At 34.8% G+C, this 72,089-nt stretch overlaps 5 protein-coding genes across 11 annotated transcripts; 2 read left to right on the forward strand and 3 right to left on the reverse strand.

The window, feature by feature from the left end:
- Positions 1–1,451: 1,451 nt before the first annotated feature.
- Positions 1,452–8,226, reverse strand: LOC137808090 (uncharacterized). Of its 4 annotated transcripts, none has more exons than XM_068609005.1 (12): positions 8,061–8,226; positions 7,820–7,881; positions 6,067–6,164; positions 5,363–5,422; positions 5,218–5,257; positions 4,072–4,250; positions 3,892–3,930; positions 3,664–3,750; positions 2,653–2,713; positions 2,334–2,458; positions 1,954–2,045; positions 1,452–1,817 (listed from the first exon to the last, which is right to left on the reverse strand). In XM_068609005.1, exons 3-12 carry the CDS (start codon positions 6,112–6,114, stop codon positions 1,703–1,705), a joined length of 846 nt encoding a protein of 281 aa, XP_068465106.1. In that variant the 5' UTR covers positions 6,115–6,164; positions 7,820–7,881; positions 8,061–8,226; the 3' UTR covers positions 1,452–1,702. The 4 variants fall into 4 exon arrangements, with proteins under 4 accessions (XP_068465106.1, XP_068465104.1, XP_068465107.1 ...); XM_068609003.1 differs by having other exon boundaries at positions 7,820–7,896; positions 8,061–8,197; XM_068609006.1 differs by having other exon boundaries at positions 7,820–7,913; positions 8,061–8,192.
- Positions 8,227–11,235: 3,009 nt separating this feature from the next.
- On the forward strand, positions 11,236–15,941 carry LOC137808091 (probable glycosyltransferase At5g03795). 4 transcript variants are annotated; one of them, XM_068609010.1, is made up of 6 exons: positions 11,348–11,588; positions 11,829–12,352; positions 12,465–12,595; positions 13,892–14,240; positions 15,090–15,426; positions 15,520–15,941. In XM_068609010.1, the coding sequence occupies exons 2-6, from the start codon at positions 11,876–11,878 to the stop codon at positions 15,777–15,779; spliced, it is 1,554 nt and encodes a 517-aa protein (XP_068465111.1). In that variant the 5' UTR covers positions 11,348–11,588; positions 11,829–11,875; the 3' UTR covers positions 15,780–15,941. The 4 variants fall into 4 exon arrangements, with proteins under 4 accessions (XP_068465108.1, XP_068465111.1, XP_068465109.1 ...); XM_068609009.1 differs by having other exon boundaries at positions 11,385–11,588; positions 11,821–12,352; XM_068609007.1 differs by having other exon boundaries at positions 11,236–11,588; positions 11,821–12,352; positions 15,090–15,941.
- A 2,220-nt stretch (positions 15,942–18,161) lies between these two features.
- On the reverse strand, positions 18,162–20,625 carry LOC137808098 (transcription factor MYB114-like). Its single transcript, XM_068609048.1, has 3 exons — positions 19,327–20,625; positions 18,988–19,117; positions 18,162–18,717 (listed from the first exon to the last, which is right to left on the reverse strand). Exons 1-3 carry the CDS (start codon positions 19,466–19,468, stop codon positions 18,423–18,425), a joined length of 567 nt encoding a protein of 188 aa, XP_068465149.1. The 5' UTR covers positions 19,469–20,625; the 3' UTR covers positions 18,162–18,422.
- Positions 20,626–39,461: 18,836 nt separating this feature from the next.
- Positions 39,462–46,537, reverse strand: LOC137808099 (uncharacterized). Its single transcript, XM_068609049.1, has 4 exons — positions 44,919–46,537; positions 42,595–42,741; positions 40,728–40,844; positions 39,462–40,153 (listed from the first exon to the last, which is right to left on the reverse strand). The coding sequence occupies exons 1-4, from the start codon at positions 46,344–46,346 to the stop codon at positions 39,536–39,538; spliced, it is 2,310 nt and encodes a 769-aa protein (XP_068465150.1). The 5' UTR covers positions 46,347–46,537; the 3' UTR covers positions 39,462–39,535.
- A 20,730-nt stretch (positions 46,538–67,267) lies between these two features.
- On the forward strand, positions 67,268–68,359 carry LOC137805667 (uncharacterized). Its single transcript, XM_068605607.1, has 2 exons — positions 67,268–67,325; positions 67,890–68,359. Exons 1-2 carry the CDS (start codon positions 67,268–67,270, stop codon positions 68,357–68,359), a joined length of 528 nt encoding a protein of 175 aa, XP_068461708.1.
- Positions 68,360–72,089: the final 3,730 nt, after the last annotated feature.

Raw genomic sequence — 72,089 nt, forward strand, 5'->3', positions numbered from 1 at the left:
GTCTTATGATATATGATGTTAAAAGAACAAATTTTTAGAAATCAATGGTAATTAGATTTAGAAATTGAGAACACAAACCCGAAAAAATAAAAATAATAAAAGAAAAAGAAAGCAAATAAAAGTTAGAAAATAAACTTTAACCAAGTCCACTTCTCACATTGAGATAATTCAAGAAGAAAATAACATGATTGACAACCACCACCTAGAATAACACTTGTTAAATTCTATGGAAGAGTAGAGTTTGATGATCCAGTATCACACAAAAATTGGGTAGTTAATAATCAAAAGGTGAAACCTTATCTAGGTGATGAAAAGAATCATCATAATGATTTTGTTGAAGGAGCTATAAGAAAATATGCGTCAAGCTATCTGCCACGCCTGCTAGGATACAACCACTATTTTAACTATTATGTTTTATTTTTGTGTGTTTTGTTTATTTTTTGTTAAAGTTGTGTATTATGTGGTGAAACCAGGTTTGATGATATAGATCAACGAAAAAGTATTATTTAATTAAAACATGCTTTCTTGTTATTTTTTTCATTTTATTTAATTTGTTTATTTGTTTATATTTTTTGTTTTATTTTATTTATTGAGTTATTTTTTCTAGTTTTATTTTGTTTTTAAATATTATGGTGAGAACTAGAATATTATTTTTTTAATGTTGAAAAATATTTTAAAAGAGTTTCTAAAGAGTTTTAATAATATATGAGCTAAGAGTGTGTCATTCGATGTTAATAAAATATTTGGATTTTTAGTACCATTGCATTAATTGATTTTATATTTTTTTTAATTTAAATTTTTTCAATCCAATATAATAAATTTTTAAATAATTTAATTCATCATAATAATATATTAATGTTATAATATAATAATAATAGTAATAATAAAATATATTTTTCTTCTATCTTTCATTAAACTTTTGTAAGTATTATAATAATAATAAAATTATTCTTAATTATATTATAAAATCAAATTTCTAATTATACTAAATATTTTCTAAAATTTATTTATACTTTTTTTTTTCTATTTTGTTGTTTCTTTCAAATCAAATTAAAATTAATCTCAAAATTTTAATTAATTATCTTAAATTACTTTATAATAATTGTTTACTTGTTTATTTTAAAAACCTTCCTTCCTGTTTAAGAAAATTGTGAAGAATGGAAAAATAGTTCGAAATTCAAGTACCAGGTAATTTTCAACTTGTTTCTTTCAAGTACCAGGTAATTCTGATCTGGTTTCTAACGTTGGAAACCAGTTGAAAATTCAACTCTCCTGGAGCTAAATTCTGATTGGAAAATAAAGTGCGCAGGAGTGTATTTAGAGATTTTTTTATTTTTTTTGGAGTTTATTTTTATTATTTTGGTAAAAGTAACTTATTCTGTTATAGTGTGACATTGGATTTGTTCCATACATGTTTTTCTTTCTACACGTACATAAAAAAGTCAGATGTGTTTGTTTTTAATCCTTCCGAACAATAAAATTAAGAAACTGAATAATCCAAAATATCACAAGGACGAAAATGTTGTTAAAATCTAACAAATCATTTTAATAACAATAATATTAATAGGATTTTTTTTTTTTAAATTGGACTAGTGGATCTGCCAATAAGAAATCCCCCCTCCTCCTTCATTCCTGAATCTATTTGGTAATTGGTAAAACAAGAGAAAAGTAAAAATTACAAAAAAAAAGAACGAAGTCAATTTCATACATCTGTTAATATTAACGAAGATACAATGACAACGTACGCCAGAAAAAAGAAAACTGCAATCTGCATGAAAAACTTGGGATTTTCCCTCATGTTTGGCGATGTCACCGCCCTGAAAAGCAGAAAATGAATTATATTTACAACACAAGGGTTAAATATAAAAGCATGAGAGCATGTCCAAGCAGAGGTCCATGACAGTTTTTGAACTGATATTGTGACTTTGTTTGGTCACTCGACCACAACGTTACCTAGCAATTCGTTGAGAGAGTCGATGAAAAGGTAAACTTTGTATGAACACAATGCCTGGTCCTGTTAGAAGACCTGTGACTGCATTGTCACCCTGCAATTTCGATATCATGATCATATATACCACATTCTAGAGAAAATTATGGGTGTTAGAAGAATAATGTTATAAGAAAGCGATGCATGAACATCCAAGGTAGCATTATGGTCACCGTAAGGAAAATGCTAATACATTGTATAAAAGATGGCTGTAGCCTATATCATCTTTGTCATTATAGCATAATTGCCAACTATCGAGGATATTATTGATCCATGTGGATTAGAATTTAAAGGATGTGATGGGTTAGAATTTATTGATACATGTTAGAATTTAAAAGATACTTACCCCAAACATTGTCCTTCGTGCAGGACCATTATATTTTATTTGGATATTGACTGTACTTGTCACAGCAACAATGGAAGAAACATCAACAGCTAGAACTTCACCGATCTCAAGATTTTTCTGTACAACTAACAAGAGGACCGAATCCAATAGAGCGTCCCAATGAGAAATAACAAAAGAGTATGGTGGAAAAGAAAAGAGACAAAACTTCAAGGCAAGATCTTAATAAAATTGACATTAAAAACTACAATGATGGGAGGAGATGAGAGTTGCAAATGGAATAAGAAAAAGACTTCATGTATCAGTTTAGAAGAAAGAATACCAGATCCACCCGCTAATATGAAAGCAAGCCCTTGTCCAGATAGCTTTTGCCTCAAGAATCCCTACAAAAAAGAGCATGGTCTTAGAGGAATGATTGGAGGCATGCATGACAAGGAGACCTGCCTAACTGGTTTGACAAAACATTCTTCACCTATTTTACAATGTTTTCTCAAACAAACTAAAAGAACTCAAAACTTCTTCGAAATCTCTTTTCCAGTAGAACACCTCTAATATTGAATGAAATATGGTTATAATAAGTTTCAGGGGTTATGCTAAGGAAATAAAACTGGAGAGTCATTGTTGGGAAATAAAACATGTTTAATCTAAATACTAAAGTAATTTATTTCCTTATTTTTTCCAATATAAACTTTAATTTTTATCTCCATAACATCAATTTTTACTGAAAAGAAGTGGCAAACAAATTTTAGGCTGAAAGTTAAGATAAAAGTGGGAATTTTTATCGAGAAAGGAAACATTTACTACATTTGAAACACAAGATTCATTTATTTCCCAAGGGCTTATGCCTAATAAAACTGTAAATTTTAGGGACTTTGAGGAAAATTATTAAAAAAAAATCTCAAACAATAAATGGTGGTAGATTATATGGTGCCACAGAATAACTGAAAGCAAAAGGTTAAAATCATAAATTGACTTATTTATTGGTTTTCTTCTCCATAGCATGGATATAATAAACAAATGAAATGAATGCAAATGCAACCTAAAAATATCGATTATGATTATGAACAAGAAGATCCGTCAATAGACAAGTAATGCATACTACGAACATCTCTTATGTTGCGTTCTCCATTATATATTTTGGTACAAAAGGAATTCAATGTAGCATTGCAGCCTACATAGACTGTACATCTCGCAGTGCAAAAACAATGTCCAATTTTGTAATATATCAAAATAAAATAATACTAAAAAAGGAAAACTACGTTTGCTGCAATGCATTTGATACCAAGTTAGTAACAAAGACTAATAATAATGGGAAACATCCCAAATATCTCACCTCAGCACTAGCAACAATATTTCGTCCCCTCTGATCAACTATGTTGCTAACCTTCACATCATTGACAGAGCAAAGAAAAGCATCTGGCTACAGAGTGCAGAAAAATTCAAAAGAAGGTTATTTTGTATTCTGTTTCTCAAATTTAAAAGAAAATTCAACAAACAGTAAACCTATAGATCAAATTTTAGAATCTAAAATCAAATTTAACTTCAAACAAGTAGGCTATACCTGACACAAAATCTCTCCATTGAACATTGCCAAATCAATCTGTATTTGTAAAAGTAACAGACACACATAAGCATGTATAAAAGAGAAATCCAGTCATATTTATACCAATATGTATTTCAAATGATGAATATTGAGACTCAAAACAAACGCAATAGTTTGGAAAGGCACACAAATACAAACCGGAAGAATTCTTGCAAAATATGGTGCAGCAATTCCAACAAATCCATCGCTTGGTCCCGCATTGTGAAGAACAATGCTAGTTATTGTTTTTCCAAATAACCACTGCCATACACCTACTTCATTTTCTGGAAGGTAGGCATTTTCCATTTCAATGGTTCCAGACATAAAGCACATGGAACCTACAATTAAATAGCATACAGGTTACATTAAAATATTGACAGGTGTGATCCACAAATTCTAACTTGTTGAAGTTAGTTATGTACACATACAGACACAGATGTGGGCGAATTTATTGCCAAATTGGTAGCAATATACATTAAAAAATATCATAACAAGGATTACTAGGAAAACAACAAAGGAAATTATGTGCACAGCTCCACTCCCACAAAAATTTACTTATAGGTAACTCCCTACTTGATGATACTTCCCTCTAGAAGAATTAGGGAGAGATAAAACAGTGACAAACATGCTTAACCAACAGGTCATAAAGAAATTTACGAACAAGGGATTTAATTATTCATTTTTCAAAACGCCTTTCAGTATTACATTTACCAGGTACTTACTCAAACTATTTGTGAAAAATAATAACACACATGATTTACTATTAGCTAAAATTTGTTACAAATCATAAATTATGTGGGTAACTTCTTATTTAATGAACCTCACTCCTAATATTATAGTTTTCAAAAAAAAAATAATAATAATAAAGAATGTGTAAAAGGGTGTATTGCTAGTACTAGTCAATATTTTAAGAAATCTAAAACAAAAAAATATGATTAAATATTTGCAAACCAAATACATCAGTTATTTCATCCAAAATTCATGTTTAAGAGTCATGACCACTTGGGAGTGGGGGGGTTAAATTATGCGGCCTTATCTCCACAATCAGATAGGTTGTTTCCGGGATTTAAACCCATGACCTCCAAGTCATAAGGCAGCAACCTTAGTGTTGCACCAAGGTTCACCTTCCATTGCAATGTTCATTATTATCTATAAATCATGTTTATATCAGTTTCATATTCAAGAGCATGCACTTAATATTAACAATTCAAAATGAAAGCAAAAAATTTCATTTGATACTTTGAGAAGAAAGATCATCAAGGAAAAATTCAAAACCAATGAATAAAAAAGTTCCCAACAATTTACCAGGCTTTGCTATGATTCTTTCCTGTGGCTTCAACATTATCTACATTTGCAAGAACCAAATGGAGAATGATAATACAGTAAAGAGACAATATATAAGAAAGTTTCCAAAGCATTGATATTTTAAACTTTAGATCGTCACATATACCTGAACCACTTGAGCTTCACCTCCTAAAATTTGAAAAGGTATGATTGCATCTTGTGGGCTCTAAACAGCAAAACATGAAAAAAAAAAAAAAACCCTTGATAAATAATGCTTACAAGCAAAATATATGAATAAATATACTGAGAAACCTTCCTTTTTCTTAGATTTGTGTGTTAGAACATCTACTAAGCTTTTCCATTTTCTAGCACCAGTTATGCAGGCTTTTTGTGTGGTTAACTTGTTATATTCATAGCTAAAAACAGTATGCATTCTTAATAAAAGCATTTTACATTCCTTAAAACTACACCAAACATCAAAGCAAAGGTTTTTTATCATTTTGTATATTCAAGAGGAGTTTTGTTAGTTCCACAGCGCATGGACCAAAGGAGCAAATTATTATGATCTTGGACTCAACTAGATTTTGTCAATCATACAATGCAGCCATCGTATTAAATTAACTAAGTAGCAACCTCAATTGCAACCTCAATTGCAAAAATGTCATTTAAATACACAAATTGATCTTCTAGAGTACTCCAAATTCATAAATTACAACTCTAGTTGAGAAGTCATCAATGCATCTAACATATTAATTTAAAATTCAAACTTAGCTAAGCGGTTCTAGAATCAAGACTAACAGAATAAGTTGATTGAAAACAAGGGAAGTTAAAAAACAATCTGTTATCAAGGACAAAAATTGATGCAAGTACCTGATAAACATAAGGCTGAAAAGGTGTTGAGAAAAACGGTGCAGCCATAGCTGGGGCACAGGGGTTACTCTGAACTTACTGGAGACAAAGACAGCCAACTGGAAACATAACCAGGAAGAAATCAAACGAAGTTTTATTCAATATCTTATTTGAATAATTCTCATGTCTGGATACAAGATTCAACTCAACACTTGAAAAATCAATATTACTAACTAGGCATTCATCTTATTGTTATTTTATAAATTTATAAATGTGTAGACAGGTTTAATCATAATGACCAATGTTGTCAAACTTAAGAACTTAAGAGTTCGCATAAATTTAAATTGGAAACTTAACTTGCAAACTCATAAGAGTATACCAGAGTCCACCTAACAAAAATAATATTTAAAGAACCACAAGATACATATATGCAAGAACATAAACCTCTTACACAATAATAATTCAACATGAGAAAAATTATAGTATAACAGAGAACAGAATAAAATACTTCTAAGTAACAGCAAACAAAATAATGAGAAAAACCAAAATATATTACAACAGAGAAAAGAACCAACAAAATATAATTAAAAAATATACTACAACGGAGAACACAGCCAAAACATGGAACAACCACTTTTTTTAAACGAGACAGAATGGGTCCTAAAAGAAAAAAGAGATGGGTTTGAAGGTAAAATGGCGAATTGTAAGAGAGATGATGTAGAAAATTGTGAAATTGGGCTTGGACTTGGAATTCCGAATAGGTGATCTCGATGAACTTTATATAAGAATAGGTGGAATCGTGAGAGAAACGAACTTCAACCCATCGTGTTGTACCTTGTCTTCAATTTGCAAATGACAGATTCCATTTAGCGCCAATTCTTGATTGATGACATGGATGGCTTTGAAGGAAAATCGCAAACTTAAGTTTCTACAGAGCGACAATGTGTCATGTTGGACCAAAACTGTAATGCCCTTTTCAAGTGACGAAATAGCTCCTGAAACTCACAGGTCCAACTGAGCCTGCACAGAAACAATCCTGGGAGCATTCTGGCTCGATGGAGGCTGATTGGAATTAACACTCGATTTTGATAACCTTGATAATGACAGTCGTTATCTTTCTACTAAAAATATTCAATAAATAGCCAAAACTTATCATTCCCTCTGCATTAGGAGGTTTTGCACCCCAAACAAACATCTTACATTTGGTTCTTATTCTTCAAGACTAAACAAAAAAAGGCTCTCTTTTTCCTCCAAACAACTCCAAAGGAGAAATAATCACATGTTATTGTTGAATTATTGACATATAAAAATGTAAATTATCACTTCAATGGCAAAGCATTGCACTAATGACCTAAAGTTAAGAAGGACACGAGGGAACATGAACGTAACCAAATAATCATTGAAATTCAAAATCTTAGCAAGATTTTAAATTGCAGACTACATCAAGTGACGCAGCCCCACTCCACTGGCCACTTAAACCACGTCAAGCTACGATTGCAAACAGCACCCAGTCACATCCAGTGAAAACCCTGTGGACAAGTGAAAACCCTAAATCCCAAAAGCACCTCCCTACAGGTGTATTTCTATTAGATGATCTAGCCCACTGATCCACCCACTTGAGCATTTTCATCTAACTTCCCTGATAATAGTTGCTCAGAACCATGAGAATTACGAAGTACCCATTAACATACAGAACTTACACATACTTTTCCATTGGGGTGAAAAACAAAACTAATACATAACAAAAACTATACACCGAAAACAAAGGATGCACCTGATTCAACAAGACCGATGAAAGAAAAATCCAATGTTGTGCCACTGCAGTAGCTGCAGCACCTTTATACGGAAGACCTACTCTCAATTAAATCCTTGAGACAAATATCGTAAAAGTATAAAACAAAACCCCCATTGAAATTAATAGTTAATGGAGGGACTAAAAAATGAAGAACAACATATGCAATTGAATATTGCAGAGATAAATATCCAATTGCAAATTATCTTTCGAACCAACTCACTGAATAATAGTTTGAGCCCACCCGAACACGGTCTCAGATCTGGTTGATTAATTGACTTCCACGCGCAAGCGGGTTTGATTCAGAGAAACATGATGCATTGTGTTATGGGGGTTCTGGTGTGTTATGCATTTATTTTCTCTTTTTTTCAATCCAGAAGAAAAAGACTTTTTTCTCCTCTGCCGGTGACTGTATTATAGCAATTTATGGGGTACACGTGTCTTTTATTCTGATGTGGCTTGTTTCTATTGCCTAGAGTGGTCAATCTTGTAGTGAGGTCAATTGCTATTGGTTAGCGTGATCAATATCGCAGAAAATGCACTGTTTTTTTACCCGGTAATTATATAAATAGGGATAGTTTCATAATTATTATTTATGGGAATTATAACAATCCCACAAGTATCTTTTGAGATTTAATTAAATTTCACAAGTCCTAATTGGGATTTTAAAGTGATCTTTATAAAATTTATCACAAATTTTTTTAAAATTATAAAAGTAGATAAATTGTGTTTGAAAATTACTAATTTAAAATAAGAAATTATAAAACATGAATTCTATAGTAAAAATATAAGTTATGTTTTCAATATATAAATTTGATTTTTTATTTTTTAATAAAATTTTATATTTAATATACAATTTTAATTTTTATATTTTATTTTATTTAATAAAATCATGTTCTTAAATCTTAAACAATGTTAGAGAAAATATAAGAAAACAAATATAATCATGGAGAGTGGTGACATTCCTTTTATTAATGTTTTCAATGATTATCGATCACTATAAAGTTATATAAATTTATTTTTATTTTACATTGTTAATGTAAATTGGGGGGTTTTTCATTCTTCTTCAGTCATCCAACTTGAGGGGAAGTCATGCCTGTGACTTTTAAACAAAATAAAATAAAACAAATTTTAAAATTTAAATTAAACATCTGATTTTGTTAAAATTAAAAAGAAAAAAAAAGCTAAAATCGCTTAATTAAAACATGAATTCTATTTTAATGTAAAATCATGTTTTAAAAATACTATTTCTTATTTCTGAAGTTTTTTTAAACACGACTTATCCTGTAATTTTAAATTTTTTATTCATTTTAATAAATTTTAAAAAAATACTAATTTCATGAAAAAAACTCATAATTTATTTTCACAGATTTTAAAACAAAGTTATGATTACAAATAAAATTTTGGTTGTTAAAGTAGCAATTTAGTTTGATCAAATTTAATGTGTAAATTTGATGATTATGTGATTTATAAAAAAATATGCATGTATAAACCGCATAAAAAGTTATACGAATTTTTATTAACTTTCACCAACTAAATAATTTTATTTATGTGATTCTATTATATCAGTGGAGTCAAGATTGTGACATTATATTGGGACCTAACAGATCAATACACTCTAATAATAATCCTAACACAATATTTTCTTTTTTTAAAATACTATGTTTTGATCACACTTTCACATTATTCCGCACCTCATGTAGCACATCAATATACCATTCGATCACATCGTAATTTAAATTTACAAAACAATCCAAATATATATAAAAAAAATCATTTAAAGACATAACTAAGTTACTTTAATCATATTTCTAAACAAAATTTAGATTTTTCACTAAAAAAAATAAGCAATAATAAACTAGACTTTCAAAATCCAAAATAAAAATTTTAACTTTTTCTTTTTACAGAAAATCTAGCTTGAGCGAGAATTTGCTCGCTTGAACAAGAAGAGGTCTCGTTTAAGCGAAAATTCTTTTGCTTGAGCGATAATTAACCTGATAGCACCCAAAATTTCATTATAGGTCTCGCTTGAGTGATTTACTCGCTTGAACGAGAAGGGATCTGAGAGCATCTCATTTTTTATTTATTTTATTCTCGCTTGAGCGAGATATGCGGAAATTTTGCATAAAAATGTTATACCTTTTAAATCCTAAACCAACATAAATTTATAAATCTACTCAAAACACTTTAAGTGAGTCATTGAGCTAATTATATCAATCTATACATATATATGATTTCTAAATCAAAATCATTTAAAATCAACAACCAATTTTCATAAAACACTTCAATTTCAATCAATTTCCAATCTACTCATAACAATAAATTTTGCAAACAAAAATTTGGAACAGGTGACCATGTCACCCTCACATCCAGATTTTCTAGCTTAGGGTTTTATTAAAAATTTAAACTAGCTTCCTTTACTTGAACAGATGCTCACTAAGAGCTCTAAACCTACCACAAGTTTCAAGAGTGGCTTAACCTGCACCACAAAACCCTGATAAAAAATCTAACTATAACACTAGAACTTTAAGCTAACAAAGACTAATCCTAAAGCTAAAAGAGTCACATGCGTAAACTTAAATCGAGACGAACCTACAAGTTCAAAATTTGACTCAGAGAAAAGTAAAAATGAACTTACTCTATTAGATATTATCATTGGGCAGTCTTGTAGATCTCGCTGTCAGGAGTCTAATGGTGGACTTCGATCGTCAAACTAATGAGCGAAAATGTTAGAATCTTAGAGAGAAATAAGAAGAAAGAAAAAATGAACTTATAGAAAGATAGTGATTATTTTGCAATGAAATTCGAATAACTAAATTTTCTATTTATACATTATTTTAATTTTAATAATAAAATATTAAAATGTCATTTAAAATATATTACTTATAGGGCAATTTTCTATATCCTTACCGTCTTTGGTTCATGTTATTAATTTTTTAAAATATTAGTAATAAATATTTGTATAACATGTCTTCCAACAAGATAATACGGAATCGAAACGCATAAGGTGGATTGCTAAATTTATCCATATTGATTTTTGAATTTTACTTTACACATAACAGGAATATCTAAATCATGGCAAATTCTTCCCTAAATTGTTTTTGTTGGAGAAAACACTTGATTCCCAATTTTGCATGCTATTAGAGTTATGGAAATCAAGAAAAAATTGATTGGTGGGTGCAACTGCTATGTGAGATTTTAGAAAAAAATGCTATTGTCATATGCTCTTATAATTAATTTTATAATTATAACTTTAAATAATAAGAGTTTTTAGTCACAATTATACTAATTTAAATTTATAAAAAAAAAAACTTTGAATATAATGGAAGGTCGAATTTGACTTGCGCTACAATAAGAAAAACAAAATATTTAAATAAATAAATAAAGAGAGAAACGCTGAAGACGAGTTTTACTAGAAAAATAAAAAGAAATAGTAGAAGGGCATTTTTATGGTACAACGTGGGTCTCACCTCACCTCGCCTTATTTAGTAAGAGAATTTAACTTTGATCACAAAAAAGAGTTCTTATATAATGTGTTCTTCTTTCTAAAATCAAATATAAAAGTCAGGGAAAGTAAAAGTTGACTGCGAATGGAACAAGAAGCCTTTGTTCTTGCCTTGATTCGGCAATCAGCATCGTGGAAAATCGTAACAGTAAAGCGCCGCCGTTCTCAGTTTGTTAGACGTTCCCGTCAATCTACTCCGAGATCGGCGCCGGAGTTTACCAGATTCCGATGCATCGTCTGAATTAGGTAAACATTATGTTCTACTAAGTGCATCCATTTAAACCGCGCGTTCTTACAGTAATTAGCTTAATATTACTTCACTCCATGCATTATTCTCGATATTGACCTGATTCCACTTCGATTTGCATGCTTAAAAAGGAAAGATTATCGGTTAATAAGTATTACTTGATTCTTCGCGCGTAATTAGTATAATCTTTATTGTTATTAATTATTAATTTATCTTGTTTATTTCTTCAAGTGAAATAGGGATTAGAATTTGGTATTGGTGGCGCGTGAAAGCATTGAGAAATGAGATGAAGAAGATCTTCCAACAATCTGCTTTCATCCTGATTAGAGAGTTGTTATGGCGTTGCTTTGGAAACAAAGTTATTTGGCGAAGATTCTTTGTTCTGGTGGCTGTTTTGACTGTATCTGCTTTTGCGTTTCAGACGCTTGTGCATACTTGTTTAGTTCTTCCGGACAGACCCTTCGGTTCTCATCATCGAACTGATTATTCATTGTTACAATCCTCTAGTAGTTCCCTACAGTCCGAGGAATCTCTCAAAGAGGGGACACTTCAAAAGGTTCACCTCACTCTTACAAACTCCGTTATTTCACCTGATGCGTCTAACAAGTTGCTCCAATCATTCTCAGTTGAGCAAGAGAATGCAGAACTAGAGTCTCGAGTTCAAAGGAAGAGTTCTGGAACTGCGAGTAAAAAGGACACAAATATTGCTGATACGACGAAAGGTGTAGTGTCTTTATCACCTCAAAGGCATGTTCCTAAGCAGGTAGAAGTTGATGACCCTGAAAACTTCTTTTTAGTTTTAAAGTATGATGCGGAGAGACAACACCAATAATTTGCTGAATGTATATGTATGTGTGTGTATCTATCTATCTCAGAAACACATATGGCTGTTGCCACCTAACGAGGCCCTTGTGCTAGCAAAGAGAGAGATCGATCATGCCCCTGCAGTTAATGAAGATCCTGATCTTTATGCTCCTATTTTTAGGAACATTTCTGTTTTCAAAAGGTACTTAGATTTTTTTACTCTGCACACTCATTCAACTTGAATTGTGTCATAAATTGCTGGTGTTGTCTATTGTTGTCAATAAAAAGCTCCTTCAAATTGGATTCTTTATGTCTCCAAAGAACAATGTAAATTTGAGGAATAAAGTTTAACTACCAAGCTTAAGTTCACTGTAAGGCTTAACTAGGCAGAAGCATAAAAACAAGCATCAATGCCTAACCATATATGGTAGACGCTACCAACCATCAGTAGCATAAGCAAAATATGAGGCCTAATCACTCAAGACAGAAATAAATATTTCAATCTACTACCATGGGAAAAAGCTTCCATCAAAGCCATCTTAAGCTGCACATTAATCCTTTTCATAAAGAACCGAAACTCTTTAAGAAGACTAAAGTCAAACATGGGAGCATAATTTTAACTTACCCAAGTGACAAAAAAGAGATATCAGATAAACCATGAACATAAATCAAATCATGTACCTTCGAATAAACTATATTGCTGACCATTTGGTCTTTGAATGGCAATGTTTTCTTCTTCTTCTTTTGCTTCAAAGACATCTTCAAGTGTACAAAACGTAAGAATGAGAACAAGAAAGAGATTAAAAAACTTAAATCTAAGCACAGCCTGATGTTTCTTGAATGTATTGAATTGAAACCATAGATAGAGAGAAAAGTATAGAAAGCATAAATTCATCACAGATTCTGAAGACTGTGGTAACGAGGCTTTGACTTTAGAGTTTGACTACTAGATCAACTACCTTGTCAAAGAGCCACTTAGCCTAAATTTTCTGACAATGATAATTAATAACTATAAATCATTTGAAATTGGAAGTTTGAGAAGTGATTTCAGGTTACATTAATGACTATGGTCAACTCTAATTGTCTAGTAAATATTTTGGTTGACCATGTCTAAAGTTTTAGTATCTTTTAGGGCAGGTTTAAACTGTTGGATTTGGTTACTTCGTATTTCCACTAAGTTTTCCATCTTCAAGTGAAGATTGAAGACTTGGCCAACTAGTTTAGCAATTTGATGGCTGTAACTTCTGTGTTTCGGTTATTTTCTGATGGCATCTTGCATATGCAAATGGATATTGCTTTATATACAAGAAAATAATCCCTTTACTTGGTAAAATAAGTATTTGACCCTATGGTCTTCACAACTCTTCTTTCCGAAAACTTATCATCAAAATGACATGAAGCTCAGTAATTGCTGATGAATGGATTATGTCTTTGGCATGTAAAAAACATCATCTACTGTATTACAAACCATCTTAAAACAATATTGTCTCAACTTCAGGAGCTATGAATTGATGGAAATGACTCTTAAAGTATATATATACCGTGATGGATCAAGGCCTATTTTTCACAAACCACCCCTTAAGGGAATTTATGCTTCTGAAGGATGGTTTATGAAGTTAATGGAGGAAAATAAGCAATTTGTCACCAGGAATCCTGAAAAGGCTCACTTATTTTACCTTCCATACAGTGCACGCCAGATGGGGTTGGCACTCTATGTGCCTGGGTCACATAATTTAAAACCATTATCAAACTTTCTTAGGGACTATGTGAACAAGATTGCTGCAAAGTATCCCTTTTGGAATCGCACACATGGGTCAGATCATTTCCTTGTTGCTTGCCATGACTGGGTATGGGGCTTGTATCTGTTTTCAGTTAAATTGATTGATTCTGAAATTTTAATTTGCTAACTGTTTAAGAGTATTAGTATTTATAATTCTTATATTTCAATGTCTGCATGCTTTACTTTGATGTGAGGAAAAGTGAAAATGAAATTTTTAACAAAATTAATTTTGAAGTATCTTCGATAAAGAAAAAAAAAGATGTACCTATATATTAGGTGGTGGTGATAATGATAAATATATCAATATATTACTACGGTATGAAAGATTTGGCTAGTATGGGTGCACAACATATGACACTTTTAAAAAGTTTTGTACGTGTGTTACATGGCTCACGAACACTTTTTCTCAATGTTTCCACCTATTTATTATAATTTAATCTACATCACCTCCTTAATGGTTTTTTAATAAAAAAGAAAAAATCGAAGCAAACATTCCTACAGAATGCCTTAACCCCCTATTTTTCACATTCTTCTTCCAATTGGTCAAATCCCTTCTGTAAATTCTAATTACCCTAAAACAACATATCTTTTTTTTATAGTATTCTGTTACTTGAAATATACAATAATGCACATCTCGAACATGATAGTCTGCATCTTTTGTCTTTGTTCCTGGAAGTTTTCCGAAGATATCTCTTTATATGCATATATTCCCACCAATGCTATTGGTGATTTCAAACAAATTATGGACTGATAGAGCAGCATGCGTAGCCGGCAGCTATTGTGTCATATTGACTGTGTTCAGTTGTTCATGGAGAGATTGCTATTTTATATATATATGATCAATTCCATTTATGAATTTACTGCGTTAAGGTCACTGGCTTTTTTAATGCCTTCTATTCAAAACTGATATTTGCAGGGTCCTTACACTGTGACTGGACACGAGGAACTAGCAAAAAACACCATAAAAGCTCTATGTAATGCTGATTTGTCAGAAAGAATTTTTATTGCAGGAAGAGATGTTTCCCTACCAGAAACTACCATAAGGGTACCGAGAAAACCTCTGAGATATCTTGGTGGGAATAGAGCATCACTACGTCCTATCCTCGCTTTCTTTGCTGGAAGCATGCATGGTAGAGTGCGCCCTACTCTGCTTAAGTATTGGGGGGGTGGAAAAGATGAAGACATGAAAATATACAAGCGTTTACCTCTAAGAGTTTCCCAAAGGATGACTTATATTCAGCACATGAAATCAAGTAAATATTGTGTATGTCCAATGGGCTTTGAAGTTAATAGCCCTAGGATCGTTGAGGCCATATATTACGAGTGTGTTCCTGTTATCATTGCAGATAATTTTGTACTTCCTTTTAATGAAGTTCTGGACTGGAGTGCTTTTTCTGTGGTGGTGGCCGAGAAGGATATTCCCAGGCTGAAGGAAATTTTATTGTCCATCCCTGTAAGGAAATATCTTACAATGCAAAATAACGTGAAGATGCTACAGAAGCATTTCCTTTGGAATCCTAGACCAATAAGATATGATCTGTTTCATATGATTTTGCATTCAATATGGTTGAACAAGCTGAACCAGATTCAAACTTTGCAAATATAGAAATCATTTTGTTAAGTGTTGTGTAATTTGATTGCACGAATCTTGTTTGGACGAGGTCCAAGAAAGAGTAAGAAGTATTATTGATAGGGATGATGTAGCACTTCAACAGCCTTCTGTTTCTTAAGGACGGGGTTCCATAAAAGAATTGATTCATTTAACTTATTAATTGGGTTGAATGCTTGGTGCGTCGAACTAAAATAGATTGTTGATTATGAGCTAGTTAACATGTTTAATGGTGTGATTGGTTCACGGGAAGTGGAGGGTTGGTGAGGAGAGAGAGGATAGACTTTTACTTTTATGTTTAGTTAAAAAAAATTAGAGGACATGGAAAGGAAAATATAAATGGAAGTTAAAACTCCTTTTCTCTTATTTAAGCTTCTTTTCTAATACTGGTATGATTTAGATAGGAGATAAATTAGTTTATAATTTGGGATTCAATTTGTCTTGATAATTTATCTTTTTATGATTATTACTCAAGTATGAACCAAAAATAAAGTACTACTGCATATACGACTGTAAAATGAATGTGATGTGAATAGAGTCAACATTGACAAATTTATTGGGTTTAGGTTTAGGGAGTCGAGAATTTAAATGGATTTGTTAATTCAAAATGTCACAAATTTATTAAAATAGTGTAAATCTATTTTAAATTTATAAAAATAGATAAATTTTTAAAAAATTAGGAGTAAGTCGTAAATGAAAATATAACTTTAAAATAAAAAAGTCATACTTTAAAACATGATTTTGGGTTGAATTGTTTTTCTCCCTATAGTCGTGAATCATATTGATAGGGATGATATGTAGTTTGTAACTATGGGGGATTTACTAATTTAATTAGCTGATTCGTTTAAAAGATATTTATTTGTTTTTTCTAAAAAAAAATCATATCTCACTCACATATTATTATTGCATTGTGATCTTTATTTTAATCTATTTTAAAAAATTAAATTTAATGTGCAAAAAAGAGTATGTTTTATTTTAATCATCTAAAAAAGTTAATACTAAAAATAAAAGTGAATTTTGTTTTAAGTAAAGTTTTACATTTAAAATTTGTTCATAAAAAATAATATAAAGAAGAGATTTCGTTAAAATTTTGTAGCAAAACTTTGATAAGATACTCTCATACATTTACATACATATAGAAGGAAAATATATGCAAAACAAAATTTTAATTATTTTTAATTGAGTCTTCTAACCATGCTCATACTTGAATGTCTTTTTTTTTTTTCATCTTATCGAATGAATTAAAACAAAAATGAAAATTTAATTTTTCAACAACCATGCTTGAGTCTTCTAACCATGCTCATACTTGAATGTCTTTTTTTTTTTTTTTCATCTTATCGAATGAATTAAAACAAAATTGAAAATTTAATTTTTCAACAACAACAATATTTTTTTTATAATTAAATTTAAATTTTTAAAAAATATTTTCCTTACATGGACGATCCACAGACCCACAAGCTACCTTTTCTGCGGGACGGGTCAATAAAATGGACTCGTACTCCTTATAGGATGGTCCAACCCGACCCACATTTTGTGGGCTAAACACAAGGTGTGTCAACCCGCATTATCACCCCTAGATAGTGTGACTTCAACTCATTATATTTTTTAAATATTGTTTTGGATAAAATCATGCTTATTAGCATGTTTTAACTTTTTATTTGACGATGTTGTTGAATATACGAATTATTGTAATATCAAGTCCTCAATGGTATACAAATTTAGTGTTTAAGATTTTATAAATTTAGTGTTTAAGATTTTATGTTTTCAATGTGTAATTTTTTTAATTTAGAATATTTTGTTATTGTTGTAGTTGGTTGTAAATTTTTTATTTCATTAACTCGGATATATTTATAAAATAGTGTAATATATATCTTGTAATTTTGTATTTTAGTTAGTTAAATTAGTTAATTAGACAATTTTTTCGATTATGACATTTGTTATGATAATAATTGTTTTGATCCATTTCGTTAAGTATATAGTTAGTACTTAATATTTCAAACTGTTTATGCCATATTTGAAGGGATTATGAATGAAGTTTGGATCCCAATAAGTAAACTACTAATTTTTATTTGAGATCGAATAAAATTGAATTTCATAAATCTTATGTAAATTGTACATTAGGTTCACCTAAATGTTATCAATGTTATCAATGGTAAGTGACAAGAGAAACAAATAAGAAAAATGGAATGTGAGAAGAAGGTAGTCCAAGAATTTGAAATTAAAAAAAAAAAATACATATCAAAATCAGAAAATCCTAAATTTATATACTCAATAATAACTTCATTATATAAAACACTAAAGTAATTCGTACACCAATGTGGACTTCATATAAAATAAACTTAAAATTAAACATGCTAATAAATACGAATTAATAAAATAAAATAAACATTTAAAATGTGTCAGTAAAAGTGTGTTTACTAGCACAACTTTACAAAAAAAAAAAAACAATAATTTAAAGTCGTGCTTCACACTTCAAAGAAAATTATACTTATGAAAGACTTTTTTTTTCATTTTTAAAGTCGTGACGACTTGGTGATACTCGTAATAACTCATAAATTAAAAATATAACTATTTTCGTAAATTTGACTTAACATGTTGTGAAGAACAAGTGTGGTAGTTATGAGGGTTTGAGGATTGTGGTCAAGTTCCCAAGTACTTGTTCAGCCAATCTAACCCACAGGATTCCTCAGAGAAGTTGAAAAATTCGTCAACGTCGAATGTAACATCTAAGTTACCACTTTCGTTAGTTGCAATCCCATTCTCTGACATTGCATGGTTGTCCTCAGCATTCTCATTCTGGCCAATAATTTCCTGTGTTGTTGAAGATTCTGGTCTCTCCTCTTTCTGATTCACTTTTTTGCACAAATGAGAGTTCCAATAATTTTTAATTTCATTGTCTGTTCGTCCTGGAAGCCTACCAGCTATCAAAGACCACCTAAATACACCAAAATGTCCACAATCTCATTTAGTTACTCATCTTCTCATGCAGAAAAATGAACAAAATATAAAAATGTTCATGAGGAGTATGATATGATGTAATACATAAATAAGATATTTATATATTCAGACTAGTTATATTATATAAAACATGATCACTGTTAGTTTTGAATTTCTTGAAAATTTTATATGTAAACACTTACAAACAGAAACATAACCACCTTTTCTTGCAAGTATAAATTGTATGATGATGATGATGATGAAAAACCTGTTTCCCAAGAGTCTGTGAAGCCTAAGAATCAAATCTTCTTCTTCATCTGATATGTTTCCCCTCTTGATATTAGGTCTCAGATAGTTTAACCATCTCAGCCTGCAACTCTTCCCACATCTATTCAAACCTACCAAACCATGCAAATTAAGCAGGTTACTATAGGTTTGCTTTCAACTTTTCAAGTTGTCCATTATTTTTTAAATAACTATCAAAGTTATTCCTCTACTTTTTAAAATACATTCATTTTGATATATTAAAACAGTTTATAATATGTTTTTAAAGTATCAAAATGATTGTATTTTGAATATAGACTTGAGAAGCTTGTGAATCTCAAACCTGATTTAAGTGCTACAGTCTTCCACCTCTTTGCACCATATATTTCAATGCAATGGGCAAGCTTTCGGTCTTCCTCTGGGGTCCATGCACCTCTGTTCATTGGTGATCTCTTGGGTGTTCCATCACTGATCCTTGGTGCCATGAGAATAGATAAGGATTTTGTGTTGTTGAGGGCATAAATGAATACAGGGTCTTTATACGGGGGTGCTGTAAAAACACTATTGAAACAAAGGTGAATAAGAAGACGCGTGTTAAGGTTGAAGTGTCGGTGAGTGAGTGAGTGAGTGAGCTTATGTATCTACCCTTCGCATAGGATCATAGATAGGTGAGAGAAAATGGGAAGCTCCAACCACCAGTTACAGTTATTCCTTTGAGAATGGAAAGTGGAATCTCACTCATGCTTAGCAAATGTTTTCGTTCGTTTAAGATTTCGTTTTTTACCAATTAATTGCACGCAAGTTGGCACGTGTTTTGATCATTTGGTGAGTTCTTGTAAGTCTCTCACTCAATAATTACTACCACTGTCTTACCTACTAACTAGTTCGTTGTCCACTTTCAACATTCTATGCACACAAAAACATGTTTTGAAACACAAAAACAAACAGTTATAATAATAATAGTAATAATAATCAATAGCGAGTTTAAAATTAATGAATAAACAACAAATGGTTAATAAATACTATATTTAACTTCAAAGTCTTCCTCCTACTTTTCTCCTCCCATTCTATATTCTTGTGTTTTTTCATAGAGCTTGTACACATGGTGGAGTTTAAAATATATGAACTTATAGTAGTTAGGGATTTCAATGAATATCAACAAAAGTGTGAAGTTTAAAAAAAACTCATTCTTTTCTCTTGGTCAAACTTTTCCTCTCTCTTTCTATTTCTTAAAATGTTTTCTCTCTTCTCCCGGTTCAAAGGAGCTATTTTGGAAATGAAGCTCCCAGCTTTTGGAGATAAAACATCACCTCTTCTCATTTTCGTTGTGCTAAAACTCAAGGTGTGGTTCTGTCTTTTCATCTTGTCCCTCTCTCTCACACCATTTTGAGCTTCCACTTTCATAGTGGTGGGCTTTTCTATATAATGAATGGTCCAAAATATAGTTGTGGTTCTTGGAATTTTGAACACTGCACCTTTGCTTGTGATTCTATTGTGTTATTTTGTGTTTTTTTTAAAGTGATGTTATGAGTAAACAGAAATTGGAATGATACAGAAATGATTTATATGGAATTAGTTATGAATTTTTACATTTTTTAGGTTCGATAGTGTTGGACAAAAAATTACTAAGGGATATTTTGATTTGTCTACAATTAGCTGGACATGGAAAATTAAAGCTATTGTTTTAACAGAAAAATTATTATGTTTAGGATAAATAGCAACTGGAATTATATGAAAATTATTTTCATAGAATTAGTCATGAAGTTTTAAAGTTGAGTCTTGTGAATTTATCAAGACAAGTTATGTATAATATCTTGTTTCACTTATACTTGTCTAGTAATTGTGGAATGGAACTATAAATTCATTAAGTGTATAATTGAAAGTGACAGAAGGATCAAAGTTGATAATCATTTTAGGAAAACCAAACTCTTTATGAAGTTGTTTCGCAGTGGACCAATAAGAGAGTCCAAATAAGGTTTGCTGCAGCTAAATTGGACTTCTTGAAATTATCTTAAAGATCACATTACATCCTAAAATCACTTACCTTGTGTGGATGAAGCATTTTTAAAAGCTAATTTATTTTCTACAAAATCTGGATTGTCATGTGATAGAATTTGTTGTGTAGAATATATATATTTTTAATTTATGAAGATAATTTAATTATTTTAAATTAAATAAATTTAATAAAATAAGAATTTTAAATTCATTTTTTTAAATCTATTGTTTATTTTCTTATGGTTCTTTTTCAAGATATATTTAACTAAGGACTCATTTTTATTAAAAGAAATATTCACTTAATAAATATAGCAATGCAATTTATTTTCTATGTTTATCTTAGTTTATAATTTTATTTTTTTTAAGTATTTATAAAAGAACTTCCTTTAATACCACAGTGCGGTGGCAGCAGCGAGAATGTTATCTTTTTTTAGCGTGACTCCAAGAAACTACCTTAATACACACTACGGTGGCCGCGGGGAGGATGTTACGTTTCTACACACTACGGTGGCCGCGGGGAGGATGTTACCTTTCTTCAGCGTAAAGAAACAACCTTTAATACTAATACCTAAATGCTGCGGTGGCGGCTTGGGCATAACTCCAAGAGGATTTTCTGAAGGTAATCTCTACCTCCTGACCTCTACTACTTTCTTTTTATTTGAGTAACTTTAACTAATTGTAAATTTTTTTTAGTAGCTGTACCGTCCTGTACCTGGGCGTTGACTAAGTCTAGGTCAAAGTCAACACCAGAGGTCAAAGTCAACACAGGGCGTCACCTAGGTGAAGAGACGCTAAGTGCCAGCGTCGTCAAGAAAAAAGACGTCGCCTAGATGAAGGCGTCGCCCAACCAGGGCGTCGCCAGATCAAACATTACCAAAGCAAGACAATCACAGTGTGGTTCTCCGATACCCATGGGTAGGAAAGACCATGGAGGGAGCGACGCCGTGGGAAGGCCCCAAACCCTGGATGACCAGGGAACAGTAATAAAGAGGAGAGAAAGGTGGCTTCAAGGCCATAGCAACAACACCAGTGTAGGGCAGCCTGACTCGAGAAGTACCCCTGCCGCCCCAGAGACACCTTTGGGACAGATACGACTCAAGAGGAAGGTCACGCCCAGGGTAGCCGGGTGCAGGGTACGAGAGAAAGGCAGATACGCTCTCAAAGTAAGTGACTAGATAATTGGGGGCATGAGTTGGCACCCAAAAAGTCACCCCTAGCACAGTAGCACTCCCAGGCGGGAGGGCTCACACGTAGAAACGTCCCCAGATGGGCAGAAACGCCCCCTGATGGGGTCAAAGCGTCGTGAGGCCCTCCACGTGTGCGACAGCCAGGTCAGAATAGAAACACCCTTTAATCAGGTGCCAGGTAATCAAGTCACTCAATACAGTTTCCGTTTCGAGCGTTCAAGTACTATGATGGCTCCCAAGCGTTTCAACGTCTTAAATGCGCAACGTTTTCTAATTAAACGCTTTAATGAGTGCGTTACGTTTGTAATTAAAAGCGCTTTAAGGCGCTTTAAATGCTTGGGTAGTTTAAATAGCGCTGAGAATGTTGGGAACGGGGTTCGAACTCTTGGCAAATTTACCAGAGAACTCTCTAGTTGCTTGCTCGTGCCTTGAGGTTACGTACAAGGGACTGGGGAAAAGATCTTTGCCTGAGGGAGAAAACATACACACAACACACAGTTCTTTTTACCACCTTCAGAGTGCCATACGCGGTGCTCCGATACGGAGGTGCACAGTTTTTGGTGTTTCTTGCTGGCTGACTTGAGCGTCGGAGTGCAAACGGCCGCTAGGGCGCCCTTTTTGTCCTTCTTTGCAGGAATCCACAGGTATCCAGTGGGAAGGAGTCCCTAGTTGACGGTTGAGGTCGCGCACGAAGACGTCCCGGTCAACCGGACGGAACATTTGGCGCCCACCGTGGGGCCGATATAAAACATCAGTCCCATCACAAGTTCGAGAAAATCTACCAAGTTACAGTAACGTTGAAGGAGGTTGGAGTGACAATGGCCCCCACCAGACGAGGTACTGCACGCGCAGCCCCAGCAGAATTATCCATGCAACAGGTCCTGGAGATAATGAGGGGGCTGCAGCAGGATATGGCTGAGTCGAAGCTGGAACAGGAACGCATGCAGGCGGATCTTGACGCCTCGCATGAGAGAAATGACGAGCTCCACCGTGTGAATGAGGAGTTGCGCCAGGGCCTGAGAAATAATCGGGCGCAACATGGACACGACGAGATGGAGAACCATTCCCCACCAAGGGAATTTTCTACTCCCTTCTCGCAGGAGATTCTAGATGCAGCGATCCCGAACACATTTGCGGGGTCCAAGGTGATCTTCAGCGGGATGGAGGACCCAGAGACGCACCTTGCTGCATTTCACACACAGATGGTCCTGGTAGGCAGTTCTGACGCTGCCAAGTGCAAGCTCTTTATGAGCACCCTGACTGGGATGGCTATGGACTGGTTCATCAGCCTCCCGGACGGCCATATCACATCTTTTCGCCAATTGTCGTGATTGTTCAGGGAGCAATACATGGCAAACAAAGCCCCGCCGCCGGTCTCCTACGATTTGTTCGATGTGAAGCAGTATCAGGGGGAGACCCTGAAGGAGTACATTAATCGCTTCGGGGCCCAGGTTGTGAAGGTTGGCACGACAGAGGAGCCAATGATCGTGTACGCATTCGTGAAGGGCGTATGCCCCGGTCCTTTTGGAGAATCTATCATTCGCAACCGCCCCAGAACTTTCGCTGAGTTACGGCGTCGGGCGGTAGAACATATTGCTTCTGAAGGGGAGGTGTGCGTGAAACGCACCAGCGTCGTACCCTCACGCCCGAGAGGACCGGCGCGAACTCAGCCCGCCCGAGTCAATGAGACCACGACGGGAAGAAAGAAGCCCGATGCGAGACGCCCATACGAGGCCAGAAAGCCCCAGCCCCGGAGTCCGGCGGGGAACGATCGCCCGACCAGAGAAAGAGCGAGACCAACAAGGTATAACTTTGTGGTGGAGCTGAAGGATTTGATCGCCGTGCCTAACATAGCTGAGAGGCTGAGGCGACCGGCGAAGACTGACAAGGTGTTAGGGCCTCGCAAAGACTCTTGGTGCGAATTCCACGAGACTTTCGGGCACCACATTGATAATTGCTTGTCGTTGGGCTACCAGCTAGATGAGCTGGTGAGGACTGGGTTTTTGAAGGATTATGTCGCGGAGCCCACGACGACCACCACCTTGTCGCCCCCGTAGGCGGAAGAACCAGCACACGAGATGCCTGTGCTCGGCGAGGTCCACACCATTGCTGGAGGTTTTTCCGGCGGAGGACCCACCGCCTCCCATCGGAAGAAATACGCGAGGGGGGTCAATTCAATCGAAGAGAGACTCTCGGGGGAGCCGTGGGAGTCGGATCTCGTGTTCACAAGAAGACCTCCGGGATGTGGTACCCCACGAAAACGACCCCGTTGTCATCTCAGTCGTCACAGCCGGGAGGAAGGTGCACAGAGTGCTTGTCGACCAAGGAAGTTCGGCAGACGTCATGTTTCTGTCGACCTTTAATAAGTTACGGTTGTCCCCCGATCTGTTGAGTCCCTACACGGGGTGCCTATATGGGTTTGGGGACAACCAGGTGGAAGTCCGGGGATATCTGGAGTTGAGGACTACGTTCACAGACGGAGAGGCCTCCCGTACCGAAAGCATCCGGTACCTGGTCGTGAACGCCAACTCCGCCTACAATATTTTGCTGGGCAGGCCGGCGTTAAACCGTTTGAACGCGGTGTCCTCCACACGCCACATGAAGATGAAGCTGCCAGACCTCAGTGGTAAGGTGATAGTCATCAGGTCAGACCAGGAGGAGCTGAGAAAATGCTACGAGAACAGCCTGAAAACGAAGAGAAGCGTTTTCATGGTATATGAACGTCCGCCATGCGCGGACACGACGATGATTGAGGCGACACCCGCGGGGTCGACGCCTATTGAGGCCATACCGGCGAGGGCGGCGTCCGAAGCAGACGCACCCATGGAGGAAGGTCCTAGCGTCGTGGCGTCCGTGCAAGAGGCGGCGCCCGTCGAGGATGAGAGCAGAGAACAGCCAGCCACCAACGTCGTAGAAAGGGAGATTGGTGGCAAGACATTCAAGTTAGGGAGTTTGCTGAGTCCGGGAGAGCAGGAAGGGGTGGCAGAAGTGATTTCGCGCCACCTGGATGCCTTCGCATGGTCCGCCTCGCATATGCCCGGTATCGACTCTGATTTCCTGTGTCACCACCTCAGCATGGATGCCACGGTCCGTCCCGTGCGCCAGAGAAGGAGAAAGTTCAACGAGGAGAAACAGCAGGTGGTGAAGGACGAAACGCAGAAGCTGTTGAAGGCTGGCCATATCAGGGAGATTCAATACCCTGAGTGGCTTCCCAATGTCGTCTTGGTGAAAAAGGCGAATGGAAAATGGAGGATGTGCGTGGACTTCACAGACTTGAATAAGGCGTGCCCAAAGGACCCGTACCCGCTGCCCAGCATCGACGCCTTGGTGGACAGCGCGTCCGGCAGCAAGGTGCTGAGTTTCCTAGACACCTTCTCCGGATACAACCAGATTAAGATGCACCCGAGAGACGAGAACAAAACTGCATTCATGACTGAGACTTGCAGTTACTCCTATAAGGTGATGCCCTTCGGGCTGAAAAACGCGGGCGCCACGTACCAGAGGCTAATGGACTAGGTTCTGGCGCCCATGCTCGGGAGGAATGTGTACGCCTATTTCGACGACATGGTGGTGGCGTCACAGGACAAGGCGCAACACATGGCAGATCTGGAGGAGTTGTTCGTTACGATATCCAAGTACCGCCTCAAGTTAAACCCTGAGAAGTGTGTTTTCGGGGTAGAGGCCGGTAAGTTCTTGGGTTTCATGCTCACGGAGAGGGGGATAGAGGCGAACCCCGACAAATGCGCGGCGATTATCGCCATGCGAAGCCCGGCGTCGGTAAAGGAGGTGCAACAGCTGACAGGACGGATGACAGCGCTCTCAAGGTTTGTTTCCGCCGGGGGAGAGAAGGGGCATCCATATTTCCAATGCCTCAAGAGAAACAGTCGCTTTGCGTGGACTGATGAGTGCGAAGCAACTTTCATTAAGCTAAAGGAGTACCTGGCGACGCCACCTGTCCTCTGCAAACCGGTAACAGGCGTGCCCCTCTGGTTATACTTTACGGTAACGGAACGAGCTATCAGCTCAGTGCTGGTCCAGGAACAGGACCAGATTCAAAAACCCATTTATTTTGTAAGCAAGGCCTTACAAGGCGCAGAAATCAGATATCAGGTGTTAGAGAACGCAGCGCTGGCGGTGGTATTTTCAGTCAGGAGGCTCCGTCATTACTTCCACAGCTTCACGGTGGTAGAGATGACGAACCTCCCTATACAGAAGGTGTTGCAGAAGCCTGATGTGGCTGGGAGACTGGTACGCTGGGCGGTGGAACTGTCAGAATTTGACATTCAGTATGAGCCTAGAGGGTCCATCAAAGGGCAGGTATACGCAGATTTTATAGCGGAGCTGTCGCCCGGAGGGGAGCAAGAGGTGGAGGTGGGCTCACAGTGGTTGCTCTCGGTTGATGGCTCTTCCAACCAGCAAGGGAGTGGTGCGGGAATAGTCCTGGAGGGACCCAACGGCGTGCTGATTGAGCAGGCCCTGCGCTTCGCCTTCAAGGCAAGCAACAATCAGGCAGAATATGAAGCCCTGATAGCAGGAATGCTCCAGGCCAAGGAGATAGGCGCGCAGAACCTCCCGGTGAAAAGCGACTCCCAGCTGATAACGGGGCAGGTGTCGGTTGAGTGCCAGGCGAAGGACCCATAGATGGCGGCATATCTGAGGTACGTCCAGTTGTTGAAAGGAGCGTTCAACGCTCTTGAGCTGATACAACTCCTCACTGAAATCAATACCGCCCCCGCCCAGCTCCACCCCAACAGCTAGGCGTTCGTAAGGGGTTTTCAAATTCTTTGCGGACACCTGGGCATCCTCCCATCCGTAGACGTCTTCCTGCATTTCTTTGAGGTGAAAAGGCAGGGGAAAAGCTTCTGGGTAAGCTTTTCCGGGATCGCGGGCAGAATCCTCCTTTCCCTCTTCCAAAACTCTTACAAAAATTGGAAAGGGAAATTCTATAGAGTGTGCAGCGCTAAGCACGATCCCACAGCCTTGGATGGCTTTCCCCTTTACTGGACGGAGCGCCCTAAGCTGCTCAGGGCCATAGCCCTGGAAGAGCTATCTCCCGCTGACAGGGAGGTAAGCAAAGCCTTGGCCGGGCTGGGGATTATTTTTGATACCTTGAAGCTTGTTGCTAGCGAGTACAATGTTCACGCCCTGACCACCTACTTTGGTAAGGGGACTCTCCCCTCATCCTTCTTGATGTGAACACCCTGCTACCGGATGTTTGTTCCCACAACCCATTCTGCTCGTTTATATTGTGCTACGTTGCTTGCATCTTACGCCTCTATGCGCTTTGTAATTTTCAAATTCTTTGCGGACACCTGGGCATCCTCCCATCCGTAGACGTCTTCCTGCATTTCTTTGAGGTGAAAAGGCAGGGGAAAAGCTTCTGGGTAAGCATTTCCGGGATCGCGGGCAGAATTCTCCTTTCCCTCTTCCAAAACTCTTACAAAAATTGGAAAGGGAAATTCTTTAGAGTGTGCAGCGCTAAGCACGATCCCACAGCCTTGGATGGCTTTCCCCTTTACTGGACGGAGCGCCCTAAGCTGCTCAGGGCCATAGCCCTGGAAGAGCTATCTCCCGCTGACAGGGAGGTAAGCAAAGCCTTGGCCGGGCTGAGGATTATTTTTGATACCTTGAAGCTTGTTGCTAGCGAGTACAATGTTCACGCCCTGACCACCTACTTTGGTAAGGGGACTCTCCCCTCATCCTTCTTGATGTGAACACCCTGCTACCGGATGTTTGTTCCCACAGCCCATTCTGCTCGTTTATATTGTGCTACGTTGCTTGCATCTTACGCCTCTATGCGCTTTGTAATTTTGTATAGTTGCTTTGGCCCTAATTTCTGCTGTTTGGTCTGTTTCGATGCAGGATTAGTGATGGACGCCTCTAAAATGATGATGTTGGCGAAAGCAATGAAGGAGGCTCGTACCGCCAAGGCGGGCGCCTCCTCCGCCTCTGCTGCTGATCCGATTCCTCCACCAACTCTGTCCCTGCGACCTTCGACCACTGCCAAAACCCTGCTGGGCTCATCTCCATCGTCCCGACCTAGCCCTGAGGCACTTCAGACTTCTGACTCTCACTTGCCCATTGCCGCCGTTCCCCTAGCCGCGGCCTCATCTCCAGCTCCAACACCCCTTGACAAAGGGAAACGGGTCTTGAAAATTTTATCGGATGATGAAGACTCGGATGGCGTGGCGCCCTTCAAGAGGAGAAAATCTGCGCGGGTTCGTCTTCTGGTAGAGGCGTCGCCTCCGGGAGGGAACTCCTTCATGGACAACCCCCCAAGTGCGACCTCACTTCCCCCCACGACACTCCAAGAGGAAAGGGACGAAGGCGCCGAATCTGCCCCGCCTCCGCCGCCGGCAGAAGTCACTGCTTCCCGTCGCTGCCGCCCCCAATTTCATCGCCATCCCTCCCCCAATCATGCATCTGATGAGGGGCTTCAGTGGCGGAACTATGCCAGAGGGTACCGACAGGAAGGAAGGCATGCCTTTCTACTTGGGGGCCTTCTTGGCGGTGGCCCTTGAATGGCGCGCCCAGGCCAGAAACGCGGTCCTGCAAGCTCAAACTCTCCAGGCCTTGAAAACAAAGGTGACTACTCTGGAGGAGGAGAAGAGAACCCTGGGACGCTAGAACGAAACTTACCAAACTTCCTTGAAGCAGGCGCAAGAGTCCAAAGCAGAAGCTGAGAGGCAACTGGCAGAGGCATTGGAGCTCCAGGCTGACTTTTATACTCGGGAAGTCGCCCTCCAGGTTCAGTTAACGGGCCTTCAAGAATTGGTCAAAGCTGATGCAGAAGTCCAAAAGGACTTGAAGGACCGTTGCTGTGAGCAGGCTGACAAGCTGGAGCAGATGGAGAGGGAAATAGCCACACAGGCTAAGGCTATGGGCCTTCTCCAAGCTGACCACGACAAACTACAGGTCGAGGTCAGGCTTCGCGTGGAGAAGGAGGCTTTGGAGAAGCAGGTAGCCGCTGGGGACGCCGCCATTGAGGAGCTGGAGAAGGACAAAAAGGCCCTCATCCAAGAAGCTTTGGCTCAAGCAGTCTGCACGAACCCGGGGATCGACATTTCCAGCTGCGATTCCACTCACCACATTGTTGATGGAAAGGTCGTGCCTTTGGAGATAGACGATTGAGCCGTCCCTTCGATCATCTGCCCCTTCCTTTGTACTTGTTTTAACCTTCTCTGCCAAATTTGTAATTCCTCGAATCATCCGTACTCTGGTTACACCTCTGGGTGTTTGTATGATTACTCCTGTGCTTTCACGATATAAAATCCTGCCTGTGCGCTCTTACACTCATTCTTTGCTTTCGCGCGCTTCGGTTATTTTGTTTATGTTTTTCTCGTTTCTTTCACTTCGTTGGGCGGCCTTGTATGTCCGGGAAAGGTCACGTGCCAACCCTCACGCCCATGGAGAGGCTCACCTAGTGACGCCGCATCATCCACGGGGTGTCTCTAACACCGAAACGGTTTTCTCCTTGATCCTTAGCCCCCGGCGCCCACGCCTAAGGAGAGGCCTGCTAATGCAGTGCCGTATCGTCCCGGGTGTCTAAAACGTCGAGTGCTCTGGGGAGGGGTCGTTCCCTCTATGGTCTTTCCTTCTCATAGGTATCGTGGAACACCCTACCAGCAATTCGCTGGCGTTTGGCGGTCTTATCTCCCTCCACAGTCTTTCCTACCCGTGGGTATCGGGGAGATGACGCCAGCAACTAACTCTGTCCCCTTCAATTTCGTCTCCCTCCACAGTCTTTCCTACCTGCGGGTATCGGGGAGGCGACCCTGCTGATATTTGGGTTGGCGACGCCCGCGACGTCTCATGCTGGCGTCGCCCTTCACGTCCTTCCGGGCGACGCCTCGGGCATTATCTTTACTTTGACATTGACTTTGATTCTTGCCTTGGTCGACGCTTGATGACAGCGAAGAGCTCAAGGTTTTGTCCGTGCCATCCACGTGGCGTTTCTTGTATGGCTGATGGGACGTTCAGTCATTCGACTTGATCCACGTGGCGCTTCTTGTATGGCTGATGGGACATTCAGTCATTCCACTAAGTCCTGACTCCTGCTGTGCCCCTGACCCACTTTCGACGACGCATCGTACCACTGGATATTCTGTTGATACGACGTTCTCTGAGTTTAACCAGCGGTGCCAGGGTCATCCCTTCATCTTCTGCCACGTGGGTCGATCGTGCGGTGCATCCATTCGCGTTGTTTAATGCCCTAACTGCGATACTTCTACTTGCTTCGTTTGGCGCTCTAACCGCTTTATTTAACTCTTCAAACTCTGAAACCCTTCTCATCATTTCAGCCTTCTTCGTAACCTACTTGCACTCTCTCTTCTTGCACCCCTTCTCTTCTCACGAAGGGTTCTTCCAGCGTTTACTCCCCCCGCTCGGCTCTTGCACTTTCGACGGGCCATACACCCTCAACAATCCCTGATCTTGTTAAAGAATGTCTTCTCATGCTGCTTCCCCAGGGTCAATCCCAAGGACTTGTACCCTTGGGCTTCAAACGAACTTCTTGACGAATGTTCCTATGATCACCGGGCCTTCGCGAGGAGGCATGACGACGACATCGCTGTGCTCCCTTGCACTCTAGGGGAGCCAGTATGTGGAGACGAACGGGCCAACGAAGGGGTCCCCTTCTTTTACCTTTACCAGGTGGTTTTCAAGACCATCGGAGTGCGCCTACCCTTCTCCTGGTTCGAGAAGGAACTGCTGACGGAGATCAATGTCGCTCCGGCCCAGTTATACCCCAACAGCTGGGCCTTTGTCAAAGCCTTCGATATCCTCTTCGGGTTTCTAGGTTGTGCGCCCTCGGTTGACCTCTTTCTTCACTTCTTTGAGGTGAAGAGGCAAAGACACAACCTCTGGGTAACTCTCAGTAACGTTCCCGGGAGAGTTCTCCTCACACCCTTCCAGAACTCGTTCACCGGGTGGAAATGCCGATTCTTCGAGATCTGCTGCACTGACCTTGTTCCCGACGCTCTGGATGGGTTTCCGCTGTACTGGGTGAGAGAGGCAAGGGCCCTCAGAAGCAAACCCTTCAAGAAGCTGGCTCCAAGTGATCAAATAGCTTGCCGGATTCTTGCTGAGGCGAGAGGTTTTGACTCTGCCACTTTGATCAGCTTGGAGTTCAACGCTGGGACTCTCGAAAAGTACATATGTAAGAGTCGCTGCCCTAGAAACTCCGGCCTTTGTTGTTTTCTAACCGTGTCTGTCTTGCTTCATGGCGTTTCTGACACATTTATCTCCCTTGGTGCAGGCTCGAAAATAAACCAAGAGAGGAGGACACGACTTACTCGAGCTCTGCGGGCTAGGAATGGGGTTTCGCCTTCCTCCAGTGCTGACTCCGATGGCCACTGAAAAATGGCTTGTTCGTGTTTTTGCATGATCTGTAGTGTTTGCTCCATTTGTGCTACGCTCATTGTATCAAACATTGCTTGTAACAACAACTTTTATATATCATACTTGATTTTTTGCAACGCCACTCTATTTTGCATATGTTTCGCATACCGCGCGCTTTTCTTTCATCCTGTCCTTCCAATGGCGCATGCCTTCATCTGGGCGACGCCTTTTCTCTTGGCGACGCCTTCTTTTTTGGCGACGCATCACATTACTTCAAACGGAGAAAGATAAAGGATGAAAACCAAGGCACTTCTTTTTCTCAAACTGGTTTTACCTTTTATTTGGGTGACCTCATTGAAAAAACCCCCGAGGAAGAAAAAGAGTGTCCCCTTCAACTAAATTGTTACATAACTGCTTACATAAGTCAACTGAAATAAAATTTTAAGTTGGCTGCATTCCAACTGCGCGGAATAGGACCTCCATCCAAAGTCTCTAGGTTGTACGAACCTTTGCCCTTAGCCTCAGTAACTCAGAAAGGTCCGGTCCACTTGGGAGACAGCTTATTCTCCAACTCGTATGGGTGAGCTTTTCTCATCACCAGGTCGCCGACCTGAAACTGTCGCGGCTTTACCTTAGAGCTATATTGCCGCTCTACTCTTCTCTTCATCGCTTCAGCTTTTATTCTGGCTTTTTCCCTGGCCTCGTCTAGCAGATCCAGGTTTACCCGCCTCTCTTCATTGGATTCCTCCACCACAAAGTTTTGAAAACGTGGTGAGCTTTCATGTATTTCTACTGGAATCATCGCGTCCGACCCGTACACCAAACTAAAAGGCGTCTCCATAGTAGAGGATTGGGGCGTGGTGTGGTATGCCCACACAATCCTTGGCACCTCCTCGGCCCATGCTCCTTTGGCCTTTTCCAGCCTTCTCTTTAGTCCTCTCAGCAAAACTCTGTTTGCTGATTCTACCTGCCCATTAGTCTGGGGGTGCTCAACTGATGCAAACACCTGCTTAATGCCTACCTCAGCACATAGGTTTCTCAACTGTTGACTGGCGAACTGGGTTCCGTTGTCGGATATCAGCCGCCTAGGTACGCCAAAACGGCACACAATGTTCTTCCACACAAAATGTTGTACTTTGAGCGCAGTGATTTGTGCTAAGGGCTCTGCCTCTATCCATTTGGTGAAGTATTCGATGGCGACGACCAAATACTTCATCTGCCTGATTGCCAGTGGGAACGGGCCCAGGATGTCAATTCCCCATGTATGGAAAGGCCACGGGCTGTATATGGATCGCAACTCTTCTGGCGACGCCTTGTGCCAATCGGCGTGCTTTTGGCATTGCCTGCAACGCCGAGCGTGTCGCGCGCAGTCCTCTTTTATTGTTGGCCAGAAGAAACCTGCGCGTATTACCTTGGAGGCTAAGGACCTTCCTCCTACGTGGCTCCCGCAGATGCCTTCGTGTAGCTCTGCCATTATCCGGGTGCACTCGTCGCCACTTACGCATGTTAGGATAGGGTGAGTGAAACCGTGCCTGAACAACACCCCATCCACCAGGGTGTACCTTGCGGCGTTCCTTTTGACCTTTTTACCCTCTTCAGGCTCTACGGGGAGAGCCCCATCCGCCAGGTATCGCTTGTAGGGCGTCAACCAGGTGTCTCCCTGGATCAAAACGCATACCTGCATCTGCTCTTCTTCGGGCACATCCGCGTACGTGCTGATGCAGGGCGCCCTCTGCGTATCTTGGGTCAAAGAGCAATGACTCCTCGGCCTTCCCCTTGTTGTATAAATCTGGAGGACATCCACTCTGTTGTCTTCCACAAATCTACGCGGAGCTTTGAGAGTCTCTTGGATCACTGTCCTCTGTCTACCCCCCTTGCCTGAGCTGGCAACCTTTGCAAGCAAGTCAGCTCTGGCATTCTGCTTCCTGGGGACATGTATCAGCTCAAGAGCGTTGAACGCTCCTTTCAACAACTGGACGTACCTCAGATATGCCGCCATCTATGGGTCATTCGCCTGGAACTCACCCGACACCTGCCCCGTTATCAGCTGGGAGTCGCTTTTCACCAGGAGGTTCTGCGCGCCTATCTCCTTGGCCAGGAGCATTCCTGCTATCAGGGCTTCATATTCTGCCTGATTGTTGCTTGCCTTGAAGGCGAAGCGCAGGGCCTGCTCAATCAGCACGCCGTTGGGTCCCTCCAGGACTATTCCCGCACCACTCCCTTGCTGGTTGGAAGAGCCATCAACCGAGAGCAACCACTGTGAGCCCACCTCCACCTCTTGCTCCCCTCCGGGCGACAGCTCCGCTATAAAATCTGCGTATACCTGCCCTTTGATGGACCCTCTAGGCTCATACTGGATGTCGAATTCTGACAGTTCCACCGCCCAGCGTACCATTCTCCCAGCCACATCAGGCTTCTGCAGCACCTTCTGTATAGGGAGGTTCGTCATCACTACCACCGTGAAACTGTGGAAGTAATGACGGAGCCTCCTGGCTGAAAATACCACCGCCAGCGCTGCCTTCTCTAACGCCTGATATCTGATTTCTGCGCCTTGTAAAACCTTGCTTACAAAATAACTGGGTTTTTGAATCTGGTCCTGTTCCTGGACCAGCACTGAGCTGATAGCTCGTTCCGTTACCGTAAAGTATAACCAGAGGGGCACGCCTGTTACCGGTTTGCAGAGGACAGGTGGCGTCGCCAGGTACTCCTTTAGCTTAATGAAAGCTGCTTCGCACTCATCAGTCCACGCAAAGCGACTGTTTCTCTTGAGGCATTGGAAATATGGATGCCCCTTCTCTCCCCCGACGGAAACAAACCTTGAGAGCGCTGCCATCCGTCCTGTCAGCTGTTGCACCTCCTTTACCGACGCCGGGCTTCGCATGGCGATAATCGCCGCGCATTTGTCGGAGTTCGCCTCTATCCCCCTCTCCGTGAGCATGAAACCCAAGAACTTACCGGCCTCTACCCCGAAAACACACTTCTCAGGGTTTAACTTGAGGCGGTACTTAGATATCGTAACGAACAACTCCTCCAGATCTGCCATGTCTTGCGCCTTGTCCTGCGACGCCGCCACCATGTCGTCGAAATAGGCGTACACATTCCTCCCGAGCATGGGCGCCAGGACCTGGTCCATTAGCCTCTGGTACGTGGCGCCCGCGTTTTTCAGCCCGAAGGGCATCACCTTATAGGAGTAACTGCAAGTCTCAGTCATGAATGCAGTTTTGTTCTCGTCTCTCGGGTGCATCTTAATCTGGTTGTATCCGGAGAAGGCGTCTAGGAAACTCAGCACCTTGCTGCCGGACGCGCTGTCCACCAAGGCGTCGATGCTGGGCAGCGGGTACGAGTCCTTTGGGCACGCCTTATTCAAGTCTGTGAAGTCCACGCACATCCTCCATTTTCCATTCGCCTTTTTCACCAAGACGACATTGGGAAGCCACTCAGGGTATTGAATCTCCCTGATATGGCCAGCCTTCAACAGCTTCTGCGTTTCGTCCTTCACCACCTGCTGTTTCTCCTCGTTGAACTTTCTCCTTTTCTGGCGCACGGGACGGACCGTGGCATCCATGCTGAGGTGGTGACACAGGAAATCAGGGTCGATACCGGGCATATGCGAGGCGGACCATGCGAAGGCATCCAGGTGGCGCGAAATCACTTCTGCCACCCCTTCCTGCTCTCCCGGACTCAGCAAACTCCCTAACTTGAATGTCTTGCCACCAATCTCCCTTTCTACGACGTTGGTGGCTGGCTGTTCTCTGCTCTCATCCTCGACGGGCGCCGCCTCTTGCACGGACGCCACGACGCTAGGACCTTCCTCCATGGGTGCGTCTTCTTCGGACGCCGCCCTCGCCGGTATGGCCTCAATAGGCGTCGACCCCGCGGGTGTCGCCTCAATCATCGTCGTGTCCGCGCATGGCGGACGTTCATATACCATGAAAACGCTTCTCTTCGTTTTCAGGCTGTTCTCGTAGCATTTTCTCGCCTCCTCCTGGTCTGACCTGATGACTATCACCTTACCACTGAGGTCTGGCAGCTTCATCTTCATGTGGCGTGTGGAGGACACCGCGTTCAAACAGTTTAATGCCGGCCTGCCCAGCAAAATATTGTAGGCGGAGTTGGCGTTCACGACCAGGTACCGGATGCTTTCGGTACGGGAGGCCTCTCCGTCTGTGAACGTAGTCCTCAACTCCAGATATCCCCGGACTTCCACCTGGTTGTCCCCAAACCCATATAGGCACCCCGTGTAGGGACTCAACAGATCGGGGGACAACCGTAACTTATTAAAGGTCGACAGAAACATGACGTCTGCCGAACTTCCTTGGTCGACAAGCACTCTGTGCACCTTCCTCCCGGCTGTGACGACTGAGATGACAACGGGGTCGTTTTCGTGGGGTACCACATCCCGGAGGTCTTCTTGTGAACACGAGATCCGACTCCCACGGCTCCCCCGAGAGTCTCTCTTCGATTGAATTGACCCCCCTCGCGTATTTCTTCCGATGGGAGGCGGTGGGTCCTCCGCCGGAAAAACCTCCAGCAATGGTGTGGACCTCGCCGAGCACAGGCATCTCGTGTGCTGGTTCTTCCGCCTACGGGGGCGACAAGGTGGTGGTCGTCGTGGGCTCCGCGACATAATCCTTCAAAAACCCAGTCCTCACCAGCTCATCTAGCTGGTAGCCCAACGACAAGCAATTATCAATGTGGTGCCCGAAAGTCTCGTGGAATTCGCACCAAGAGTCTTTGCGAGGCCCTAACACCTTGTCAGTCTTCGCCGGTCGCCTCAGCCTCTCAGCTATGTTAGGCACGGCGATCAAATCCTTCAGCTCCACCACAAAGTTATACCTTGTTGGTCTCGCTCTTTCTCTGGTCGGGCGATCGTTCCCCGCCGGACTCCGGGGCTGGGGCTTTCTGGCCTCGTATGGGCGTCTCGCATCGGGCTTCTTTCTTCCCGTCGTGGTCTCATTGACTCGGGCGGGCTGAGTTCGCGCCGGTCCTCTCGGGCGTGAGGGTACGACGCTGGTGCGTTTCACGCACACCTCCCCTTCAGAAGCAATATGTTCTACCGCCCGACGCCGTAACTCAGCGAAAGTTCTGGGGCGGTTGCGAATGATAGATTCTCCAAAAGGACCGGGGCATACGCCCTTCACGAATGCGTACACGATCATTGGCTCCTCTGTCGTGCCAACCTTCACAACCTGGGCCCCGAAGCGATTAATGTACTCCTTCAGGGTCTCCCCCTGATACTGCTTCACATCGAACAAATCGTAGGAGACCGGCGGCGGGGCTTTGTTTGCCATGTATTGCTCCCTGAACAATCACGACAATTGGCGAAAAGATGTGATATGGCCGTCCGGGAGGCTGATGAACCAGTCCATAGCCATCCCAGTCAGGGTGCTCATAAAGAGCTTGCACTTGGCAGCGTCAGAACTGCCTACCAGGACCATCTGTGTGTGAAATGCAGCAAGGTGCGTCTCTGGGTCCTCCATCCCGCTGAAGATCACCTTGGACCCCGCAAATGTGTTCGGGATCGCTGCATCTAGAATCTCCTGCGAGAAGGGAGTAGAAAATTCCCTTGGTGGGGAATGGTTCTCCATCTCGTCGTGTCCATGTTGCGCCCGATTATTTCTCAGGCCCTGGCGCAACTCCTCATTCACACGGTGGAGCTCGTCATTTCTCTCATGCGAGGCGTCAAGATCCGCCTGCATGCGTTCCTGTTCCAGCTTCGACTCAGCCATATCCTGCTGCAGCCCCCTCATTATCTCCAGGACCTGTTGCATGGATAATTCTGCTGGGGCTGCGCGTGCAGTACCTCGTCTGGTGGGGGCCATTGTCACTCCAACCTCCTTCAACGTTACTGTAACTTGGTAGATTTTCTCGAACTTGTGATGGGACTGATGTTTTATATCGGCCCCACGGTGGGCGCCAAATGTTCCGTCCGGTTGACCGGGACGTCTTCGTGCGCGACCTCAACCGTCAACTAGGGACTCCTTCCCACTGGATACCTGTGGATTCCTGCAAAGAAGGACAAAAAGGGCGCCCTAGCGGCCGTTTGCACTCCGACGCTCAAGTCAGCCAGCAAGAAACACCAAAAACTGTGCACCTCCGTATCGGAGCACCGCGTATGGCACTCTGAAGGTGGTAAAAAGAACTGTGTGTTGTGTGTATGTTTTCTCCCTCAGGCAAAGATCTTTTCCCCAGTCCCTTGTACGTAACCTCAAGGCACGAGCAAGCAACTAGAGAGTTCTCTGGTAAATTTGCCAAGAGTTCGAACCCCGTTCCCAACATTCTCAGCGCTATTTAAACTACCCAAGCATTTAAAGCGCCTTAAAGCGCTTTTAATTACAAACGTAACGCACTCATTAAAGCGTTTAATTAGAAAACGTTGCGCATTTAAGACGTTGAAACGCTTGGGAGCCATCATAGTACTTGAACGCTCGAAACGGAAACTGTATTGAGTGGCTTGATTACCTGGCACCTGATTAAAGGGTGTTTCTATTCTGACCTGGCTGTCGCACACGTGGAGGGCCTCACGACGCTTTGACCCCATCAGGGGGCGTTTCTGCCCATCTGGGGACGTTTCTACGTGTGAGCCCTCCCGCCTGGGAGTGCTACTGTGCTAGGGGTGACTTTTTGGGTGCCAACTCATGCCCCCAATTATCTAGTCACTTACTTTGAGAGCGTATCTGCCTTCCTCTCGTACCCTGCACCCGGCTACCCTGGGCGTGACCTTCCTCTTGAGTCGTATCTGTCCCAAAGGCGTCTCTGGGGCAGCAGGGGTACTTCTCGAGTCAGGCTGCCCTACACTGGTGTTGTTGTTATGGCCTTGAAGCCACCTTTCTCTCCTCTTTATTATTGTTCCCTGGTCATCAAGGGTTTGGGGCCTTCCCACGGCGTCGCTCCCTCCATGGTCTTTCCTACCCATGGGTATCGGGGAACCACACTGTGATTGCCTTGCTTTGGTAATGTTTGATCTGGCGACGCCCTGGTTGGGCGACACCTTCATCTAGGCGACGCCTTCTTTCTTGACGACGCTGGCACTTAGCGTCTCTTCACCTAGGCGACGCCCTGTGTTGACTTTGACCTCTGGTGTTGACTTTGACCTTGACTTAGTCAAGGCCCGGGTAAGGAACGGTACACACTTTTTCTTTTATTCTTTTCCTTTTTTTTTCTTTTTTTTCCCTTTTTTTTCTTTTTTTTTTGCCCGAACCCGAGTTCAGCAGGCACATAGTATTGAAGTCCAAATTGATATATTTCATATTTTTTTAGCCTTTTCCGCATGAATGTAGATACTATCTTTTGTTTTGAGTCATGGGTCTGATATCTGTTAGAAAGATTTTGGACTACTGGTTTACATGACAATAAAAAGAACTTATTTTTCTAAACCAATCATACCCTACCAGTCGAAGAACAGGAACAGGAAGAAAACAAAATAGAAAAAGAATTAGAACATTTGAGATACATACTTCAAAATACATCAAATTACCATTGAAAACTCTAATTCGTAGTCACGACTACACATATATAACTAAGGGAAAAAGAATACATAAAAATAACAAAATAATGAATTATATTACATTACAAATTTGATTCGTCTAACTTTATATACAGTTCGTGATATGTTAACTCAAATGACAATATTGCAGGACGTCTAATAATAAAATAAGACTCAGATAATGACAACGATGCCATGAATGTTGGTGAAATCATGGATATGTAAATTTTAGTGAACCTTAAATTAGATTTTTATTTTTTAAAACATCACATCCTGTAAATGTAAATTTTTTTCATTGCAGTTCTAATATGAAATCAGAAATTACTAACAAAAGCTGACCTGAGTTTAGACCTTGTTGGATATGAGTGCAGAGCGTTTGCCAAATCTATTTGTACAACTGCAATCTATGTAAACAGAATGGCGAACTAGCAGTCGTAATAACAGAATTAGAAATACCTTGTGCACAAGAACTTGATAGGTAGAAAATTCTCTTTGTACTTTCCACATCTCTCTATACACTTTGTATATTCAATCTATAATAATCTTCAATACAAATCATGAAATGCTCGAACGAGTTTCTTCAGTATGCCAAAAACAACATACAAAACAAAAACCATTACAACCTTCTTGGATGCCAGTATCCTTAAGTTCACCCTCAGACCATATTTTCGCATGAAACCCAAAGATGCGGCACCCAAAAAGAGAAACCAAGAACCAATGGTACAAAAGAAGACCTTCAGGGCCTCCGAAGGTCCACATATATGGGCAACATCAGCTGATACCTCCACATAAGAGACTGGTGAGCTTATTTGACTGCTCTCTGCCTGATTCAGTCCAAGATTCTCGTTCAACCAATCAGACAACCTAATAAGCACTTTCGCAAGCCATGCAATTTCATCATTGGAAATGGGACGTCTCATCCAGTCACCTTTGTATTTAACATCTGCAAATGCATGATTGCCAGCTATTCTAGGCTTAAAAATCTCATCACGAGATTGCTGATGTGGCACTGGTTCAGGACAGGTTGGTGATAAATTGATAGTCTTTCCATCAAATAAGCTCCCCAATCTTGCCTTCAATGAATCTATGCATTGAAGACTGGGTATAATATTATTATCACCCGATATACCTTGTAATTCAGCTTCTGCACGCATTATAAACAACTGCAATAAAAAAAATGAAATGAGAAGAAAATAATCCATACAACATACTAACAATTACTACAGTTAGAAAACATGGATACCAAACAGGACATGGATATGATATGGTATGAAGCTGGGATCTGAAAATTTCTAAAAATAATGTATAATAAAGCTTTAAAATAGTACAATTTAACATACATAAATCAAAATACAGAATTGCTGCTTTAAAAGTGAATATTAAGTTAACATGGATAGATATTAAATTATAAAATACAATATATCCAATCATTGTGATGTTCCAAGCTGCATTATTGGCATAAAAGCTTAAAATAAATTAAAAAAAAAACAAAACAAAGCCGTTAAATACAACTAGAAATATTTTAAGTGTTTAATGACATGGATGTGTCCAAAACATATAACAGAATGAATCAGCAACTATTCTAAAGCATCCATGCTTCTTAGTTTCTAGGATCCCAAGCCCATCTAGACAAGGAGGGTTAGCCTAAAACTGTCACTATAAAGAAGACATGATTGATCGTCTAGTTATACTACAATTAGAAATGCAAATTCACAATTAAAATTAAAAAACATAAACCTGAAGGAGCTGTTGTCCACCATCCTCCCCATCAGCAAACAGTCGCAAATCTTTGTTCCAATTCTCATGCAAAAAGGAGCCATCAGCATCAGTCTCGCATAAACCATCCTCCCAGTCCTGAAACAACCAGTAATGTTAAAATAGAGATATTGGATCATGCCAGTCCTGAAACAACCAGTAATGTTAAAATAGAGATATTGGATCATGCCACGTGCGTGTTCACAGAAGCATTTATTTAATCAGGCCCTAACCAAGCTATGAAACAAATCTATGTTGTTAGTACTGCAAAATTGTGCTGTTTTTGTGAAACAGCAGCACATCCCAGCCCCTGGCAACCGTGCTGCAATGACCTTCAAATCTATCTTAGATTGAAGGTGCAGCTGCAATCCAGAATCAGCTATCACAGCCTTTTCGCAATGGAGAGGGAACATGGAAGATGATATAAAAACTCTAAATATGCTTGAAATTATGATCTTTACTCAAGGAGACTAGGGGTAATATCAGTATTTTTTTTTCCATGCACAAGTATTCACAATGAGGAAACCCCCTCCACAGTTTAGTTTCACATTTTCAACAAAGTCTCCGGATTGTCGCCTCCTCTTTCTAGCAAGCATCCCTTGCTGGCTGGCCTTTCCAGCGACCCAATTCTGTTTTCCAGTGAATGGTCATTAGCCCACTCAGCACTCTACCTCCTCTTCCTCTACTAATTTTCCTGCTCTGTTTTCCTCTATCTTTCACCCAGTGAAGAGGAGGAGATTCCTTGACTTCTGTTGCTATCTAATTGCAAACTTGTCTTAAGTACGGAGCTTTTATGACTATACTTAAGAATGGAAATATAAAAAAAGGTCTAAGAATGCTTAATTATCTCTAAGCTGATATTATATGGGTTCTTAAATCAGTAAAATACAAAAAAAGATATGATGATCTATACATGCCAGATAGGCAATACAAAAACCTATTCTAAACAGTTAACCCCTTTCACAGAAGTTAAAAATTCTGACAATTATGAAAGGTTCAAAAATTGAGTAATTTATTTAACTTTTGAGCATTTATACACAAATATACAGGGGGACATTCATGTAAGAACACTTATTATTTTGAAAACTATAAATCTGAGTCATATAATGGTCAAAGTTAAAAGTCCGGTAGCAATTATGTGACTAATTAAAAAAAACATGCACAATTTTTTAATATTTACCATTACAAATATGGCCAAATGGTTTATATTAGTAGTACTCATAGTAAGAGAGTTCTCATGTGATAAATTGTTATATGTACAATCATCAGGTTATCTCATTTAAGGGCCTAATACTCCATGCAACTATCCAGATTGATAACTATGAAACAAATTAATCAACAATTGTAAAAGAATCAAGCCACGAAACATCAATAATCACAACTAACAAAAGAATTGTTATGAACAAATAACCACAAAAACATGTTATTGGGTAAATACACACATAAATGGTTATATGTATTAATCTGTAACACACGCACACCCTCTCATGTAAGAGCCTTTAACACTTATCGTGTGGGTCCACCTACATTTTGCTAAAGTGCAACCTTTTATTAACAGAACGAGGGGCAGGAAGGATTGTACTCTAGAGCATTTCTTCTTTATAGAGGCTCTAATACCAATGTGCCAAAACTAATACCGCAAAAGCATAAGTTAGTAGGCGAAAACACATTAATGATTTTATAGTCATCTCTAACAAAACTGAAAAATATAAAGGAGGAAACCTAATAGTTGGTATAGAATCAACTTTAAGGGTTCAGATGTATATTAAAATGCAAAAAATTAAAAACTAAAATGAAAGATTAATGAAATTAGAACTACAATAAAAGCGGAAGAGAATTATCAAATCACCTGCAACTGTTCACGGATGGTAGGAACATATCTGTACAAGTTATTCAGCATCGGTTTGCTTGATCCAACCTGTTTAGAATGGAAAAGAGAATCCACAGACTTCAGAAGGTCGATGAGCTCTTTAGATGACGTCAAGGTATCTAACACCTGTAAATGCAGGTTAGAAAGTCAAGCTTCATTCAGCTAAACCTCAAAAGTTTGTTATAGTAAAAGATCTATCAGAAAATTACAATCACAGTTACATTGACTATACATTACAGGACTGATTCTGAAATAAACTAAAAATAAGAGAATGGGCTGATACTGACATGGAAGTTCTCTCCTTGGTTCGTCCCTTTTTAATGAAACCAGCATGCAGTTGTGCACATCTTTTTGACCTTATGTTACATTTTTTAAATGCACAAAACATAGTATAGAAACCATGCGCAATGTTCCCTGTACCCGACATCCTTTACAGAGCAATCAGTGCTATTATAACAGACATCTATTGAACAAAACCACAAAATGTATACCCGTGGATTTGGTTTAGAGTGTTCAGAATAGTGTGCCAAAAGCAGATGAACAATTTAGGCTTAACAAATTCCATGGATGCAAATCATGCAATCATGAATAATTCATACAGAAAGACTGATTCTCTAGAAGCAAAAATTACATGAAGACACCCACACAAGTATTTTCTATTTCTTCGAATCTTTTTCTTTGAAGAGTGAATTCCACGGCTAAATGGCCAGGTTTTCAAGTGCATGTCATTGCTAGTCAGTTACACAATCAAAACAATAGAGAAAGAAAAACTGAAAAGACATTGTTAGATCTTCTTTCAACAAACCTAACACTATCCCCTAAGTGATTTTGATCAAGTGTTTTACAATGTATCTGTCCAAACAGATGCAATTGTTTCGTCTGATAACCACACGCAAAATAACTTGCAATGTATCTTTATCTGATAAGTTTGTGCTTAGATAGACAATAAGATATGTAATCTTCGACATTACATAATACAACTCAAAACTTATAAATAACTATACTATGTTTATGCAAAGAGCGTTCTTTCGTTTGACTACCAAAAGAATCTCACAAGATGTGTCTAAAAAGATTAATTAGTGCATGAAGAGCATTTATTACATGTAAATCTATTTACAAGAGCAAACGTAGCTTTAAGAACAAAAGAACACTTCAAGACTACACAATGACTAGAAAGGATTTACAAAGGCTACCTTCATAAGACCTCTTCAAATAGAAGACATCTTGAAGAGAAAAGGTTACAAAGCCTAAAAGATCTTACATGAAAATGCTAGAATTGAAACAACTTATGCCCTAGCATGTGCAATTCTTTTGATAGAACACTCTAGTGTTCTTTAGCTATCTAAAAGAGTTAAACTTGCATTTGTCTAAGGACGTAAAATCTCTTTTAGTTAGCATCTTGTGATCGTTTGTTCACCTCCTCTGTAATCTAGTCCTAGCTAGGAATGGCTGCTTGTCCCAATAATATTTGATTTAGCCAGGAGGAACTAATTGTCCAAACATTACTAAGTTCTTAGACGAGTGATTGAGAACCAAAAAACACTTAGTTCATATCTTGCAGCGTGAACTGCATAACAAAACTTTATCGAATTGATCAATAACTAGACATAGTCTCATTTATAAATGAGTATAAAAATCTAAAGCATAAATATTTTTCTTTCCTTTAACTCTTTTAAAATACATCCTTTTAAATTGTTGTCTAATACATTAAAGAATGAGATCCTTTTACAAGGTTTGTGAAAAAAAATTCTAGTAAGTCTGTCAACAAAAAATGAAGATGATCAATCATTAATCTTAAAACCTTATTTTTTCATCGTAACAGACGTTGTTCTCACAATTTATTGCAAAGAAAAATTTATACACAATTATACTTTATCTTGTGCAATTGACCAGTTTTCAAAGACATCATTCAAATAGCCACATTTCACTGCTCACTATATTCCTATGTTTACTCACAACGGTCATGTACACAAATCCAAGAATGGCAATCAATCATGTGTAGTTTCAGTTTCCACGACATAACCTAAGTAGTCAAAGTCACTGATAAAAAAAAACAACAGTTGATATTCGTCACATGATCACACCCGTAACATCTCATGTATATGCACGCAATATTGACTTAGATCACTTCCTTTGCCCTATAAAGTGAGTTGTCTAACTAAGATAAGTCAATTCCCAGAATAATATACAACATAGGACAGCCCCCGACATAAATCTCACCGGATAAAATGCTTAAACTACAAAAGAATGAAAAACTATGCGTATACAAAATAAGGATTTAAAACCGTGGTTAAGAAACACACCTTGAGAACCATCTGGACTATAACTTCAACATCACTATGAAGGAACCTGTGAGCAAACCCAATGAAATGCATGACCAAGGAACTGTAGTATAGATAATTAGAGAGAACGTAATCCCGCCACTGATGCGAGAATCCCCGACCCACACTTGCAGGCACGGAATTATCCTTCTTCTCACCGTTAATAGCTTCTAATTTCAAAAACTCGTCCCCATTCATTGCCCAAGGCTCCAAATAACTAGTCCAAACCGACAAAACCTGTGACACATTCTTAACCGAGGCAGCCATAGGGCAAAACAAGAACGTCCTCAACAAGAACCTATACAGAGGCCTCTGCACACAGAAGTTCCAACAACAAAGAGAGCGCACAGACCCCAAATCCTTGCTCTTGGCACCCTCCACAGCCCTCCACCTGGGACTCCCACACTCACCACCACCTTCGCTAAACGCTGCCACAGTGCTCAAATTTAGGTAGCTCACAAACAGCCTCACCACCTCGCCCAGCCCCGGCGCAGGAAGCGCCTCCCCGGCCGGAAAAGACACCCTAAGATTCCGGCAAAGACTCACCGGTAACGGCGAGAAGTCGTTGTCCACAAGCCAGAAATGGATCAGAGTGTTGACCACAAACTCGGCCCGCGTCACAACGGAGGCGTCGTAGCCGGAGCCGTAGTGAAGAATAGAGGACCGGTAGGGCTGGTGGGCGTTGAGATCGTAGGACGGGACGAAGGCGCGTAGATACTCGCACAGAAGGCGCGTGTACAAATCGCAGTGAGGTTTTCCCTCGAGGGATGGTTTGGAAGCGGAGAAACCAGGGAAGGAGGATGTCCAAGTCCAATCCTCTAACCTAAATTTCTTAGGACGTTTAAGCGAAGTGGCATTGGGATTGTCGTTTTTGGCCTTGGAAACGGGGTAGTAGGCGAACCAGAAAAAGAAGTATTCGAAGACATTGAGCTGGATTTGGGAGGGGGAAGGGGAGGGTTTGAAGAGGGAGGGGCAGAGATCGGAGAGTGGCCGAGAATCGGCGACGTTACTTTTGTTAAGGAGGAGGGAGCGGGTCCAGTGAGGGAGTCGTTCGGCGGGGAAGACGTATTTGACGAGGGAGAGGCGGTCGACGGCGGCGATGGCAGCGGCAAGGGTGCCGGCGGGGGAGAGGAGGGAGAAGAGGATTGGGGCGAGGTCGTTGGAGTGGCGGTGGTTGATCCAGGCATTGGCGGAAGCGGGGTCGTCAAAGCCGAATAGCTTGGAGATTAGGGTTGGGAAGGCGATGGAGAAGAAGTGGCGGGTTTGGTCGGGTGAGTGAGAGTGCAGGAAGGAGTCGATGGAGGCGCATGCAGATGCTATTTGGGAAGGGTTGGTGGCGGATTGGATGGCGGAGGATAGTTCCTGTGATTTGGAAAGGGAATCGAAGGTGTAGGAGGAGTGAGGGTGCATGGCGTGGTTTAGGGTTTTGGTTGCGGAGGAAAATGAAATAGTGTGTTGGGTTGGGTGGGTTTTAGAACGGTTGGAGGTAGTGTGGTGGAAAAGTTTTTAAAATGATAGAAGGAAATGCAAATGGCGCCCTTTTAAGAGGTGAGAGAGTGTGTCTTCGTGGCCACCAAATAGGCCTTCTTCTATGCATGTGTGGGCCCTTTTCCTCTTTTCAACGTATAAAGGAAAGCTATCACCGTTTCCTATTGCTCCTACTCTGTCTCTTTCTCTTCTCCGCTACATTCCTCATCTAAACTTCTTTTCTAAGATACAATTTTAATATACTTTAATTTCTAATCATTCAACTTATATAACATATTTTATTACCTTTACTCTCCAGAAATTCATGTTCATGTTATATTACAAAATAAATCATTTAAAAACATAATATTAAAATGAATATGTCGAAAATAAATTATGAACATTTCAATAATATTTATTTATGTCGAAAAAATATTTATTTATTTATCTTATTCAACAATTACTGGTTGAGAAAATATAATTAATATTTTTTTTATTTAAATTAAATACAAATATACTATCTTTGGGCCTTGGACAATTTTTCTCCTTTTCTTTTCTCAATTATCATTTTTCTCATCCCTTCCTTCAATTATTTTTTTTTATCATTCCCTAGCTTTAATTTCCATCTCAATGAAAAAATATGTTCTACCACCTACTAATAAACTTAGTCTAAACCCTTTTACTTCAACAAATTTCAATTTAAATATTTTTTTAAAAAAAAACTGTCTATTATAACCTGTTTGTATCCAAGTATGGAATGGAAAAAGAAAGAGAGAGTGCATGAAAGTTGGAAAAACGATGATAGAAAAAAAACATGGATGAGATTTTTTTTGTTTAAAACTTTCTTGTGTTTTCTTGAAGAGATTTGCATAGAAAAACAATTATATATTATTTTAATAAAAATATGTACTAATTATATATACAAATTATATTTTAATATATATAACATTTATATATATGAACTATTGATATTAATTTGCTCTTCAATTTCAAGCTTTGATACTCAGTTAAGAATATACTAGCAAAAAATATTTGGTACTCAAGTAAGTATTCAATATTTAATGAGAGTTGAATTAATGACACACATTTATTTTGTCTGATATGTTTATTTATATAGTTTGTCACTGCCTATATTATTAATGGTAATGTTTATAAATATAAAAATATTCCTTTTTTACTTTGAAATTTTATCTTTAGCTTGTCGGGATGTAAAAAACATGTATTTATATAATACAATAAACTTATCTTAATAGATAATTTTACAATTATTTTGTTAATCAAATTCTTGGATTGAGATGTGTGTTAATTTATAGTAAAATATATTAAATACAAAAAGTTTTTGAAAAAAAAACATATATATATATATATATTGTCATAGTAAATGAATTATAAATTTATAGTGCATGAAGTTATATGAAATAGAGTTATTAAATATTCTGTAATGTGTTTTGATATATTATTAGTTTTATAGGAACCTTTCTATATGATGTTTATTAGTAAATAATGTGTTACATTATCTAAAAGATATTTTTTAAAAACAAAATTGTTATAGAACTTTGAACATCAAAGTAAACAAAATATTGACCCTAACAATATTATTTGAAGTTAAAATAAAATTAAATAGACTTATAGAAGTTTCATATATTTATATTACTATATTATGTTACAATTTTGTCATTACTATAAAATTATTGAATAAAAATTAATTTTAGATAAAAAATAATTAGTTGTTATGATGACTAAATTAGATATTATTTTAGAGACTACAAAAATTATTGGTTTCTAAATTAGTTTTTTTATTATTGATAAATAATTTCTAAATTGGTATCTAATTAACTACAAATATTTTAACTACCAATTATTTAGATTTTAAATTTGGTAGTAAAAGTTTTGGTACTAATTATATACTAATTTTGAAACTATTTATCAATAATAGAAACTAATCTAGAAACCAATAATTTTTCTAGTCTCTAAAATAATATTTAATTTGATTATTATAACAACTAATTATTTTTTGTCTTTAAAATTGGTTTCTATTCAATTTTTTTTCTTGTAGTGTCTCTAGTCCATGTAAAATGGAAAAGTTATTTTAGTGTACATATTCTGTATAATATATTTTTATTATTATTTAGCATCTCCTCTCTTATTCTACTTCTCTAGTAATTAGGCAATTCAAATTATTTAAATTCTCCAATAACACATTATAACTCGATCACTGTATATAATTAACATTTGTTATTGCTAGTTATATTTTTCCTTTATTTTTCTCTACCCCTGATTTGAATAAGATATATTGTCTAACATCAACTCATCCTTTAAAGGAGTTAAATAAAGACAACAGATGTTGCTCAATTCCTTAATATTTTAGTGTTATTATTCTCTCTGTCGTTTTAGTACTATAGTTTTGTTTCGATTCTTAAACTTTTTCTTTAATTGTTGTGTGGCACTACAACAATGGATTGTTTTAAGAGGGTGTGAATATTCCAAAAGGAACATAAATCAACTAAATACTTGGGAGAACATTAAATTGTTAAGAAGTAACTTTTTTTTTTCTCATTTTGATTGTGCTTGAAGTAGTGACATTTCATCATATAAAAAGTTTTATGTTATTGGATAAGAGAGGAAAATGTCTAGCATACCAAGCACTATCAACATATACCAAAATGGCAACTATGTTATATAAAATGATAACATGTTAAAAAGTATCGTCACGTCTCTCTCCCTAATTCTATCAATTTCGATTCTTGCTTTAAAATAAACTTTACATTCCTTTATTAAAAATGGGTGTTGGACAGTTAATTTAACATTATGTATTGGATGGTTAGTAAAAACAAAATAAAATAAAAAGTTCAATATCTCATATTATAACAGCTGACTTTCTTGCATTTAACTTATCCAACTTTTAATATTTCACACATTAAATAAATAAAAAGACAAATTAAAATGTATTTAAAAATATTTTTTATAACTTTTTAATTATTATATTTAATAATAACTCATTGATTTTAAATTTTTTGAAAAATATAAACACATGCACACCACATCGTCTATGTTTTCGTGTGTAATATTGACATTTATGCAAAATGAGAATCTATGACGGTTATCAGTCACCCATCATAATAAATGTCGGAGTGACATACTTGTAAAGACTTATTATATGAGTTTTAAATTGAACAAACATGATAACTAATTATCATGATAGGTCATATTTTAACTGTCATAAAAATTATTATTATGTTGAATTTAAAATTGACATAGTAATTAAAATTTGTGATAAGTTAAAATAAATCCTAAATATTTGACGTTCCCTTCGCTTCTTACACGATGTTATAACATTCTTCCTCTTCCGTGTGTTCCAATATTCTTCTTCTTTCATGGTGCTCCAACATTATTTTTCTTCCAAGGTGCTTTAGCATTTGTCTTCTTCCGTGGTGCTCCAACAATGTTCTTCTTCCTTGGTGGTGATCCAATATCCTGCTTCTTTCGTTGTGCTCCTCCATCTTTCAATCTTTTGTGGTACTCTTCCATATTTGAATCTTTCACGGGGCTCCTGCTTTCAATCTTTCGCGGTGGTCCTTCAACTGGTAAACTTTCTCCCATGATTTGAAATTTCTACATATTAGGATATTGTTGTCTGATTTTACTTTGGTTGTATTTAGGTTTTTGTTGGGTTATTTGATTTTTAAAGTAAAATGCGTTGAATATGAAAGTTTTGTTTAACTTTCCTCTTTTCATGTTAGGATTTTGTTCATGCTCTGTTGCTCACAACAAACAATTTAAAGATTATGTTAATCTATGAGATCAATTTGATTATTTGAGTTTTGACATCATAAATAGTGAAATTGGAGTAGTAGGAATTATCACATTGTTGAGTTTCACTTATTAACATTTGAGTCCTAATATGTTGACAACCCAATTGTGATTGTTTCATATTACATCAGCTAAAAATAAAAGAAAAACTATTTTTTTTTAATGTGGATAATGATTTTTTTTTTAAATATTGTAAAATTATATCTTTGACTATGCCTATCAAAGTAATACTTTTCTTAACATTTAGTTACCCTAAAAATTAGACATGAATGTTTGCATCTAGAAAATAATCATTATTCAGTATATGTATATCTACGACAAAGAAGTGCTCCATGACACTTTGATATGATAGTTTCGTATTTATAATTACATATACAATTTCTATACTGCTCAGCATGAATATAAACATTGATGATATATTTTTTTTAATACACGAATACTTAAAAAACACTCGTGCCATGCACGGACACATATCTAGTAATTAGGAATAGGAACACATCCATTAGTAATGTTGGTGTTATCTTTACAAATTTAGCAAAGAATAATAAACTGCCAACTCATTTGCCAAACCCAAATTCCATAATTGACTTCACAAAACTCTATACCATCAAAATTTCATACTGTCAAAACATGTCTCATGTCATATCTCTATCACCAAACATTCTTCACAAGCTAATCGTTCTTTGTTACCAAGCACGGTTAAAACTCTCATTCTTCGTGACCTGTGATTACGTAATATGCTTTATTTCAGGTCATGAAAATATAGTTTTGTTCGTGCAGCTAGTCACACGAACACAGGGCCATGGACAAACATAATCGGGAAAAAATATCAAACGGGTCTGTTTCTAAAATTTGGATGGGAAGAAGGTAGAAAGTGGAGTTATATTATTATTATTATTTAAGTACAAAATTAGTGTAAAAGTTAGAAAAAATATGCATTTTTTTATCAAAGGGAGATACGTTTAACAATTGCCCCATCTATTTGGTTTATCTTGGACTAACTGGAACAAAGAAACCCCGAAATCCAATTGTTTGGGCTAATGCTGGACTGTGAAATGCCCGTGCTACAACATTACGCAGGAGATTTCTTTTTAAACCCCATAATTTCTTTCTGCACTCTCATAAATATAATATTTTTTCATTTTACCCTTTTAGTTTATGAAAAAAATACTATGTAATACAAAAATAATTTTTTTGTAAAAGAAAAATGGATGGATCGTACGATCCTAAAGTTAAAAGAATAACTTCCAAAATTATGCAATTCAATTTGTTTTTTAATTCTAAATTATACAATTTATAAAGTTTTTTTTTTCAATTAGATTAAACAATCTAAAAGTTATTTTTTATTTCTAAATTATAAAATTTGAAAATTATTTTTTTATAAAAATCTTTTGGATTGCACACTCCAAAAGTCATTGGATTGTGCTATATGATTTTTTTTTTACTTAAATTGTGTGTAATCTTAAAATTATTTTTTTCATAAAAAAATAAATTATGAATTACACAATTTAAAACTTTTTATTTTTATTTTTAATTTGACTCCTTTTTCTTCTCTTTTAACATATAACATCCTTGTGTATACTAGAAGCGAAAACACGAATGATAAAAGCAATGATGGGAGGTTGGTTTTTTTGGGTTGGAGACTTTATAAATATTCTAAACATGTTTTGAGGTAATTATTTGTCGTATTTGAGTCATTACCTTTCTACCGTTTACCCTATCAACAGTTCCATGGAGGTGGAATATCACGGGAGAATTTTCATGTGAACAATTCTCAAATTCAACAACCAATTCCTAGTAGTGTGCATGTTGAGCTTAGTACTTACCACTGCAAGTAAGTTAAGACACTACTTATCTGAGAATATTAGTCATAGAAAGGCTTGGTGCATCAGCTTCTCTTCAAGGCTCCCCATTGAATGAGCTTAATTAACATAGTTAAAGAGGAACAGCACATTGTCCAGCAACCTCTTCCTGAAAGAAAATGCTTCTCTTTTGGATTTTTCCCACAAACAATGTACTAAACGAGATCAACGAGGTTTGATAGATGTAAGGTTAAGTTTGGAGAATAATTACGAAAGTAGAAAATTATCCAATTAAAATTAAAATACATATCAAGATTGAATCAGCAAACCCTAGATACAGAGATAATAGATCAAGAGAGAGGAACAATCTAAAATGAGTTTGAATAATCAAAGTGAGAGATCGAACAAAGAGAAAGACACTAAGCATATACATAAAGCAAACAAAGAGAGAGTACAGAGTGAGCAAGTAGAAAGATGAGTGTAAGATCAAAATGTTTTTATCTAAGTTTTTTTTTTAGATTTTACCAGCATTAAATTATTTGTAGCTATAAAAATTCTTAGATTTTACCAACATTATAGATAAAACTATATGTATGCCATTTTTTTTATAAAACTATATATACATTAAAAAAAAATCATAAAATAAGAATAATCTTAAGACAAAAAATAATTAATTATTACATTGATTAAATTATATTATTTTAGAGATTAAAAAATTATTGATATTTAAATTAGTTTTTATTATTAATAAAATTTATAAACTAATTATAAAGTGGTATTTAATTAGCTACCAATATTTTGGTATAAATTGTTAACTAATTAAATATAAATTTAAAAATTAATTTAAATTTTTTATTAATAATAAAAACTATATAACTTTTATAATCTTTGAAATAATATGGAATATATTTAATTATTATTTTTAAAAAAATTAATTTTTATTTAATGATTTTTTTTAATAATATCATGTCAGTTTAATAATACTATGTTAACATTAATCACCTGATGTAGTAGTGATATTATTCATATAATATCATGAGGAGTTTCTTCATTAGTGTGAAAGGTTTTATCTAAAATAATTTGTAAGATTTCATTTAGGTCTTTATTTTGTTCGGAAGGCACAGAGATAAATCAATAAAATTACTAATTGATATGGCGTCAAAGAAAAAATAAATAAAAAAAGCAAATTCAAATCTTTATTCTCTATCATTATAGTTAAATTGATGGAACTTATAAGAATTTCATATGAGTAAATTTGTAAGGAAGTAAATTTGTAAGGAAGAGTTGTTTCTTGTAATAGAAAATATTCAAATAAATATGATGGAGTGAGTAATGATGAAACTTTTAAATCATATTTGATTAAATCTTTAAATCATATTTTGATGAAATGTTTAAATTTATATGGGGTTTGTTATTTTTGAGGTGGTGAAAGTTGATGGAGAAGGAGGGTGAAAGGTAATAGGGTTGTTTCTTCCTGCACCTCCATATCTTCTTTTGCCACTTTCATACATAACATGAAAATACATTTTCATTCTTATTGCGTCACTCCCATATAGTAGTTTTCGGATTATGTAATCCAAAAACTCATTTGAAAAAAGACTTCCAGATTACATAATTTGGAAGCTAAATAAGACTTCCGAATTATGTAATCTGGAAAGTAATCATCATTTAAAAAAAATTTATGGATTGGATTATGTAATCAGAAAGTTAATTAACAATTTAAAAAATAACTTATGAATTACGTAATGTAAAATATTATAAAAAGATATTTTTGGAAATTCGAAAATTTATGGAAGTGAGAGAAGAGTGTATGGAGATGTAGGAAGAAACCGTCAGGTAATAGGTACATATAATAAATGTGTGTATCCACTTTTTCAACGATAGTTACGTCTCATAGCATCAACACTGGTGCTCATTAGTGGCCAATAAGACAATTTTTATTGCATCCTCTTTCTTCTATCACCCTTCGGGTCCATGTATGGACATAATTTTTAAATATATGAATGATTCGCCAAGCAATTGCACATGTAATAAATGTCAAATAAACAAACAAATATGAGCAAATTTATATCACTGTTACTAAAATAAGTACAAAAATATTTTAAAAAAAATATTAAACAACATAATATACTATATTTATATTATGTTATATTTTAGCTTGAATATATATAAATTTTTTTACATTTCATTTTTTTTATAAAAAATTTTCATGTTAGGCATCACTATTCTACTTGACATCTTAGCTAGGCTCACACTTCAAATAACAACAATCATTTACCATTACATGAAAAAAGTATTATTAAAAAAAAATATACAAAAATATGGAGGAACTAGACAAAAACTCATATGTTAACAAGAACGATACATAGGTAGACTATACCTATTAATAAAGAATTCTAATAACAGACTAAATGGAAGTCTATTATATCAATGAAAGGATTCTCTATGAATAAATCCTAAATTAGTCAACTTATCAGCACACGCATTCCCTTCACGAAAAATATGAGTAACCCTAAACCTGATTTTTCCACAGTAATTAAGACAAGTATTTCATCGATTACGAAGCATCCAAGGAACATTTGTCTAACAGTAAACGCAACACAAACCAAGACAGAGTCACATTTCAACTAGACATTAGTAAGATTCAACTTTTGAGCTTCCTCCAAAGCATATATAACTCCATAAAATTCAGCAACCATAGCAATCTGAACGTCAAGAAAGGCAGAGAAAGCTCCAATAAATTCCCCCATACTCCTACGGAAAATACTTCCACAAACGGCAAGACCTGGATAACCCCTAGCAGCCCCATCAGTGTTAATTTTAACTCAGCCTGGTGAAGGAAACTCCCATTTAACAGGAAGAGGATGTAAAACTTTACTAGTACGAGTGTTAATACCAAAAAACTTGAACACATTGAAATCGAACATATCATTATTCATTGAAGCTTTAAACGAATTACCTATTAGACAAGTTAAATCTTTAATAACCAAAATAGCTCTAAAAACTTCAATCTTATCCTGAAAACCAGCATTATTTCGTTCTTTTCTTTTTCTCAACTAAACCTAAGTAAGTTGAAAAACAAATTTGCTTTGATGAAGCAATAAACACGTGCTCCCAATGTTCTTAAACTTTTGTATAAGAATCATTTATTGTTATTGATGATTGGTATATTTTGCTAACATATCTTAAGTTATTTATTAATTTTAAATCTTCAAGACAGTTAAATATATTGATAAATGAGTTCGCATTTAATACTATTCCATTCCTATACAATAATTGGTCAAGTTTCGTTCACTAAAAGAACATTTCTTTCTTTATTTTTTTAATATAATTTAAAATAAATTATTCATTATGCTTCTTTCCATATTCTCTAGAGACAAATTATATATTTATTGAGATCTGGATTTTCCTGAATTAAAAAGGATCATTGAAATAAATGTGTAAAAAATTACCCAAAGAATAAGACAAGATACTGATTCCTTGGCATGCCTGTCCTTTACCCAAAGACCCAGTCTTAAAAAGGGTTTTTAATATTTCTGTTTAATTTTGTAAAAAATTACTAAAGTAAGCATATTTAGAAAAATATTGTAATAATAGACAAATTATATTTAAAATTTACAACTTTGTATTGAAAAAATTCGTATTCATTGAAACATAATTTCAACAGAAGTTAAATATGATAAAAATGTTATTTATTTATTTTTTCATAAAATTCAAGTACAATTAAAAATATTTTTAATTAAATTAAATTTGTGATAATATATTCAAATGATATAAATAACATATACGAATTTAGTTATTTTATTTTTAAACTAAAATTTTACATAGATAAAATGATTTTAATTATTTTTTAAAATGAAATACCACACAGAATTAAAATCGTATTTTATAAACACGAATTTATTTAATATAAAAGTGTAAACTTAAAGTATGATTTATTATTCTTATAATTTTTAATTTTTTTCTAATAATTTATTTATGAAAATGTATCACCACTTACTATTCTTCTAATTTTTTTAAACCTACCATTCTAATAATTTATTTATAAAAATTGTATCAGAATGATAAAAAAATTGTTAAAGACAGAACGAAATTAATGGCCAGAAATAAAATAAAAGTCCATAGTTACAGAAACTACCTTAGATTTATTCTCTCAATTTCCCTTTCTCTCCTTCTACTCAGGCATATCATAAATTGTGATATTTAATTGAAGGTAAGAGGATAAAAATAACTATTAAAACTAGAGGAAAGACAACTATGTGAATCTATTCTTTATGATAATGAAAAATAATTAAAAAATTAGATATCACATAAGATTTATTAAAATAAAATGTTAGTATAGAAAAAATAATTATAAAATAATATTTTTTATTAATTTTTATAATATTATAATTGTAGAGTACTTCAGAATTATTAATATTTATTGTAGATAATTTTTTTTATAAATAATAAAATTAACTTACATTAATAAAGATAAAATAGTAAGAAAACCATTAGAAAAATTTATAAACAAGAGTCCTTATTATTACTATTGATAATAAAATCTATTATATTACTTTTTATTTTTTTAATATTTTATTTTCTTCAATCAAATATGTTTACGTTTTATTTATTTCTCTCTTACTTTTATTTTCAAACGTCATATTTTCTTCCATCATAACATAAATATTAAGATTGTAAGTGTATTTGCTTTCATATCAGATTTACACATGAATTATGTCAATACTCATTCCTCTCATGCTACAAAACCATGATACATGAAACTAATGGAAAAGATGCACTTTGTGTTTATCTATATTTCAACAAAAAAAAAAAATAGTAATAATAGTGGTTTCATAAAAAATATAATGTGTAGTTAGGGTAGTTAGTTTTAATATTTGGATATTTTATTTTTATTTTCAATTTTAAAATATAATTAAAAGTAAAATAAGAATATTAAACATATATTTTTATTATATATTATTATAGTGTATTTTTAATTTTAAAATATAATTAAAAATATAAATAGAAATGTGTAAAACAAAAAAGTAATAATCTTTTAACATAATTTAAAGTGCTTGCGTTTTTAGTCATACTTCATAATATGTTTTATTAATTTTCTATAATGTATTTTACCTTTTTATTATATTGTACAATTAGTAACATTTATTTTTCATTTTAAATTAAGTCAACATTTTTAATTCTATAATTTTTTTAATTGAAAATACACTTTAATCGTTTTTTATATATTAAACTATATACAAAAAAAAAATTGATCATATTTTCTTCTTACTTTGTATTAATGGCATAGATTTAAAAGCACACGTCTACGATTATATGTTATAAAACTAAACAATAAATTTCATTACTATAAAATTTACTTTATTGTTTTTTATTTAATAATTTTTAAATGTCAATAAATATAAAATATTAAATAATTTATTCTAATAAATTATAATATTTGTTTAATAATAATCTTATAACATTAACAATTAATACAATTAATTGAAACAAAAAATATACACCACTTTTAATAATAACCAGATAGTTACCAAGTTTGTTAAAATGTCACGTCACGGTACCACAGTGCTAAAACAGTATTATTGCTAGAGAATTATTGTACCAATAACCTATCCTTGCATGGTGTCATGGAAGTTGAAATGTGTTATTACTACTAGCCCACCACACTATCTAGTTTTAGTTAAATACACTTTTTCAACAATAACACTTGAAAAAGTATACAATAGAATCTTGACAAATCTTAAAAATGTGACAACATCCAAAAACATAAAAACATAACGATATAAAAGTATTTGCTAGAAGAACTAAACATGAGACAAACATATCACTTTTCATATTTCCTCTCATCGCCTAATTATTATTTCAAAACACCATTTATACCATAAATACAATATTAAGGTCCTAATAAGTATGACCAGTGCCAAAAGTTCTAAAAACAAAAAATCTTACCTACACTTATTATCGATCTAATTATAGCAAATCAATAAAGGATCATATGAATTATTAGTAGTGCAAGAGACAATAATACAGACAAAATCGTATTAATGTTGAAACAAAGCCGATGAAAGTGAGTGACAGAAAAAAAAATACTAGGATTGCAAGAGTTTAAGTTTTTTTCATATTTACCAAGTTATGAGAAAAATACATATATTTAAGTCAAACATTAAGTTGGGTTAATTCTCTCACTTGTACACACCACATTTAAAAGTGGATCAATTTGGGTTGAGGCAAATATGATTTCATTATAAATTAAATTTCATTAATCTACTTAGATCATATTGATTTATTGAATTACCAATCCAATTCACCCACTCATGTGTTAAAATATAAATATAATAAGATGAATTAAGAAAAATATTAAATTTGTGCAATTTAATCTTGTTCTACTAGGAATCGGGAGATTGAGTATTCGATAAAAAACAGATACACGACTTCTCAGTCAAAGTCACAAAACACAAAATCCTGTTGATTAAGTAGATTAATCTTAATTAAGAGTTATAAAATATCACTAAGGATTTATTGGCCTGAACCAATGTCATTAAGGAGGAAGACCCAATAGAAAACTATAAGTAAAGGAAGACCCTCATGTTAAAAGATAATGATTGTTAAACTCTAAACTGGACCACTGAAAATATATTTCATCACTTGAGCGTTAGATTATCTTTGCATGTATCCTATCCTCTCGGACCTACAAGGAGAACAATTGAAATTGAAGAGAAGATGAAACATATTAAATATACTAATATTAATAAAACTAACAACATCTAATATATTCTTCACATTTTAAATTAGATATAGTGTCTCTTAAAGTCATATATATATAATTTTTTTTAAGGATTAAAATGCATACAATAAAAATAGTGTGATACTTTATAATAGTTTACAAAAGTAAGATATTAATTTTCAAGGAAAAAATATTTTTAGATTTTATTTATATTTTATATTATGAAATAGGTACTAATAATTGTTAATCTTAAAACAATTGTCTATCTGAATATTAAATTTTAAGACAACCATCTTGGATATTTATTTACATTTATATATAGTGTCGAAAGTGCTTAAAGCCCACTCAATTATCTTAACCCTACCATATATTCATTAGAAAGAGAATAAAGTTATGCTTTGAAATTTAAACTTACTTTGAAAATCCATATCTCCATCAAACTTATTATTTTTTTTCTTTCATTTTCTGCTTCTACCTAATCTAAACAAAACATTAGAAAAGTTGAACAGAAAATAGGAAAGTAATGAGGGAGAATTATAAAATAAAGAAGAAACATAGGATGAAGAAAAGAGGTGGTTCCTAACTTCTTGTGTAATAGCTCCCTAAATTCTAATTCTCCACAATTCAACATGCACTTAAATAATAGAAATCCAAAAGTAATGTCCATCTGAGATTTCTGTTACAGTGGAGACTTTAGGGAATAATTTTAAGAAAGTTACTTTTCATCTTATCATTCATTTTATGATATAATAATTTTACATATTAACTCGTCTTAGCCATTAGATAAAAAAACTAAAAAAACGAAAATAACAATGATATGTATAAAAGAAGAAGTTTAATTGAGTTCAATAGAATTATTTTTTATTTTCATATAAATTTAAAAATTTATCTGAACCACTAGATTTTAAAAAAAAAAGTGAAAATGGAAAGTATACGATAATAAAAACAAAAAAAAAATCTTATTTGTACACCAAAAGATAATTACAATATAACACAATAATCAAAAGACCTTACAAATATTATAACAAAGTTAATTATATTAAAAATATTTTTATCATCATTTATGTTTTGTGCTAATCTTCTTAAAAGTTTTAAATCTATCTCAAAGAAAATTCATATAAATTCTTAAATAATAAAATGTAGTAGTAGTATAAAACATATATTTCTAACATTTGTAGATATCTTTCTTTTTAGCTGGAAGAGGAAGAATGGGTGATGAGGTTTTGAAAGCTGTTTGTTTGCACCCTTTGAAAGGATTTCTTCCTAAGTTTGGGAAGAAGGAGCCAAAGAGCATGAGATTGCATGTTTGCCATATAGTTATTTTGTGATGATTTTGATTTGATTTATGTTTTGTGATGGGAACAATAATTGAAGTGTAGCAGGTACTTGTAAAGTTTATTGAGTCAGCAAAAAAATGGAGACAAAGAAGGAATTGACCCACAGCTGAAATGCAAGGATGAAATGAAACTAAAACTTCCTAATGAGGCTAGTCAACTTCCTTTCTCAATTTTCATCATCATTAATTCCCACTTTCTCCACCAAGTTAAGAATAGACATCTTTTGTTTTTTCATACAAATTAATCATCTCTCTTTCTTTTCCTTTTTCATTTCAAACTTATTTCGTCCCTTTTTTCCCGTCACGATGCATTAACAAACCAATCATATTACAAAAAATTGTGTTAAAAGGTAAAATTTAATTCAGATAGACGTCACCCCCTCCCTCACACTCCAAAAACAGAAAAAAAAATCACTAAAGTGTTGTATTTCCCATATACATAAAAATTATAATATATTGAATTCATATTAAAATTACATATATATGTTTGATCTTTCTGGGTCGGAAAGTATTCCTCTTCTCTTCTCTTGGATGCTTTTAGTTACTTACATATATATTTTTCAATGTATATTTTTGTTTTAGTTGGTATGTACATTTATAGAATTGTTGTGAATCTTTAATACTATATCCATATTAGAACAAGTTATCCAAGTAATCTCAAAATTATAGTAATATTTTGTACTGTGATTATATTATAATCATGTTGTGTTCAGGAACGTTTGTTAAGATTTTGAAAATCATGTCGGTCATGTTATCTAAGAAGTATTCGATCAATTATTTTGACTTACATTGTGTTTGGATTTGTTCATGGGAAAAAAGAGTGAGGGACCTCCTTGTTTGTATCCACTAATCTACGAGCAAGTGTGAGTGTGGATTTACGAGGTGAGATTGTTTTGTATTCTCTCTCATGAGCAGAGTGTAAAATCAAAGCGTACAATAATGCACATCATCATCATAAGGATATTACAAACTATGATTCTCACATTCCATACATCAATTATAATATGGATAGGCACCTACCTTGATCCATGAGAATCCCTATGTGAGTAATTTCTTTTTATCTCATTTTCTCAATATATCTTTTGCAATTCCTTTCTTTCTCACGTTCTTTCTTAATGGTTAACCGTGAACAACTTCCTTTGCAGGGACAAAACCCGTTTCTATTTTTTTCCAATCTCCATTAGATTAGGTTTTCATTAGGTATTAATATATATATATATATATATATATATATATATAACTTCTCACATTAACCAATGAGCCTTTTATTTTATTAAATCACATTCAAGTCCAAAGGGTTGACGCTATTTAGATGCGCATCGCGGGGGGTTTGACGCGCGAAGGAGGGCTGGAGAGATGAAGCGGCGTTAGCGGGTTGGGCTTGAGGAGCAGGGGGCGCAGCGGCCGTCGGCGTTGGAAGTGACAAGAAGAACTTGTGTCGGTGGTGGTGGAGATAAGGAGTGGGCAGTGGGAGAAGGAGAAGATGGGTGCGCAAGTGAAGAAAGAAACGAAAAGGCACAAGTGAAGACGAGGACGTGAGCGCGCGCGAGTGTCAAAAAGGGATACAAATAACGACGGTTCAAAAGAAACTGTCGTTAACAATACATATAACGAGGGTTCACATAACAACCGTCGTTAAAAAAGAAAAATAATTACAAATTTATCACAGTCTCTATTTTAGTAATTTTATAAAAAATATTTTTGTTTAGGATCGCCTTTTTAAGATTTTGTACTAGTGTAGTCATGATTTTATATCTCATGCTTATTCTAAACACTCGATCTTTATACAAATCATGTATAAATTATTTTCATATTAAGGTTTAGAACTTATCACTAAAAAAAATTAGGAATAGTAAGCTTTTTCTGTTGAAATTATGTTATCAATATTGTTAATTTACATTGAGTTGAGTTCATTAAATCTAACTTCAATTTTTCAATTGTGAATTTGTATCCTGATTAATAATTTAAGTTTAAGTTGATAATTTTAAATATTTTAATATTCAAATACATTTGTATAAACCAACATTTTTAAGTTTTTGGTATAAATTAGTAAAACTTCATTGGAATATAATATTTGGAATTTCCACTTTACTAATGGTACCATTGATACATTTGCCAAAAAATAATACACTAATCACTACAGTGTCAAAACGTGATTTTATTAATAAAAACTCAATAATTAATATGACTCTTCCATTTAAAAAAAAAACTCTATTATGTTATAAAATAAAATATACTGGAAACTAATTTAATATTTTGAAATTAGAAAAAAAATTACAGCTCTAGTTCTACTTAAACAAAAAAAGGAATACTGGAGCCTTAATAGTTCTCCTCCTTTCATTTCAGGATATTAAAAACTCTTTATACCTGGACAGTGGGTCGTTATGTTTTGTCATACACCAACATTTTGGAGGCAACAGGAGTTGTTGGTCTGCCCCGTCATTAAGTAAAATAATTAATTAAGCGTCTATAATATTACCTTCATTTAAAAAAAACTATGAAAATAAACACATTAAATTAAGAAAATCAATCTACTGTATTTAATTAATTTCTTAATATTCTCTCTGAAACAACTCTTTTGTAAAATAAAAACACACAATATAAATTATAACGATATATTTAAAAGTCATATATTAATTAAAGTTAAGATATTTTAGAAAAATGTATTATTAAATAGAATAAAAATGGTTAAAATTTGTCTAGTTAAAAAAACGTGATTTTTATACTGATAACAAGTAGTAATTACGTATCTTTGTGGCTTTTATCTTAACTTGACAACGAATCCCAAGGGACCATAGGAGATAACTTAGTGCTGTTAATGCAAGTCTTGTTTGGATAATCTATACAAATTAATTAATAGAGATTGTTTTTATAATTATTCTTTTTACACATTTTCGTACTTCTGTTATTTTTTATGTTCTCATTTTTATTAACTATTTTTTTAATTTATTCTACAGTAAACTATTCATTTCTTTTATAGTTTATGTTCTTATTTTTTATTAATAATTTTTTTAGTTTCTATAATTACAATAAACTATTCATAATAAACATTGATGATAAGAAATTAAAAATGTTTTATTATATAATTTAATAATGATTAAAAATGTAATATAAAAAAAATCTATCTATTACCATACAAATTCTACATATTTATATACAAGTTTAGAAATTTTCAAAACATTCCATACATGATTAGAACTTATAAAAATATAAATATTTATAAGGTTCAAAACAACATTCTAAACTCCTCCAGAACTTTCATCACATGTATGATCATATGCTTGTATACATAGTACAGTCATCGCAATTCACAACACAACAAGAAAAGTAAGGGTAAACTGATGAAAATAAAATTTTATTTAATACACAATTCAATCAAAAGAGCAAACCAAAATTACATGGATCAATTTCTCTTTTATTCAATCTTTTTCAAATCCCAACATAAAACAATCACATAGATTCTACATGGATATACACATCTATGATATTCAACAAACATAATAACAACTGATGTCATCCGGAAGATCCATATTAAGTAAATCTTACCAGAGACTAACACCTGATCCAATACCCAAGACTTAAATTACCAATGAATCCAAGAGAAAGGATCAGGGTAACTTCAGTACAACCCAAGTAGTGCATCTCACATGTCATGGTGTGCATGAATTCTCTTATCAACTCCTCACCATCTGGTATCTTAATTTATGCATATATGTTACCACATATACATAAATACTTAATCATAAACAAATACCAGTCCATACATTATCTCAAATATATGACTTCAATTCCATACAATTTTCATCATATCGTTCAAAATGCAATCCACAACATTAAAAGTCTTATTTAACATAACAAAAGACAACACTTAAGTACTAAACTATCAAAATATAATATTTCTATAAGTTTAAACAAAAAATAAACAAACAACATCAATGCAAGATAAATTGAATATTGAGACCACATTCCCTTCATATCCAAATCTTCTATCCTAGGATGTTATTAAAATTAAAGTTAGCTTCCTTTACCGTAATTACTTGTTTCCAAGTAACCTCTATAATTTTATCCTCTCAGTCTAGGTAATTGAAGATTTAAGGGTCTAATGCAAGTTATCCAAACAGAACAAAAAATCAGTATAAGTTGGGAGGATTACTTTTTCAACTGACCCCACAAAGATTGATGACTAAATCCTAAGGAAAACAAGATAATAAATGATCTTTAGAGCAAAAATGAACTTATTCTATTTGAGAATTTGTTGGGTATAAATGTTCCTTAACTCCTCAACTACAACGTGGCATGATCAGATCCTAAAATAGATGAGGTATAAAGTGAAAAATGAAGAGAGAATGGAAAGATTTGGGAGATGGAGAGAAAGAAAAGGTAGAGGGGTATGTGCTTTTTCTATAGGTTGTTACCAAAAAATAAATTATTCTTTATATACATATTATATCACTAAAAGACAATCATGAAATAGAAATCAATTTTTAGAGACCAAAATAATTAGTTGCAATAGTAACTAAATTATAGACCATTTTAGAAACTAAACAAAAATTGGTTTCTAAATTAGTTTCTATTATTGTTAAATAGTTTCTAAATTGGTATCTAATTAGCAATCAATGTTTTTGCTACCAAATTTAGAAACTAAATAATTGGTAGTTAAAACTTCGGTTGTTAATTAGATACCAATTTATAAACTATTTAACAATAATAGAAACTAATTTAGAAACCGATTTTTTTTAGTTTTTAAAATGGTCTCTAATTTAGTTACTATTGCAATTAATTATTTTGGTATCTAAAAATTGGTTTCTATTTCATGATTTTCCTATAGTGTATTACTTTTTTTTTCATTTTATGTTTTGGTCATTGTTTTTATTGTAATAAGAGTTATATAAAATTTTCAACTATGTTGGTTGTTTTTGTAAAACAATAAATGAATAAAAGTACAACTAACAAAAGAATGAATTGGTTTAAAATTGTTCTTAAATATTTTAAAATATTTTTTTATAATTGTTGTGGGTAATTAAGTGCAACAGTCCATAATTAAAAAAAAACTAAAAAAAAATTAAGATAATATGAATAAAATTAAAAAAAATAAAAACACAATTTTATATTAATTATTTTTTTTGAGATACTAACACTAAAAAAAATTATTAAATAATTTTTTTTATATTGACTAAAATATACTTTATTTTAAAGACTATTTTTTTTATATAAAATAGTTTTTATTATGAAAAAAATCTATAAACTGATTTCTAAATTAATATATAATTAGTTACTAAAGTTTTACCTACCAACTAATTTAGATTTTAAAATCTTGAAAACTAATTAAAAACTAATTTTGAGAATAATTTATAAATTTTATTAATAATAAAATCTAACTTAAATTCTGATAATTTTTTAATCTTTAGAATAGTATTTAATTTAGTGAATATAATAAATAATTATTTTTTATTTCTAAGATTGATTTTTATTTAATAATTTTCTTGCTAGTTAATCTAAATAATATTATTTTTTACTAATAATATTAAATTATCTAATTAAAAACTCATATGTAATTAGAACATTTTTTAAAAATATTTATCAAAATAATAAAAAACATACAACACATCAAATACAAGTGTAAAGTTATTAAAAAAATTCACAGTAAAAAACGGAAAAAAATATTACAAAAATACGGTTTATTTACAATGAAAATACCTATAACATCATCATTCATTTTGATGAATCTTTAGTAAATAGTAATCCTCTTTTTTTAGAAGTATGGAATGATATAGAGTTTTTTTTTTTTTAAGTTTTATGGTTATAATAACGTATATAATCAATTAGTATGTTCTTCCTCTAATCCGGAAAATATTTTAAAAATAATTTAATCAATTATTATTAAATCTAACAGATTACTTTGAAAGGTTGAATTTTTTTTAATTGTTTAACATAATTGATTATTGTCTGAAATAATTAATTATTTACAAAACACGTAAAAATAATAATTAATTATTTTTTTAATATAATTTTATTTCTTAGCATAATCCATTATTATGTTTAAAAAAAACAAAAAAAATAATTTTTCAATGAACATTTAATCAAGAATATCTTATAATGTATTTGTTTCTATAAAAACACTGTTCAAATTGATAAATTATAAAGAAAAAAAAACATTGTTAAAAATACGAAAAACATGACGAATATTAAATCAAAACATTTTTCGATAAAACAAACGAATTTGCAAAATAAATTTTATATATAATCAATTATATTTTTTTAAAATAAATAATTGATTATGAAAAAGAATAATCGGTTATGCGAAAGTATATATATTCTTCGTAAACTATAAATATTAATAATTTTCCTAATAATTATAACAAAAAGTATTAAAATAATAGAATAATAAAGTTAATTAATTTAAATATTTATTTTTAAAGTAATTTATTTTAATATATTTTCATTTTCAAATATAATTTTTTATTACTAAAATAAAATTATATTTTTATTTTAACTAGTTTATATTCTTAAAAATTATTTTTTATATCAACTGACTTTAAGAAATATTCTACAAATTATTTCTAAATATATTAATATAAAAAAATTATCTTATTACGTCAATCAAATCAAATCAAATCAAGTATACATTTTATTATCATTTTCCACTCTCTTTCAATCTAAATCATTCAAGTTTCTATTCATTTTTTATTCTTTTCCATTAACTCTTCCGTCTAAACAAAGTCCTTGGATCCAGTGATCCTTGTACAAAAAGAAATAATGGGTGTATAACTCTATGTTATTTTTTTATATTAATAATAAAAAATAAATAAATATGAATATTTTAGGATGATCTATTTTTTATACATCAACTACCATAACATTTTTTATTAGATTTACTGACTTACATAACTTTTCTAACTAATAAATATATCATGAGATCATTCTCATACAAATTATGTACCAATAAAAAAAATAAATGGATAGAGTGTAAATTAAATGTAACTCATAATCTAGTCTTTAATTGAATCAAAGCAAAAATACTCTACTTTAAAAATTACCATGTTTTTATTAATCAAAATTAGTAAATATAACTCAAAAGTAATTTTCTTTTTAAAAGTAATAATGATAAATCAACTTTTTTTTTTCTTCATGAACATAATTAATAATAAATATATAATTTCATTTTATCTTAGACACAAAACGATACCTTAAAATGGCTACAACATTTGTTTACGTGGTCTGTTCCAAAAATCATGATTCCACGCGCCACAGTAGATGAGAATTCTTAGCTTTTCTAGAAAGAATAAAATTTGAATCTTCACGTCACGCTATATTTTTAAACTTTTACTTCTATAAACTACTCTCTTATTTTACGTGTTGGAACTTCAAAAAAATATTATTATTTATTTATTATTAGCAAAGTTTAAAATCACATTAATTGCTTAAATTTTAATTCCATTTTTCCGTAACTTTAAATTTTTATATAATTTAAGAATGTCTTGTTTAGATTTTCGATTGAGCAAAACTCATGCTCAAAGGAGAAACTTTTCTCACTCAAATTCTCTCTTTAGTGAACATTTCCCACTTTAGAAAAAATCAAACAAGACCCAAACATGCAACAAACAGAGAAGTTATAAAATTCAACAAAATTGTTTTCTACAAACTCAACTATTTTTAACAAGTTTAAACCAACAATTAACAATACACTAAATCATTCAAAACTCAAAAACTCAATGACATCGGTTTAACTCAACATAACCACTTTAATTCAAACATTCAATATAACATCCATACTAACATTCAATGTAAAGCTGTTCCGTCTGCTTTATTTACAGCTTGGAGGGTGCTGGAGAATAAGATTGCTACTAGGGTCAATCTGGAAAGGCGTGGGGTGTTGGTGGAAAGTTCTTTGTGTTGTCTATGTGGGAAGGAGGAAGAGTCTCGCCGCCATTTGTTTTTCGCTTGCAGTTTTGCTTGGCGGGTTTGGTGTTTTTGCTTTAAGTGGTTGGGAGTGTCATTTGTGTCTCACATTGATCCTGCGTCAAATTTTGTTCTATTCAAGTTGAGCATGTTTTCTGATTCATTTAATGATGTATGGAGCACAATTTGGGTTGGGGTTGTGGGGGAAATCTGGATTCACAGGAACTCTATCATTTTCAATAGGAGGGTGGCTGACGCGTCAGAAGTGTGTGCATTGGTGCAAGCAAAGGTGTGGTCTTGGATTTCTGCAAAATGTCGTTCTACCTCGTTCTCCTTCTCTAGCTGGTTCTTGGAACCTTTGGAACGTATGAGAATGGTTTCTTGAAGTATGTTAGGTTTTTAGTAAGATTCGTGTTTTGGGTTGGTTAGTTTGGTAGTTTTAGGTTAGAAGTTGTTCTTTGTATATTTTGTATAAGAGTTGAACCACCCTTGAAGTGATTCACATTTATTTTATTTATTTTTTATTGCTGATAAAAAAAAAAACTCAAATTATATCTCTACTTAAAATTTTCAACTTCTTCAACAACATTTTCACAATCAAACTACAACTCAAAAATTTAGAACAACGTTAATCTAATTAAATTTATTAACTCTTTTTACCTTTTATCTTGTGCTATTAACAGAAGATAACAAACCAAACAACGTTAGAAAGGTAGTACTTTACTTCTAGAGATCTTGAAAATAGATCATTATAGTCATTCTCTAGCAGAGATTAATCTATTTAACTGGTATCACATACATGTAGAAAACCCATACAAGGAAGCCAAAGAAGCCAAAGAGGAAAAGAAAAACTACAGATTTAAGGAAAATTTACTCGAAAACACAATCTAATAATTGGTTCAAATTGTTCTAATATATGTTATCTTTTAATCTGTGACCTTCTATCAGAGAAAAGATATATAAAAAATGTTAAAAAATAAGCTTAGAGAGATAGTGAAATTTTATAAATGAAACTAAATTATTAAAATTTTAACACACACGTACATATAACATGCTTTTAAAATTCTAAAAAGAGTTTGAACTCAAAATCAATTTTGTGGGACTAGTTTAAGTAAATTTTAAAATTTATCAAAGGCTGATATTATAGTTGCAGAATAAAATTAAAATGATGACGATTCTTCCATTATTTAATAGTTTCGTATTATTTAAGAGTTAAGTTAAAAAAATAATTTAAATATATATTTATCTTGACTTTTTAAGATAGTTTATAAAGAAAAAATTGTGATAGAGATAAAGGTGCAAAACGGATAATATTTTGAACATGGTGATTCACCATATAAACATTAAAAAGTTAGTTAAAAGTTGTACTTTTCTTTAATTTTATGGTTAATTTTTATGGTAGAGCTTGAAGTTTCAAAACATATGATATCTTATCTACGATCACATTAATCTTAAAATGATGTTATCTCAACGAATTTGCATTTAATAAATTACTTATGTAATTATTTGATAAATAAAATTGGTTAAAGAATTTATGATATTATAAATAATTAAGATGATTATTCATATATTAGTTTTAATTTATTTTCTTCTTACTTTAAACACCGGCTATAAATACTTCCAAAAAACAATTTAAAATTTACAATTGTGAAATATTCTAGATTTGACGGTTTAGGGTTTAGGGTTACATTCTGCATTAGGCGTAAAAAGTACTGCGAAGTGTAAGCCTAATAGATTAAAATGCGTTACTTAGAATAAGCTGATAAACAACCTCGGAGATGCGAGCTTAATCATAACCTTGCCAGAAAAGTACACCATAGTTGATATAAAAATATACACCCTAGGTTACTATCTAAAAAGGTTTTCGTTTTTCTCCATTATTATGCCAAAACCTTGAATAACTTTTTAGCCATGATTGTTGGAACTTGGTAAACGACGAGATATAGAAGAAGTTTTTAGATCAAGTTAGAAAATAATAGTTTTATCTTTCAACTATGTTGATAATGAAAAGGCCCATATTTAAACTATCCTTGGACGTTGCCTAGGATGCTTGAACAGGAGTAGCAACGGTCAAGTTCATGAGACATAACGTGTCTCTACTTTTATTGATGCTTATTCGTTGGTGGCTGAAAAATTAATCTGCTATGAAATCTTTGGTATCTTTCTACAACAATTGTGGGGACAATATATATATGAAACTTAGACCGTGAAACCAATAATTGGCACCCATTTTTAAAGAGCATTTTCCTCCTCCATTCTATGGTCAATATAGGTCAACAATGGACACGTGTCGTCACCATGTTGGGGAATTGCCCAAACCCTCATGCTGCAAATTTGTCCCTGTTTGGCCCAAAATTAAATATTAATTGTCATAAATACGAAAATGATATTAACATTGACATGAGTGCTGCGTTAAATTGAGAGGGATTCAATTTTGTTACTTTTTAGGAAAGAAATATTGTGAGAAATATAAAACTCGTTTTGACGATTTTTAATAGTTATAAATGTTTTCATACTACTGTTCCCTCTTTTCTTGTGATGAGAGGTATAGTTTATACTAAGAAGAATTATTCCAAATTGTTATATATTTTTTTTTTATAATTTTTTTCATGTTAAACATTCTTATATAATTTTACATTTTAATTAGGTTTACACTTCAAATAACAATAATCATCTACTAATATATGAAAAAATATTATTAAAAAAATATAAAAATATAAAAAAATTAAATAAAAATTTATATATTAACAAAATTGATACATAGATCAACTATATTTATTTATAAAAAAAATTAAAAACAGATTAAATAAAAATATATTATACTAATAAATTCTTTATAAATAAATTTTAAATTAATCAAGTTATTAGCCTACGTAATTTTAAAACTTTAACATATTTTATAATTGTATGTATTGACTTGATTCAGAAACAAATAATAGTTATGATGAACTTGAAACTTTATCGTACAGTACTGTTACGTACCAAAACCAGTATATTAACCTTTTCTTTGGTTTATGTGATTTACATATAAATTATGGCATAATAAATAATATTATTTTATTTTGATTTTCTTTTATAATATTATAAAAAATTTATTAAATAAAAATCAATTTTAAAATTTAAAATAATTAATTACTATTTTACTAAATTAAAGATTATTTTATAAATTAAAAAATTATTAATATTTAACGTTGTTTTTGTTATTAATAAAAAAATTTAAAATAATTTTTAAAAGTTATTAAAATCTTAGCTACTTATTATCTTATATTTTAAATTAACTTTTTAAAAATAAATTTAAAATATTAATTATTAAAATTTTGATAATTAATATAGATACAAAATTAAAAATGATTTTATAAATTTTTATTAATAATAAAAACCGCTTTATATATAAATAATTTTTTTATTTTTTTATTAGTGTTTAATTTAATTAATATAATAATTAATTATTTTTTATTTTTTATTTGATTATTATTTAATAATCTTTTTTAAGTGTGAAATGATTGTGAGGATTTATTTATGTAAAATTATATATGTGGAAGTTTTCAAACCAACATATTTAATTTGTTTTCTTTAAATTGGGAGTTGTATAACTGTGATTTATCTAAGTTGTTTCAATTTAGAAGTAAATGTTCAAGCAACACTCTGCCCAATATGTATGGCTAATCTTAAAAACATTTATTAACCATTTCTTCAAAAGTTAGGGAACCACTTTCGATTACTGGAATATTATTAGTACCCAAGTAATTAGGAAAAAATATTTAAATTATACCAATAATATATATTCATTTCTCAACTGGAAGAAATATCTAGATTATACAATAACATAAGTACTAAAATACTGGATAATAACTCCTTTCTATAAATAAACTATTATATGGAGATAACTTATATACTTAAATATCTTTAAATGCTTTGGTAGAAAGTTTGGTAATGACAATGTTGGATTGTTCCTACAATGTTGAAGTCTAGTTGAGAATGATTTCCTTGTAATGTATAACTACAAATGGGTAGATTCTCGGGTGTGAGAATATTTTTGAAGTACAAGTGGTATTCGATATTTATAGTTGTTTGCCTACAATATCGACATTTTGGAGCTTGAAATACCTAACGAC

The sequence above is a fragment of the Phaseolus vulgaris genome, chromosome 3 (genome assembly GCF_000499845.2).
Source record: "Phaseolus vulgaris cultivar G19833 chromosome 3, P. vulgaris v2.0, whole genome shotgun sequence".
Classification (NCBI taxonomy): domain Eukaryota; kingdom Viridiplantae; phylum Streptophyta; class Magnoliopsida; order Fabales; family Fabaceae; genus Phaseolus; species Phaseolus vulgaris.

What these genes read in the sequence shown, in the direction of transcription:
- LOC137808090 (XM_068609002.1), bottom strand. Translation starts at nt 6,114, where the DNA reads ATGGCTGCACCGTTTTTCTCAACACCTTTTCAGCCTTATGTTTATCAG. An exon ending in TTCAGCCTTATGTTTATCAG is followed by an intron (nt 5,423 to 6,066) that starts GTACTTGCATCA and finishes TTTGCTGTTTAG; the next exon opens with AGCCCACAAGATGCAATCAT. An exon ending in CACGAAGGACAATGTTTGGG is followed by an intron (nt 2,046 to 2,333) that starts GTAAGTATCTTT and finishes TCGAAATTGCAG; the next exon opens with GGTGACAATGCAGTCACAGG.
- LOC137808091 (XM_068609007.1), top strand. Translation starts at nt 11,876, where the DNA reads ATGAAGAAGATCTTCCAACAATCTGCTTTCATCCTGATTAGAGAGTTG. An exon ending in AACATTTCTGTTTTCAAAAG is followed by an intron (nt 12,596 to 13,891) that starts GTACTTAGATTT and finishes TCTCAACTTCAG; the next exon opens with GAGCTATGAATTGATGGAAA. An exon ending in TTGTTGCTTGCCATGACTGG is followed by an intron (nt 14,241 to 15,089) that starts GTATGGGGCTTG and finishes TGATATTTGCAG; the next exon opens with GGTCCTTACACTGTGACTGG.
- LOC137808098 (XM_068609048.1), bottom strand. Translation starts at nt 19,468, where the DNA reads ATGGCACCAAGGATCAGTGATGGAACACCCAAGAGATCACCAATGAAC. An exon ending in GACTGTAGCACTTAAATCAG is followed by an intron (nt 19,118 to 19,326) that starts GTTTGAGATTCA and finishes ATGGTTTGGTAG; the next exon opens with GTTTGAATAGATGTGGGAAG. An exon ending in CACAGACTCTTGGGAAACAG is followed by an intron (nt 18,718 to 18,987) that starts GTTTTTCATCAT and finishes TGGTGTATTTAG; the next exon opens with GTGGTCTTTGATAGCTGGTA.
- LOC137808099 (XM_068609049.1), bottom strand. Translation starts at nt 46,346, where the DNA reads ATGCACCCTCACTCCTCCTACACCTTCGATTCCCTTTCCAAATCACAG. An exon ending in TAGTCCAGATGGTTCTCAAG is followed by an intron (nt 42,742 to 44,918) that starts GTGTGTTTCTTA and finishes CTGCATTTACAG; the next exon opens with GTGTTAGATACCTTGACGTC. An exon ending in GTGGACAACAGCTCCTTCAG is followed by an intron (nt 40,154 to 40,727) that starts GTTTATGTTTTT and finishes TTTTTATTGCAG; the next exon opens with TTGTTTATAATGCGTGCAGA.
- LOC137805667 (XM_068605607.1), top strand. Translation starts at nt 67,268, where the DNA reads ATGGCTACAACATTTGTTTACGTGGTCTGTTCCAAAAATCATGATTCC. An exon ending in TCATGATTCCACGCGCCACA is followed by an intron (nt 67,326 to 67,889) that starts GTAGATGAGAAT and finishes CTTTATTTACAG; the next exon opens with CTTGGAGGGTGCTGGAGAAT.